Genomic DNA, 72,089 nt, shown 5'->3' with positions numbered 1-72,089 from the left:
TCCGCACTTGTGGGGGAAAACCCTTCTGTCCACTGTTGTTCGGCGGCCGGGGCTCTTCGTCGTCATCGCTATGCAGCCCCTTGTCAGTATTTTCGGCATTTAACTTGCCTGCCTACTTGAACACCCAACAATCCCTGTTGGTGTGATTGGCCGGCTTTTCGGGGGTGCCGTGTATCTGGCACAAGCGGTCGAGTATGCGGTCCAAACTGGACGGGCCCCTAGGATTTCTTTTGAATGGCTTTTTCCGCTGACTGGATTTATAGCCTCCGAATCCGGCGTTAACTGCCGTATCCTGAGGGTTGTCGCCGTTAATGCGGCGCTTCTGCTTGTTGCGCCGCGACCTGCCACTACTGTACCTAGTATCCGAATTACCAGGGTTCTTGGTCATGTTGTTGCTACGAGCAAGCCAGCTGTCTTCTCCCGCGGAAAAGCGGGTCATGAGTGTCGTGAGTGCTGCCATAGATTTCGGCTTTTCGTGTCCAAGGTGCCGGGCAAGCCACTCGTCACAGATATTGTGTTTGAAGGCTGCTATGGCCTCTGCGTCCGGACAGTTGACTATTTGATTTTTCTTTGTTAGGAACCATGTCCAGAATTGCCTGGCCGATTCCTCTGCTGCTAAATTACGTGGCTTAGGTCATCGGCGTCTGGTGGTCGCACATAAGTTCCCTGGAAATTGTCGAGGAATGCGGCTTCCAGGTCCTCCCAACAACCGATTGATCCTGCTGGCAAGCTGTTAAGCCAATGCCGAGCTGGTCCTTTAAGCTTGAGTGGGAGGTATTTGATGGCGTCGAGATCATCGCCGCGGGCCATGTGGATGTGGAGATAATCCTCGATCCATACCGCAGGATCTGTTGTGCCATCATATGATTCGATGTTTACGGGTTTGAAACCCTTGGGGATTTGATGATCCATTACTTCGTCTGTGAAGCATAGTGGGTGTGCGGCGCCTCTGTACTGGGCTATATCACGACGTAGCTCCAATGAGCTTTGTCTACTGTGTTCGGCCCTGCCGAATTTGTGTCCGGCGTGACAGTTACCGTCTCGAGTCGTGGGGTGCCCACGCGATCCGTAGATCGATCTTGTTTGCCTTGCCTTGTCCTCCAGCATATCTCGCAGGTCAGGCGCATTTTCCCATGCCTTGGTACGGGGTGCGGCTTGAGTGGAGGGCCGAGAGGCCTCTCTGTCGCGGCCACGAGGTGGCCGGTCGGCCGTATCAAGTGCTGGTGATGTAGGTTTAAGTGCTTCCTCCTCTAATCGGGGTAGCAACCTGCGCTTTGGGTAGCTCTTGGAGGGGCGTTCGAGTTTATGCTCTTCGGCCACAAGGACTTCAGTCCATCTGTCGACTAGCAAATCTTGATCAGCTTTAAGCTGTTTCTGTTTTTTCTTGAGGCTTCTTGCCGTGGCCATAAGCCTGCGTTGAAAACACTCTTGCTCGACGGGATCCTCTGGCACGACGAATTCATCATCGTCGAGGCTTGCCTCATCTTCGGAGGGAGGCGTATAATTATCGTCCTCGACCTCTCTGTCTGCCGCTCTCTCATGAAGGCTGGCTTCTCTATCCTCCTATGAATCTTGCTGGAGGGGGTTTTCTTCGGCACTCTCCGGAGTATTATTATCTCCCGTGCCGGAATCGCCATGTTTGCTTTGGCGGGATTTTGAGCGGCGCCACTGACGTCGGCGCTTAGGCTGTTTCTTCGAGGGGTCATCCTCCGTTGTTCCATCGCCATCTCCTTCTTTAGGGGTGTCCACCATGTATATGTCGTATGACGAGGTGGCTTTCCAGGGCCCAATAGGCGCTGGTTCTTCGTTGTCTCCTGCATCGGCGTCCATACCGTCGATGTCTTCCAAGTCGAAGTCGAGCATGTCGGTTAAATCGTCGACAGTGGCTACAAAGTGGGTGGTGGGTGGGCTTTGAATTTCTTCATCGTCCGTATCCCAACCTTGCTGACCGTAGTCCGGCCAGGGCTCTCCTGATAAAGAGAGAGACTTTAGTGTCTTCAGAATATCGCCGAAAGGCGAGTGCTGAAAGATGTCCGCGACAGTAAACTCCATGATCGGCGCCCAATCAGATTCGACCGGCAGGGGCGCGGAGGGTTCGGAGTCCGGAGAGGAGTCCGGCTCCTTGGAGTCACGATTCTCGCGGAGTGCAGGGCTGGTATTCGGCTCGATCGCCGTTGGGATCGCAGCCCCCGAGGCGGCATCCAACCACCCATGCTCGATCGGCGTAGTTGGCTCCGAATTAAGGGTCGAAGCCGATGCGGGTGCGGCCTCCAGGGCACTGTTCGGCGGCAGAGCTAGATCATGCTCGTCGTGACAGTGCGGCACGCTCGGCAGTGGCTCGAATCCGTCGAGGATCAGGTCCCCGCGGATGTCAGTCATGTAGTTTAAACTTCCAAATCTGACCTGACGGCTAGGGGCATAGCTTTCGATCTACTCCAGATGGCCAAGTGAATTGGCCCGCAATGCGAAGCCGCCGAAAACGAAGATCTGTCCGGGGAGGAAGGTCTCACCCTGGACTGCATCACTATTGATGATCATAGGATCCATCAAGCCTAACGACGACGACATAGAGGAACTCTCAATGAAAGCACCAATGTCGGTGTCAAAACCGGCGGATCTCGGGTAGGGGGTCCCGAACTGTGCGTCTAGGCCGGATGGTAACAGGAGGCAAGGGACACGAAGTTTTACCCAGGTTCGGGCCCTCCTGATGGAGGTAAAACCCTACGTCCTGCTTGATTAATATTGATGATATGGTAGTACAAGACTAGATCTACCACGAGATTGGAGAGGCTAAACCCTAGAAGCTAGCCTATGGTATGACTGTTGTTCTGTATGTTGTCCTACGGACTAAAACCCTCCGACTTATATAGACACCGGAAAGGGTTAGGGTTACACAAAGTCGGTTACAATGGTAGGAGATCTGCATATCCGTATCGCCAAGCATGCCTTCCACGCCAAGGAAAGTCCCTTCCGGACACGGGACGAAGTCTTCAATCTTGTATCTTCATAGTCTAGGAGTCCGGTTGAAGGTATAGTCCGGCCATCCGGACACCCCCTAATCCAGGACTCCCTCACACTCCTTTATGCTTTCTAGAAAATTCTACATCATTTCCGATCAACAATATGTCATTCACATATACTTATCGGAAAAGCTGTAGTGCTCCCACTCACTTTCTTGTAAATACAGGCTTCTCCAAAAGTCTATATAAAACTATATGCTTTGATCAACTCATCAAAGCGTATATTCCAACTCCGAGATGCTTGCGCCAGTCCATAAATGGATCCCTGGAGCTTGCACTCTTTGTTAGCACCTTTTGGATTGACAAAACCTTCTGGATGCATCATATACAACTCTTCTTTAATAAATCCATTAAGGATTCAATTTTGACATCCATTTGCCAGATTTCATAAAATGCAGCAATTTCTAACATGATTCAGATAGACTTAAGGATCGCTACAAGTGAGATAATCTCATCGTAGTCAACACCTTGAACTTGTTGAAAACAATTTGCGACAAGTCGAGCTTTGTAGATAGTAACACTACCATCAGTGTCTGTCTTCCTCTTGAAGATCCATTTATTCTCAATGGCTTGCTGATCATTGAGCAAGTCCACCAAGGTCCACACTTTGTTCTCATACATGGATTCCATCTCAGATTTCATGGCCTCAAGCCATCTGTCGGAATCTGGGCTCATCATCGCTTCCTCATAGTTCGTAGGTTCGTCATGGTCTAGTAACATGACTTCCAGAACAGGATTACCGTACCACTCTGGTGCGGATCGTACTCTAGTTGACCTATGAGGTTTGGTAGTCACTTGATCTGAAGTTTCATGATCATCATCATTAACTTCCTCACTTACTGGTGTAGGAATCACTGGGACTGATTTCAGTGATGAACTATGAGGGAGTCCTGGATTAGGGGGTGTCCGGATGGCCGGACTATACCTTCGGCCGGACTCCTGGACTATGAAGATACAAGATTGAAGACTCCGTCCCTTGTCCGGAAGGGACTTTCCTTGGCGTGGAAGGCAAGCTTGGCGATACGGATATGTAGATCTCCTACCATTGTAACCGACTCTGTGTAACCCTAGCCCTCTCTGGTGTCTATATAAACCGGAGAGTTTTAGTCCGTAGGACGAACAACAATCATACCATAGGCTAGCTTCTAGGGTTTAGCCTCTCTGATCTCGTGGTAGATCTACTCTTGTACTACCCATATCATCAATATTAATCAAGTAGGACGTAGGGTTTTACCTCCATCAAGAGGGCCCGAACCTGGGTAAAACATCGTGTCCCCTGCCTCCTGTTACCATCCGGCCTAGACGCACAGTTCAGGACCCCCTACCCGAGATCCACCGGTTTTGACACCGACATTGGTGCTTTCATTGAGAGTTCCTCTGTGTCATCACTTTTAGGCCCGATGGCTTCTCCGATCATCAACAGCCATGCGATCCAGGGTGAGACCTTTCTCCCCGGACAGATCTTCGCATTCAGCGGCTTTGCACTGCGGGCCAATTCTCTTGGTCATCTGGAGCAGATCGAAAGCTACGCCCCTGGCCATCAGGTCAGATTTGGAAGTTTGAACTACACGGCCGACATCCGCGGAGACTTGGTCTTCGACGGATTCGAGCCACAGCCGAGCGCGCTGCACTGTCACGATGGGCATGATTTGGCTCTGCCGCCGAACAGTGCCCTGGAGGCCGCACCTGTGTCCGCTCCGACCCCTAGCTCGGAGCCGATCACACCAATCAAGGATGGGTGGTTAGACACCACCTCGAGGGCTGCAATCTCTACGGCGATCGAGTCGAACACCAGCCCTATTCTCTGCGAAGCCCGTGACTCCAAGGAGCCGGACTCCTCTCCAGACTCCGAGCCCTCCGTGCCCCGACTGATCGATTGGGCGCCGATCATGGAGTTCACCGCCGCGGACATCTTTCATCACTCTCCCTTCGGCGATATTCTGAATTCACTAAAGTCTCTCTCTTTATCAGGAGAGCCCTGGCCGGACTATGGTCAACAAGGTTGGGATGCGGATGATGAAGAAATTCAAAGCCCACCCACCACCCACTTCGTAGCCACTATCGATAATTTAAACGACGTGCTCAACTTCGACTCTGAAGACATCGAAGGTATGAACGACGATGTAGGAGATGAACACGAACCAACGCCTATAAGGCACTGGATAGCCACCTCATCTCATGATGTATACATGGTGAACACACCCAAAGGAAGCGATGATGAGGAACACAGGGATGCAACGAGGGATCGTTCACTCGAAAAGCAATCAAAGCAGCGACGTAAGCGCCGCTCCAAGCCCGGCCTCGACAGATAGTAGCCATACAGACCCAGCCATAGAGCAGGACGAGCCGGCGGACGACGAACATGCCTTCGAGCAAGCGTCCGAATAGGGAAACTTGGATAAACAAACCGAACACCCCGTCCCCGGCGAAAACAACAGTCCGGACGACCTTACGCCGGATAAACTCATGGAGCAGAAGAACCTCCACAAAAGGCTCGTTGCCACTGCGCATAGCCTAAAAAAGCAGAAGCAGAAGCTCAAAACTGCGGAAGATGCACTCAGAATCAGATGGACCAAAGTACGCAACACCGTAGACAAATATGCCGGCAGTCGCCGCACAAAAAGCTATCCAAAGCGAAAGCTACTGCCTGAATTTGACAAGGAGGCTTTAGAGCCCCCGCAATCAAAAAATAGGAAAGCCATCCGGTCGGATGGACGAACACATGGCCAGCATGGAGCGGCAAGCGGCGCCGCACACAAGCCGGCACGCGATCCACCAAGGGATCTACATCAAAAAGATGGCCCAGCCAGATCTATATACGGGCCAAGAAAGCAAGCTCTAGTAAGCAATGCAACACAACAAATATCCGAACATCACGACACACCCAAATACAGGGGTGCCGCACACCCCCTATGTTTCACTGATGAGGTGCTGGACCATGAATTTCCAGCGGGATTCAAGCCCGTAAACATAGAGGCGTACGACGGAACAATAGACCCTGGGGTCTGGATCAAGGACTATATCCTCCACATACACATGGCCAGAGGAGATGACCTCCACGTCATAAAATACTTACCCCTCAAGCTTAAAGGGCCAGCCCGGCATTGGCTCAAAAGCCTTCCTGAAAACACCATTGGAAGTTGGGAAGAGCTTGAGGATACTTTCCGGGCAAATTTTCAAGGGACCTATGTCCGCCCTCCAGATGCAGACGATCTCAGTCACATAACTCAACAGCCCGGAGAGTCAGCCCGGAAATTCTGGAACAGATTTCTTACTAAAAAGAATCTGATAGTCGACTGTCCGGATGCGGAAGCCCTAGCATCTTTTAAGCACAACGTTCGAGATGAATGGCTCGCCAGACACCTCGGCCAAGAAAAGCCAAGAACAATGGCCGCATTAACAAGCCTCATGACCCGCTTTTGCGCAGGAGAGGACAGCTGGTTGGCAAGATGTAGCACCAGCGACCCAAGTACATCCGAAGTTAGGGATGGAAACGGAAAACCCCGACACAGCAAGGACCAGCGCCGGAATAAGGGAAACAGCCCAAAGAGCACGGCGGTCAACGCCGGATTCAAAAGCTCGCGGCAGAATCAGAGAAAGCCGCCCCTCAAGGATAACAAGGACGAGCTATCCAACTTAAACAAAATCTTGGACAAGATATGTCAAATACACAGTACTCCCGGGAAGCCTGTGAACCATACCCACAGAGATTGTTGGGTTTTCAAGCAAGCCGGCAAACTCAACGCCGAACACAAGGGGCTCGACACACCAAGTGAGGACGACGACGAACCCCACAAGAAGAGCACCAGAAAACAAAAGGATTTCCCACAAGAAGTCAAAACAGTACACTTACTTCACGTGACAAACAGAACGGCGCCACCAGAGATACGCGCCATACGGCCTATCCCAAAGGAGTCTCGCCAATGGTTGTTAAAACCGATCACCTTCGACCATCAGGATTACTCTAGAAGTATCAGGAACGCAGGCTGGACTGCCTTGGTATTAGATCCAATAATCGGAGGACTCCATTTTACAAATGTCCTGATGGACGGCGGCAGTGGTCTAAACCTGTTATACCAGGACACAATCCGCAACATGGGGATAGACCCAAAAAAAATTCACCATAGCAAAACCTCCTTTCAAGGGGTAACGCCAGGCCCGGATGCCCGTTGCATGGGTTCTCTCCAGCTAGAAGTTATGTTCGGCTCCCCCGATAACTTCCGTTGCGAATAGCTAACTTTCCACATCGCCCCATTCTCAAGTAGCTATCAAGCACTGCTGGGACGTGAAGCTTTCGCCCGCTTTAACGCAATACCACATTATGCATCTCTTACGCTTAAGATGCCCGGTCCCACGAGGCATCATCTCATTAAAGGGAAAACATTGAGTGTTCCTCCCGCGCGAAAAACAGTGCGGCTGCCTTGACAGCCCCACAATAAAGCGGCTTCACCAGCCAAAGCATCTAAACAGGTCGGCAAGACCACGGACACGGCTAGACGAGTCCGGCATAAACATACAATTGATAAAGGCTTAATAACCGTATACCATGTACTAGGGGCTCCGCCCATATAAAACAAGAGACAATAAAGCTCAATTTTACCCATTTCGATTTATACTTTGTTTATTTAGTATAACTCATGTTCGGCATGATCTTTCTTTAACTAAGTTCCTCTCTTTTACAGATGAACACCATGCTACACCCGTCCAGGATACGGCACAACGGAGACACAGGCGCAGACGTGCAGCAGGGACCCGTTCCAAGGATTCTTTTCAGATGAAGACCCTGTGTAAACCTTTTTCACTGTCTCTTGTTGATACACATCCCCTGGTTTCTTGGTATAACCAAGGAGGAGGCTGGCGTTTTTGCATGTGGCCACGTTGGAGTTTTGCGCGTACCTGGACACTAGGGGCTTATTACTAAGGGAGTTATCCCGCCCGCCCTCATAAAGACCGAATACCTTAGGGAGTGTTCGGCGTCGCGAGTTTGGCCTTATATGCATCAGCTCCGAATCATTTGGTCAAATGTTGGGTTTCCCGGCTCCTGTGTTTTGCTGCCTTACGTTCCGCTCTATCAACTAAGGCGGCACCAGGGGAACTACTATGATTGTGCCCCGGTTTGGCCAGGCGAGCACCTCAGTAGACAAAGCCGAAAAATGACTGTCATGATATAGCGTGAGACTGGTCAACCACTCGATGACTTGCCAGAATCTTTAGGATTCCTCCGCATTAACGAAAGGTCGTTTCCCGGCCAGGCACATACGCGCCCTGAGTTCGGGCGAGCATAGGCGCCACCAGGGGCTACATAAGTAGCCTCAATGTCAAACTCCTATGGCTAAGTGAAAGTGATAAAGCATCATAGTCCAATTGCCTAGTTCGCTGCGCTATCACCTCCTTTGTAGGACCAAGACGTTGGATCAAGTGTGAAAATGCGCCTTCTGCGAACACCCCCGCATTATGTGCGTGGGGGCTGAAGCCAACGACTGCCATCTTTCAGATTATATACACGTATATGTTAAACGGCCGCATAGGAGGTATTCCAATACTTGCAGGCACAAGTATAAAAATCTTCTACAATTTATAAAAATATTGTTTTACAATAATACATGCTATTCGAATATAGTATCCTTCGGGCACTGCGTCTCTATTAAACGAGCGCCTTGCAGAACTTCCTGAAAATAGCGCTCGGCAGGTACTCGGCTTCCATCCGAGTCTGGGGATGCAACAGCGGTGGCTTCCATTTCCGCCCAGTATGTCTTGACACGGGCAAGAGCCATCCACGCACCCTCTATGCACGCTGACCTCTTCATCGCATTGATATGCGGTGCCGCACCAAGGAACTGCTGCACCAAGTTGAAATAACTTTTCGGCTCTGGCCTAGCCACAGATGATTCATGACATACTTCATGGCGAGTCCGGACAACCTATTTAGCTCGGCCCATTTGGCCAAATGATCGGCTAATGACAGTGAACGCTCTGGATTGTGGAACTGTGACCAGAAGAGCTTTTCCACTTCGCGATCTTCTTGATCTCGGAAGTGTTCGGCCGCATCTGCGGCACTCGCTGCTAAATCCAGATAGGTGTCCGCCGTACTCCACATCTGGTCTAATGGAGCATGTTTAGGATCACAGAACTTCCTCCGCAGCATAAAGGGCTTTCCAGTCGCGATCTCTCTGGCCTGACGCAGCTCCTCCTTCATAGCTCTCATCGCAGAGCGAGCATCCTTGGCATCGGCAACGGCCTTCTTCAGGTCCGTCTGTTCCGCCCGATCTTCTTTTTCAAGAAGCTTGCAACGGTCAGCAGCGTTCTTCAGCCTCACGGCCATCTCGGCCATTTCCTTCTTGCTTCGGCAGTGAGCAGCTTGTTCGGCTTTCAGCTCTTCAATTGCCTTTCCGGCAGCCACATCACTTTTCTTGGCTTGCTCCTTGGCCCGGGCAAGTTCCGCCCGAAGATTCTCCATGGCAGCAGCACCATCTGCATCAAGCGCACACATTGTAAGATACTGGCATAAAGCTCCTCTTACCAGGTGCCGCCGAAGGAATTACATACCTTGTGCCTCGTCAAGCCGCTTGTGGACAAGCGCGATGTCGGCATCTGCCACGTCAAGTTGCCGCTTTAGCTCGGCAAATCCATCAATCCGGCTGGCCACCGGACACTTCGCCACCTAAGTATAAAGGTGGCATATTAGACCTGGGATTATGATCCTCTGTGCGCCGTCACTTTTGACAACACACAGAGTCTCAGGGGCTACTATCTACACAGGGCGCATCTTATTTATCCGCAACTGTCCAAAAAGGGTACATTATTTCGTGTACCTCAAAACCTGTCAGTAAACTCCTGACGGCCTCGTGCAATCCGCTCTCTGCGGATGAAATCCTCTCAATCACCATACCCATCAATGCACGGTGCTCCTCTGAGATAGATGCTCTCCCTAGCAGATCCTTCAGCTCCTCCGACCGCGCACCAGACGGCGCCGGACTCGTCCGATGGACCTTTTCGAAGGCCGGACGCGGAGGGCTTTGGGGGGCCATATGACTACCTTCTGGCCCCGCCGGATTCGGAGAAACCCTCTGCGACGATACCTCAGGGTCGCCCGCCTCGCAAGGCGGTACGACAGGGGGAGGCGTTCCGCTCTCCATCATCTCCGGAAGAAGATCCCCCGAAGACGAGCTCTGCTGAGAAGGGCTAACGTCCGAGCTACAAGGTAAATTTTCGATTACTTTTCTCAGATATAAAGCAAGGATTTCTCTCGTTTCTTAAAAAGAAAACTCCTCTCTACTTACAGCTCGGTGGAGGGCTGATCCCCTTGAGGGCATAATTCGGCCGAAGTATCCCCCAGCACAGGACCCTCTGGCGAAGATTTCTTCCCCCGCTTTAAGGCCATTGTCTCCGGGTATTCGGAGGCGGTCCTCTTCTTCCCCTGAGGAGAGGAATTTTCGATTCCTCCCTTCCGGACAACCTCCTTTGAGGAGGTTGTAGCTTCCTTGTCCCCTCCCTCGCTTCCCTTTGAAGGCACAACCTCCAACATCCTAACTAGCACGGGACCCGGCGTGGTCTCGGGGAGGGGGGCCGGACACCTGATTAGCTTTGCTTTCGCTACCCACTCATGTTTAAAGGACAACTCTTTTGGGGGCAATTTTATGATAAATATACGGATAGCGAGTCCGGGCACAAGGCTACTTACTTGAGTATCCGGACGATTGCAGCTCAGACCTGCGTCCTCCGTAGAATCCGGGCACACTACTTGTGGTCCGAAGAACAATTTGTACATCTCCACGGGCGTCATGCCAAGAAAATGTTGGAGAACTCGTGGTCCCTCCGGGTTGAACTCCCAAAGGAGGAGGGGGTGACGTTTGCAGGGCAGAACTTGGCAAATTAACATAACCTATGTCACCACGACCAGACTGATGTCTCTTTCTAGGAGATCTCGGATGTGGCCCTGCAACAGGGGCACGTCCTTTGCCGGCCCCCAGTCCAGCCCCGTATTGACCCATGACGCCAGTCGTGCGCGGGGGACCCGAGCGAAAGGCAGGTGGCGCCACCCACTTAGGGGCCCTGGGAGCGGTAATATAAAACCACTCTCGTTGCCATAAGCTGGACTCCTCTTGAAAAGAGCCCTTGGGCCATGGAGTACCAGCATTCTTGCTTATAAAAGCACCTCCGCACTCCGCGTGCCGTCCCTCGATCATCTTCGGCTCTACTTTGAAGGTCTTGAGCCATAGTCCGAAGTGAGGAGTGATACGGAGGAAGGCTTCACACACAACGATGAATGAGGAAATATGGAGGATGGACTCCGGGGCTAAGTCGTGAAATTCCAGCCCATAATAATACATGAGCCCCCTCGCGAAGGGATCCGTCGGGAAGCCTAGCCCCCGAAGGAAGTGAGACATGAACACCACACTCTCACCGGGCTTGGGAGTGGGAATGACCTGCCCTTGAGTAGGCAGCCTATGCGAGATTTCGCCGATCAAGAACCTGGCCTCTCTCAACTTCAGCACGTCCTCCTCCGTGACGGAGGAGGGCATCCATCAGCCTCGAAGGTCGGAACCGGACATTGTCGAAGGTCTGAAGCGCCTGAAATCTGGAGCCTTGGGTGTTGGAACTCGAGGCGAAGGGCGAACTCGTTTGAGATTAAAAGAAAGGAGTAAGGCCTTGGTCTCTTTATAACAGGTTGAATACCAAGGGCCTTCCCCGTGACCGTTTGGGACTCGCCTTTGATCGAGAAAATATACCAACGGGTACGGTTGGGTTAACCACGCCCGTATTGATGAGAATCCCGGAATAAGGGGACACGATCTCTGCTTTAACAAGACGTGCCAAGGAAACCGCCTCGCTAAATGCACTGAGATGGGACAATAAAACGATTCGAATAAAGACTTGGCCGTGGTGTGATGTCACGCTACAGAATACATCAGTAGATTAGATTTGTGTAAATATTATTCTCTCTATGGCAATATGTGGAAACTTATTTTGCAGAGCCGGACACTACCTTTGTGTTCAAAATCTTCTATGAAGTACTTGGAGGAGGAACCCGCCTTGCAATGCCGAAGACAATCTACGCGCTGGACTCGTCTTCATTGAATCCTGGTTCAGGGGCTACTGAGGGAGTCCTGGATTAGGGGGTATCCGGATGGCTGGACTATACCTTCGGCCGGACTCCTGGACTATGAGGATACAAGATTGAAGACTTCGTCCCGTGTCCGGAAGGGACTTTCCTTGGCGTGGAAGGCAAGCTTGGTGATACGAATATGTAGATCTCCTACCATTGTAACCGACTCTGTGTAACCCTAGCCCTCTCCGGTGTCTATATAAACCGGAGAGTTTTAGTCTGTAGGACGAACAATAATTATACCATAGGCTAGCTTCTAGGGTTTAGCCTCTCTGATCTCGTGGTAGATCTACTCTTGTACTACCCATATCATCAATATTAATCAAGCAGGGCGTAGGGTTTTACCTCCATCAAGAGGGCCCGAACCTGGGTAAAACATCGTGTCCCCTGTCTCCTATTACCATCCGGCCTAGACGCATAGTTCGGGACCCCCTACCCGAGATCCGCCGGTTTTGACACCGACAAACTACTTTCCAATAAGGGAGGAGGTATAATTACATCATCAAGTTCTACTTTCCTCCCACTCACTTCTTCCGAGAGAAACTCCATCTCTAGAAAAGATCCATTCTTAGCAACGAATATCTTGCATTCGGATCTGTGATAGAAGGTGTACCCAACATTTTCTTTTGGGTATCCTATGAAGACGCATTTCTCCGATTTAGGTTCGAGCTTATCAGGTTGAAGCTTTTTCACATAAGCATCGTAGCCCCAAACTTTAAGAAACGACAGCTTAGGTTTCTTGCCAAACCACACACTACTACAGAAAACCCTAGTAGTAGCGCTTGAAATATGCATAGCAGTAGCGCTGGGTCCAGCGCTACTGCTAGCGCGCTATAGCTAAGTTGTAGTAGTAGCGCTGGTATAGGCAGCGCTACTACTAAGTATTGTTAGCAGTAGAGCTTCCTGGACCAGCACTACTGATAGTTATCAGTAGCGCTTTTTGATGTGAAGCATTGCTGCTAAGCCAGCGGTACTGCTAGGTGCTCTCCAGCGCTACTGCTAATGTTCCTGCTTTCATCGACCCTCACCCCCTACGTCTTTGTGGTGTATTTATACTGGCTCTATACAATAGTTTCATCAGATCATACTAAACATACACTATTCTCATCATATCATAGACATACAGTAGTCTCATCATACCATCATCATCATTCAACACAAATATCATCAAATCTCAAAAATACCGATACACAAGTGCGATCAAGTCATGTATCGAATAAGTGAAACTGCATGGTCATGGCACACACACAAGTTTCATCATCTCTATCTAAACCATGATGTAGAAGAGCAGAGCGATTAGCATGAGCAAGAGCGTGACTATGTAGTACAGGTGGTCCTGCCCCTGCTCATGCTGGAGTGTCCACCTCAAGTAACTACTTTCTGTGGCTAGCACCCGGGTACCTATGCACCTGGGCCTGAGCGGCTGGCCAGTGCTCGTAGACTCCTGGAAACCTCCTAACATACACGGCATAGTAGCCCTTCGCCATATCTGATCTATGTACCTGCATCATGAGTTGATGAATTGAACGAGAATATGCAACATAATGTACCTAAAAAACAAGGAGGCATAATTAGCAAAATACAATCAAACAATAGTAAACATAAATGACGTAGTTCCTCATACCCAAACTAATTAACTAGAGCGACCTATGCTAGTTCAGGACCACGGTTTAGTTACATCACATAGTTTCACCGTGCATAAATTCAAAGTTTTGCCATAGAAAGATAGTAGTGACACATTGCCATCAACAATCAGTCCTCCATGTCGGTGGTCCAATCTTCATAGGGAGGAAGCACCCGAGCTTCTTGAAAGGCTTCAGTCCAGACGCTGAGCGAGTAGCAGTGCTCGGACATCTTCCCGCGTGATTGGCCCATGGTAGAACATCCCTGTTGGTTCGAGTACCTGCTTCATGAGCACTTGGGCAAGTTCACACTATACGTGATAAAACTCAGCTCTGATTTGATGATCCGGTGTCCTTCCTATGCTTGTGGCCTAGCTAACAATCTCGGCATCATTGGTAGTAGGTGACATGCGAAGGCGTTGATTATCCCTTCTGTACTCGAGCAGGTGATGCATGAGGTAGAATCCATCAGCCATACTGGTGTGCGGTTGCTGGATGTAGCAGAAGTCGGTCTTATGACCGAAAGCCATCCCGCGATTCCTGTACTTTTTCACGTTGATATATCCACCAGACAGGCTGAAGGTTAACATGGCACTATCTAGAACACTCTTTATGTGCTTGTAATCCTTTTTCCTGAGGTTCTTTGATGAGTCCAAGTACATCGCATGGGAGTATTCCGGGGACAGAATCATGAGGACGCCCCCCCCCCCCGCTGCGGAAATTAAGTACACCTCAAATTAGCCTCCATGCTTGCAAAGGAATGATTAACACTTACAAAAGGATATGTGCGGATGACTTACGTGGGATGATAAGGCAAGAGAATCACTTCCTTGTCCTTATTAGCGATCATGAATTCACCGAGGTACTTGCTCGCATAGTCACGGTGCTCTTTGCAAACTGCCAAGAAGCTCTCGTGCATATAGAACGGGTCCGCGATGCAGATATATTTGATGTTCTCGATCCTGATGAAGTGGTTTAGATACAACGCATACATGCGGATGAACTGGAAATCCAGCTTGGTCATGTGGAACATGTCGTAGATGTAGTGAAATCACAGGATGAACTTATTTGCGGGCCATCTCTCGACGTACAACCTCCCACCCGGCACCTGAGTCGCGTAAAGCGGGTATCCTGGTTTTTCCGCGAGCAGAAGGCTTTTCTGGCCAGCACATCTTCATGGAGTCTCCTTAGATCATTGTTCACTATGTGCTCTGGTGCTTTCGCAGGTAGGATCGGCTGGCCGGCGACATGGAAGCGATGCGCACCTTCGACAAGTATTCTGTCTACCACCCGGGGCTCCAGAGGCGGCTGGCTGCTTGAAGCAGCTCTGGCTCGTTTAGGGCTTTTCTTGTCCGGTCTCCTCCTTTGCTTCTTGGTGGGTGGAGGTAGTGAGCCCACCATACCTTCCCTAACCACCACCCCAGTGTCGTTGGGCTAATCTGTGGACGGGCGTTGGGAGGTTGCTGGGTACAGGCGGCATCTGGAGGCGTCTTCTGTGAGGATCGCTTGAAGAGAGACTTTTTGCATTCCGCCTTAGGACGTTCCAGCTCCGGCAAATCAGGCAGCATCAAGTCATCATCTCCATGCTCATAGCCTGAGTCTTCGCCGTCCTGAGCCATCAATCCTCCATCATCATAGGTGATATTGAAATACTTGTTTGGGTCATCATCATCATCCTCCTCCATGTCATCATCAACATTTGCTTCTTTAACAATGGGGGCTACATCATCTGGCACTAATGGAGGCTCTCCCTTGCGTCGTCCGCTATCACTCGCCACGACAGGTGCAGGTAATGTGGTAGGTGGGGTGGTGTTCATACCTTCTTGAGAAGGTGGCGTTGTCATGATACTGGGAGCCTCGAGACGAAGAAGAGGCTTGGGCCAAGGCAAGAAGAAGCTATTGCGTGCGCCGATCATCTTAGGGGTCTCGTCGTCATCGATTGGTACCAGAGGAGGCAAATCCTCGAAGCCCTCTAAGACACTGGCCACGTTAACCTTCAAGACGCCATCGGGCATCTCTCGGTTGTGGAACATGCGGTCCTTTGACTTCACGGTCGTTGCCTTTCCCACGACCACCTTCTGGCCCTTGATGTTGTAGAGTAGGGTGCACGGGGTGTCATCGGCCTATGAAGGAGACATGTCTGCGATGTCAAACATCCGAAAGGCAACTGAAACAAAAGACTATAGACATGTTGCTGAAAAGGGTATGACGCGTAATTACCATGAGGGCGTCGAGCTCAGCCAGCGATGAAGGCCCACCGACCATGCAAGAGAGTGAGGTCGGGCTGCTATGAACAGGAGCAGGACCTTTTGCGGTTGCTTGAGCAGGTGCTGGTGCTCTGGTGTTCACCGAATTGCTCCCGACAAAGATGGGAAGGGGAAAGTCCTCCGGTCGTGCATTTGGATTGTTCTTCGTGAAATCCCATAGTGCCAGAAGCAAGCTGACCACCACGTCAGTGACCGCTGCATTGACGGCCCCGAGCAACTCTTCTTTGGTCTCAACTTTGGTCTTATCGACCGCAATCTTGACCTTCTCGTTGATGCTCTGCTAAGTGACGACCGGGCGTCTCTTCCTTCTTTCCTCTAGATCCTCGGGGTAGCACGTCTTCCACGAGGCGCCATCGCTGACGCCGTGCACACGTCCATAGGATGGCGGCTGGTCCACCGGGACCTTCTTCAGCATGTTCAGGGCCCGGTTGAATGGGGTGTCCCACTTGGGCCTCGCCGATGACTGTGAAGACTCGTCTCTTTCGGCTGCCTTTTGGTGCTGCTCTTTCTACAAAAGTGGATGGTTTACTAATGTGACAAAACTTGCAGTCGAATTGATTGGAAGCTATAATATGATGATGTGGTAATATAACAATTACCAGAAGTCTCATGAAGTCCCTCGTGATCGGGTCCGTGTAAAAGAGCTTTTTTTCTTTGTCCCACTTGTACCGGGCCCTGATCCAGTCATGCTCCAACGGGTCGGTGAACTCCGCCAAGGGGTCTGGGATTCTGTGACTTTCACGTTTGGTGTCCTCCTTGGCCCATACGGCCCTCTTCCCCTCATAACCGCGGCTTCTGAGGTGGTGGGGAGGCGTGTTCCTGGCCTGGAACGCCTTCATTTTCTCCGAATTTGCCTTGACTTCTTCTTTAGCGCAATTCTCCTTGAATTTTGCAAAGTCCTGTTCCATTATTGACGGATTGTCAGCATGAATCTTGGACCATGGTTCATTCTTCGCAATCGCTTTTTCACCCGAACTTTCTAGGAGGACAAGTCGTTGGTGAACGTCACCATCGCCCTGTCATTTATCTTTTTCATGGTAATGTCATTCCATGGATCTTCATATTCTCTTTCATTGCGGTCGGGGAAAAAGAACCTATTGTGCAACTTCTTTAGGAGCATGTTCTCCATATGTGGTATATGCCACAACCTCTCGTTGTTGATGTTGGCGGTTTCCCTGAGGATGCATCCAAGTTGATTGCCCCAGCACGAGTGCGCTTCCTCCAGCGCCGTTGGCTCAAACTTCTTGGTGTGCATCTCCATGACCACAATTTGTCCGATGCCAAGCTCGTTTCGTCTTCGTGTCCTCTTCTTCTTTTCGGTCCTTTACCGGCTACGATAGCATCGTTGCCGGTCTCGGGGGTGGTGTCGGTGCCGGTGCCGGTGTCGGTGTCGGGGTTCGTGCCACTGCCACCACCATGCAACCCCATCTGGTGTTCGTCCAGGTAATCGGAATAGTGATTTGCTGCCTCGTTGGGGTCTTTGAGGCGAGCAGAACCACCCCCGACTTCAGCATCGGTAGACATGTTTCCTATTCACGAATTGTAAATAAAAGATATAATGAAAAGAAAAAAGTGGCCTATATTTGGTCGGAATGTTGATTCATTCCCCTTCCGGCAAATTCCGGGTACTCCATATGTCCTAGTTTCTAGCACAAGTCATGCAGAAAATCACGGAAATTTTTGGCATGACCATTGCTAAAAAGTGGACATATGGAGCGCCTGAAATTTGCCGGAATGGAAATGAATCAACATTCCGGCAAAACATAGGCCATTCAGATATTTTTCAACAATTGGCACAAGTTCATATAACATCATATGAAAAATTTCCAGGACTTAGCAAATTAACCAAGTGTTAAAAACAACAACATTGTATAGGCTATATGCTCCTAAAACATCATCTAGGGTTTTATTTGCTACTGGTTTTTATTTGCTACTAGTTTTTATTTTCCCTAAACAAATTTTCCCTAGTTAAATTTACTCATTTGCTAAAAAAAATTGTCCCTAGCTATATTGGCTACTGCCCTAATTAGCTACTGTTTTTTATAAATTTTTGCTACTGTTTTTATAGCTAATTTATATACCTACAAAAACTAATTAGCTACTGTTTTTTATAAATTTTAGCTACTGTTTTTATACCTACAAAAACCAATTTGCTACTATTTTAGCTACGGTTTTTTTTATAAATTCATAGGTATTTTATATACCCTAAACTAAATTTCCCTAGACAAAATTGTCCTAAACTAAATTGCACTAAGCTAAATTTCCTAAATTTTCTAAAGTAAATTTCCCTAAACAAAATTGCACTAAACTAGGGTTCATACATCTCCTCTCTCTCTCTGCTACATCTCCTAGCTAGGGTTCATACATCCAAATTAGAGAGAGAGAGAGAGAGCAAAGAGCAGAGAGAGAGAGAGGAGGGCAGGGGAGAGGAGAGGGAGAGGCTTATGGGGCGGTGGAGAGGGCGGCGGCGTCGAGGGCGGGCGCGGGGCGAGGGCCAACAAGGTCGAGGCTGGGCGCACGGGCGGCGAGGTCGAGGGCGGGCGTAGGGGCAAGGGAGAGGCGGGGCGGCATTCTGGTCGATGGTGCAGGCTCGGGAGACGGCTGGCGACGAGGTCGACGACGGCCAAGGGGCGACGGCCGGCGGGCGAGGTCGAGCAAGGCGCCGGACGGCACGAGGGCGACGATGGCGGCGACATAGTGGGGGGAAGAGGGTGTGGGGAGAGTGGCCGAGGGGAGAATTGGGACTTGGCGGTTGGCCAAATTTGAGGTTAACTCAAAATAGCAGTAGCACTGCTTTACAACCCAGCACTATAGCTAACTTAGTTATAGCGCTGGGTTGTAAAGCAGCGCTACTGCTAATGGCACATAGTAGTAGCGCTTTTCTAGAACAAAGCGCTATAGCTATAGTAGCTATAGCACTGGTTCTCAAGCAAGCGCTACTGCTAATTATTCCAATTTTTATTATTTTCCTTTTACAGTTTTTAATTTTCTTTTCTTTTATTATTTTCCTTTTCTTTTTTGTTTACTTTCCTTTTTCTTTTGTACTGCTTTCTCCCTTTTGTTTTTATTTTTTTATTTTTCTCCCGACGACGGTGTCTCCCTCTCCCCCTGCACGCATATCACCGGAACCATGCATGTGGTGGTAACATATCAGTTGACCGATAACGGTTACTTAAGTGCATACACAAAATAGATACATATATATAGATGTAGGTTTCTGATCAGCTGCGTCGACGACGTTTCACATTGAGCTTCTTCCCTTTCTTGTTCTTTCCCGAGTAATTGAGCCCCTCCTTGTGACTTTTCTGGGGCCATGGATTACGATCTTTCTTAGGTAATGTAGTATTGATTCTTCTTTTCACGTATGCTTCATCGTCATAGTCATCTTCCCTCATCGGGTTGCCGTATTGGTCGTAGTCTTCCTCGTTGGCTACTCCATCCATTCAGACGATGCTCCTTTTGGATCTCCTCACGACAACACAACTGGGATGCGCTTAGTGTGTACTCATGGCTCATTTTTGGCGATGACATTAAAGTTCACAGGAGTGCTTCTCGCGTCGGGTATAGACATGGTGGTGAAATACTTGTTTTCTCTTACGACGTCCTTGGCTCATCTGACACGGAACATCGTCACATCGTGCATTCCAGCATAGTAAGCTCCTAGATCTCTTCGACCCTTCCGTAGAATCTCTCACTTGTGTCGTTGGTGTCAGTCACACATTGAATTGTCACCCCAGAGTTCTGGTAATCACTATCCATGTATTTGGCCTCCGTGTATAACGTGTACCCATTGATATCGTAGGACTAATAGGTCGTGAGCTTGGGTGTGGGGCCAAGTGCTTAGGCGTGTACGAGCAATCCGTCCGAACTGCCCTCTTCCGGGGGATTTTCAAGAACTTGTTGTTTAAACCAGTGCAAGAAAGTGGCGTTGTGCTCTACAGTAACTCCATCGTCCATCTTGAGCATCCCCTTATCATGGTACTTCTTTGTGATAGTTTCTTTGTGATGTGCCACATAATCATCTACCACATCTAGGTGTTGTAGCACTACTAATTTAGCCCTGTCAAAGTCATTCCGTCTATCCGAGTAGTCCACGTGCAATTCCCTCCAGCTGTTGTTGTGACCATCTCCTTCAAGCTTCCCATCGTGCTTCTTGACGGGCAAACCAACAACAGGGTCTCCGATGCTTATATAATTCTCACAAAAGGAGACGCACGCATGCGTCAGATACCCCTGGACGATGCTCCCTTCCGGACGGTACATGTTACAAATGTATCCTTTGATGACCCCATTCATCCTCTCGAACGACATTATGCTATGAAAGAATGTCGGCCCGAGGTCGATGATGTCATCCACAATGTGGACACACAGATGCACCATGACATCAAAGAACGCGGGCGGGAAGTACATCTCAAGCTCACATAGTATGACAATGATCTCTTCCTGTAGGCTTCGGAGCTACTTCACACTTATGGAATTTCGAGATATAACGTCGAAGAAGTTGCAGAGACCAGTAAGCATGACACGGATGTGCTTATCCATTATACCTCTAATGGCAACTGGGAGTATCTGCATCATCATCACGTGACAGTCATGAGACTTCATCCCGCTGAACCTTTTCTTATTGGGGTCTAGAGATCTGCTTATCTTCCCACAGTAACAAGAACTGACTTTGATTCCCATAAGGAACTTGATGAATTGATCGATCTCCTTCGCACTTAAGGTGAAGCAAGAAGGGGGGCAATAATTATCCTCCTTGTTGACTTTTCTGCCCCTTCCCCCCTCCTCCGTCTCCATCTTCGTCTCCTCCATCAACTTTTTACGGTGGAGATCTTTCTCGATCTTCAAATCTTCCAAGTCTTTCCTTGCCTTCGGCCCATCCTTGGTGTTCTCAGGCATGTTCATCAGTGTGCCAAGCAAGCTCTTGAGGACATTCTTCGTGATATGCATTGGATCAAGGCAATGAGGTGTGTCATTATTGGGCCAGTACTCCAAGTCCCAGAAAATAGACCTCGTTTTCCATACTTTCAGCAGCAGCTCCGGTGCCTTTTTGATCTTTCCCGGCGCAGGGCATTGTTCCCAGTTTCTCAATAGCTCGTCGATTTCGGCGCCGCTCCTCTTACACGGAGGTCCTCGAAGCTCAGCCAACCCATTGAATAGATCTCCATGCTTTCTCCACGGGTCATCCTTCTCGAGCCATCTACGATGCCCCATGTACACGATTTTCCCGCACCCACCATCTTTCGTTGACGTAAGCTGCTGAGACGTTGTATCATCCATGCACCTCGTCCATCCACAGTATCCATGGCACACCTGTCCTGAGGTTTACCCGTAACCGAGATAGTTGTGCACCGTCGTCATCAGCGCGGCTCTCATATGGAAATATTCTCCTTTGCTAGCGTCCCATGTCCATGCCGGTGTTCTCCATAACCTGTCTAGCTCCTCTTGTAGAAGCCCCATATACAGGTTAATACTAGTTCCCGGTTGTTTCGGCCCTTGAATCAGCATGCTCATGTGTATGTACTTTGTCTTCATGCACTTCCATGGGGGGAGGTTGTACATCCATACAAACACGGGCCATGTGCTGTGGTTGGTGTTCTGGTTTCCAAATGGATTCATGCCATCGGTACTCGCACCAAGCACGATGTTCCTTGGATCTTCTGCAGCAAATCCATATATGGCGTTGAATTCTCTCCACTAGCTACCATCTACGAGGTGTTTCATCCTCGGATCATCTCCATCGTCGGGCTTCTTCCTCTCTGCGTGCTAGCGCATGAGCTTTGCTTCCTTAGGATCTACGAAATACCGCTGCAGACGGGGAGTGATCGGAAAGTACCATACAACTTTCCGAGAAGCTTTCTTTCCTGCCTTCTTGTATCGAGAAGCATTGCACACTGCACAACTGGTTTTTCCTATGTGCTCCCCCTGATAAATGATGCAATCGTTGATGCATGCGTGGTACTAATGTGTTGTGGGTTTGTCACGGCAGATGTCCTCGTGAAAGGACTTAGTCGTGGAGCCATCGCTATGGGTTAGCTTAAAGGGGTTAAACCGGACAAGGGGCACGAGGGATTTTATACTAGTTCGCCCCTTCAATGAAGGTAAAAGCCTACGTCTAGTTGTGATTGGTATTGCTAGGGTTTCGATGACCAGGGAGCGAATCCGCTTTTCCTGGCTCTCGGGTTATTGTCTGTTGTCCTCAAACCGCGGCCGGGTCGTCCCTTTGTATACACAGACTGACGCCCGCCGGTTTATAGAGTCCCGAGACCAGATTATAGATGTGTCTGGCTCGGTCTCTATTCCTCTAACTTACAATACAAGTTACATGACAGAGTCGGTTTACATCTATAGGCTTTAACCCGCCTTTGGGCCTTGGGCCTTCATAAAGTGCCACCGTCTTCATGTCTTCATGGGCTTCTATCTTTATGGAGCTAACCCGGCCATACTGATCCGTTTTATCTCCAGTACTCATATCCCCAACATTAGGCCCCAGATTGATTTGAACTTGTTCATGTCAATCCTCAATACTTTAGAAAAATTCTTGCCCTGTCACCTTTATATAAACCCAGTAAACCGCCGTGATGTCATCCTTTAATTCTGTAGTAAACTGCCTTGACGTCATCTATTCATTGAAGTCGAAGATTCCCTTCATTAATGTATATCCAACCATCGAGGCGACACTTTTATTAACTATCCATTTTTGAGCTCCTCGATTCCCACACTTGTCGCTTTATCGTTTCGCCTTATAAATAGGACCACGGGTCCTTCTCCTTTTTCCCCTTCGTCTCCTTTGCTTCTTCTTCCTCCTCGTGACATCTCTGCACCTGAGCGACGCCGCCGTCGTCGAGCTTCGCCTCCGCCTCTTCATTGGCCGCTGCATCAACCTGATTGCACCAGAACACTGCGGCGTGCCTCCGTTTCTTGGATAGTCGTTGTAAGTTCTTTCCCTCCCCCTTTATAGACCTGTCTAGGGTTTCTTTGTTCTTCGCAGTTCACCGAAGTTCATCAAGGCTCTGGTGCGGCTCTTCCCTGTAACTCCTTAGTCCATGAATAAAGAACCTCTTAGCTTGATATATTCTGCGTAATGGTTTATCTTCCGCTACCACAACAAACCCTTGCGTGCATAAGAACTGATCTGAACCTTTACAAACTGCTTCGGGACCAACCCTTTAAGGTCAAAATATTTTTGCTTTCCTGTCTTTCGGTAGATCCAAAATATCCATGTCCCCTTGTGGAACCTGTTTTACCTTACTTAGTCATTCTTGCCTTAGATCTGTACCCTCTTTATCACTTCGGGGATTTACCTTTGTAAAAGCAAACTATCACATAACATTAGCCCTCTGGTAAACCGGACAAGCCTTTTACCTCCATTGTTATACTCCGGTTTAACAGCATGTGCATACCCTTGTTCCGATATTGCCTTGTCATTCATTATTGCATCAGCCTCCGGTTTACGCAACTTACATACCTGTATGTCTTTGTTCCGCCGCATCTTACGTATCACCATGAATGATTTGTAAACCGGCATTTTTCTTTCAGCTTTTCATTTGCAATGGCCAAACAATTGTCTGCTTGCAACTGGGTTCCTTCCCGGGTTACCGAAGAACAGCTGAACGGAATGGTCAACATTGGCACCTTACCAAAAAAGAATGAGATCCGGTGGCGAGCTCCTAGATCGGAGAATCCTCCTACCCCTAAGGAGGGTGAGGTAATGATATTTGTTGAGCATATAGGTTGTGGTTTCAAACTGCCCGGGTCAATGTTTTTCCGGGATGTACTTGCCAGTTTCCAGCTCCACCCTCAAGATATCGGACCTAACTCAGTTTCCAATATATGCAACTTCCAAGTCTTCTGTGAGGTGTATCTACAGGAAGAACCAACTGCTGAGTTGTTCCGGGATTTTTTCCATCTGAATCGGCGCACCGAATTTGTAGATGGACCCAACACTGAACTTGGGGGTGTCTCAATCCAAAAAATAAAAGAGGTCGAATTTCCTCATGCTAAGCTGCACAGCCATCCCAAAGAATGGAACCAAACTTGGTTCTACTGTAAATATACCTCTCCTGAAGACGAGAACCCTCTCCGAGGCTACTGTGCCCATCGGCTCTCCAACACTCATCCTCTGCCGCAACGCTTGAGTGCTGCAGAGCGGGCCTTATATGCCCCTCAACTCGCCAACCTCCGAGCCTTTATGGCCAATGGTTTAACAGGCGTTGACTTTGTGTGTTGCTGGATATCCTGGAGCATCTTGCCATTAAGCCGCCACTCCGGTTTAATGTGTGAGTACACTGGTGAAGTAGAAGACTCCCAGCGCCACATCAACATTCAATTAACTGATGAAGAAGTTACTGAGGGTGTTAAGAAGATTTTGAATGAATCGGAATCTGTCTGCAGCCAAACCGGCTTAAATCCCTTCTACACAAAAAAACAAACCGCCCGCTGTAAGTGTTGTTTCCATTTAACATTTGATATCCTTATTCTGTGCAAACTATGAATATCCCTTACCCCTCTCTGAAACAGGGAGATTGTCGGCGTTCTAGGAACGGGGGTCCCCAGACTTGCCGGCCTGTGGTGTGGCTCAAAGGGGGGCCCAGCACGGCCCATCTTCACCAACACAAACTCAAGACCCTCGCGAGGGGCGAAGCCTCACGGGGCGGACGACACAGAGCTTCCTCAGGCACGGCCTCATCAGGCTGGCTCACGAGGAGGCGGAGAGATCAAGGTGGGGTACCTCGCGAGGTTCCCGTGACGCAAGCCATGTGACTCAGGGCGCCAGGCGGGTGCCAGCCTGCGCAGCGTCCTCCTTTCCTCTTTGGTGCAAAGGGGGCAAGCGCAGCCGCAGAGTATCGAGGCATCAGGCAAAGGTTGCCATTTCGGTGCAACGAGACCAAGACCAGGAGGACTACGAGACGGAGGTCACCGTGGAGCCAAAGACGGCGTCATCACCAGAGCTTTGCGCAGGCGAAGACTACTTTTGTCAGGATAGTTGATACTTGTCGTCCCCCTTCAAATTAGCCCGCCATTGTTGGCTCCCTTCCCGCTCAATATTTGGGGAGAGGACCAGGGCCACTATAAATAGGACCGGCCACCCACGTAGCAAAGGGTTCGGCTCAGTCTCCTCTGGGGGTTCGGCTCAGTCTCCTCTAGGGGTTCGGCTAAGTCTCCTCCAGGGGTTCGGCTCAGTCTCCTCCAAGGGCTCGAATAGTAGAAAGGTGGTAAGCAGAGAGAGAGGGTGAGATAGAGAAAGGTGGCTGAACTCCTCCCAGCAGTTCATCGCCCCAGCCAGGAACAGACCCTCGCGAGGACGTTCTTCCTTGTACTATTCATCATCATCCGCCCGAAAGGCAATCCACCACACCACACACTGGAGTAGGGTATTACACCACAACGATGGCCCAAACCAGTATAAACCTTGCGTCCCTTGTGTTGTTCTTTTCATAGCTTTGATCCTAGCGTGGCGGAGGGGTGCAGGAAGGTAGGAGGTGAAATCTCCGCGCGCACCCCAGTGTTCGAACCTCAAGGGTCTGCCGGAACCCGAATCCGACATTTGGCGCGCCAGGTAGGGGTGCGTCGGAATTCGTCTTCCACCGCTCCATTCTCCTCCGACCATCACGCCCATGTCTGACGCACGTCGGGCCCGCGCGGAGCGCCGGGCCGCCCTCGCTTCCCGCGTCACCTAGACAGCCCCTGTCGGCGGGCATCCTCGCCGTTCCCCGTCGCCCGCTGTCAACGCCTCCACCGGCCCGGCGGGGGACGAGCAGCAAGCATCGTCTCAGCATCTATCCGTGCGCCAAGATGGCCCCACCGCGACTCCCTCACTCGCCCTGGCTGGATCTTCGTCCCGCGCGCTTCGCGCGCCCATGGAGGCTCGGGCTGCACTCATCGCGGCAAACGAGGTCCTGCGCTACCGTCCCGTCGACGACGTCTACGAAGAATGGCTCGACCGCGTCGCCGAACTCGTCTGCGCCGCAGGGGCTCCTCCGCGCCGTCTGCTCCGCTGCACCGCACCCCGCCCCGCGCGGGAGACGAGGCTCCGGCGGCGCCCCGGCCGCCTCCCCCTCAAGAAGACGCCATGGCTCCAAGACGCGTGGCCCCTGGGCGGAACCCGCTCCGTCAGGTGCCAGCGAGGCAAGAGCAGAGCTGCCAAGAAGTCCCTCGCCCGCCAGAAGCTGCTCGGGCACTCCCTGCTCCAGTACGTCGCGACCATCCTCCTGCTCTGGCGCGTGGGGACATGCAGGACCAGGCTCTCCATCACCCAAGGCCTCCCGTGGCCACAGCAGGCTGCCGCGCCTACACCACCGAACTGCGCAGCGTCGCGTGGCCGGGCAAGTTCAAGCCGGACCTGCCTCCTCGCTATGACGGCATGGCCGACCCTGCGGAGTTCCTCCAGCTCTACGAGCTGGGCATCGAAGCTGCCAACGGAGACGAGGTCATGGCGAACTGGTTTCCCATGGCTCTCAAGGATGGGGCCCGCACCTGGCTCCTGAACCTGGCTCCAGGCACAATCTCCTCCTGGGAAGAGATGCGCACCCGCTTCATCGCCAACTTCCAAGGTACTCGCGACCGGCCACCCGCCGTGAGCGACATGCGCCGCATCAAGCAACAACCCCGGGAGACCCTGCAGAAGTACATCCAGCGCTTCAACAACGCATGCCTCAAGATTCCCAAGGTGACTGAAGAGGCCATCATCTCAGCCTTCTCCGACGGCGTGCGCGACGTCAAGATGAAGGAGGAGCTGGCGATGCATGAAGACCTGTGCACTTCTTTGGAGCTGTTCAACTTGGAGAACAAGTGCGCCAGGGCTGAGGAAGGGCGTCTATCCCTCCTTGAGTTGCCTGCCGCAGACCCAGAAGAGAAGAAGCTCAAGGCCAAGGAAGCGAAGCGCAAGGGGGCTGCCGTGCTCGCGGCAGAACCAGACACCAAGCGGGGCAGAGATCAGCCCGAACCTCCCAAGGGCAGCCGGTACTGCGTGTACCACGACCTCCACACCCACAACACCAGCGAATGCCAAGAACTCCAAGCCGTGCGTGAAGGAAGGATCGGCCGTCGCCCTGACCGTGGTGACCGGGGATACGGCCGAGGAGGAGGAAGGAACACAGGGCGCTGGGAAGACCGTGGGCCGCGCCAGGGGTGGCGCGACCAACCTCGTGAAGATCGCTGGCAAGACCCACCTCGCGAGGGAGGCTGGAGGGATCAGCCTCGTGAGGATCGCCCGCAAGGCAACGCAGGCCTCCCACCACTGCCGCCGCAGCCAAGGAGAAACAAGGACCGCCACCAGGACGAGGAGGCTGGGGGCTTCTAGGAGCCGCGCGCGATCGCCTGCATCCTGGGCGGAGCTCAGGCCCCGGCCTCTCAGCGCATCTTCAAGCAGTTCGCCCGCGAAGTGAATGCAGCCCTCCCCAGGCTCGAAGCCATGCGCCCTCTCAGGTGGTTGGCGTGTGCCATCACCTTCAGCTCAGCAGATCAACTCAAGTGTGCGGCTACTGCCGGAGTCCTCCCGATGCTTTGTTCCCCAATCATCAGCAACGTGGTGGTCACCAAGACCCTCATCGATGGCGGGGCAGGGCTCAACATCCTGTCCGTAAAGACGTTCAACAACCTCCAAGTGCCCTACAGCCAGCTTCAGCCAACCAAGCCCTTGTCCGGTATCACCGACGGCTCCACGGTCCCGATCGGGCAGGTCCGCCTCCCCGTCACCTTCGGGGCACGCGACAACTACCGCACCGAGCTCATCGACTTCGACATCGCTCACATCCGCCTGCCATACAACGCCATCCTCGGGTACCCGGCACTGGCCAAGTTCATGGCCGTGACTCACCACTGCTACAACATCCTCAAGATGCCAGGAAGCGGCGGAGTCATCACGGTGCCCTGTGAAGAGAAGGACGCAGTGTGTTCCCTGGAGCGAGCCTTTCAGGCCGCATCACTGGAGGACCCAGATCGCGGAAGCAGGAGGCTTCCCAAGGCCACCCCCAAGAAGAAGAATACATCGTCCGGCCTGGCCCCTTAGGAGGTAGGCCCCTCTGGGCCCGTGCCTGCCCAGGGGGAACCTCCTTCCATCGCATAGGAAAGCGCGCCCGGCGCCCTCCTCAGGCAGGGCTCGGGGGCTCTCCCCTGGAGGGCCACCGACCTAGCAAGGGTCACGAGGGAAGCGCTGGGGCACCACATGGAGGTGTGTTTCAGAGCACGTTTCCCTCAAGAAGGAGCAAGGCAAGGAGATCCAGACCCACAGGAGTTCGTCAGCAAGGCCGTTCAGGAGCTACAGGAGTCCAGAGTCATGAGAGGCGCCCGCCGCCTACTAGCAGTGGCTCCCCATCCAGGCGAGGATGGTGGGCTGCGCGTCTGCGTCGACGTACCAGGGCTTAACCAAGTCGCCTCCCTGGAGCGCCTCTGGCCCTCGTGAGTGGGGCGCTGCGGAGGTCCACCCCACAGCTACGTTCGCATGCCTTACGGCTTGCCGAGCGCGGCTGACGCGTACCAGCGCCTCATGAGGGGTATCGCAGAGGCGCAAGAGGCCAGGTGCTCCGCAGCCCTGGCGGAGACGAAGATGGCCCGCGAGGAACTGCCAACGCCACCGGAGCCTCCCGAGGCCCCTGGGCCTGGGGGCTCATGAGGATTGGCTCCCGCAGCCCACCGAGCCAGCTACACCAACACCCCTTCGTCTTCAGCGTCATTAGGTGACATCTTTCAAGTTTCACTTCCAGCTGGGAGCGCCCCCATGGCTGCATTATTCCCAGGCCGCGTGGGTCCGTCCCTGCGGCGTGTATCCCATTTATTTCGCGACGTTAGCTTACCTTGTTGGGGGCGCCCCTCGGGCTGCATGATCCCCAAGCCGCTCGGCCCAGGCTCAGCGGCATGTACCCCTTTTGCGTTCATTTCCGGTTATGCGTTAGAACTGCCATGCTTGATTATTTGATGCCGGTCCGCGGCGCCTCCTCTTCTCCATGTTGACCACTTGCACGTTAAAGGGGGGGTACCTGAGCATCGCGACTCAGGGCTCTTACTGGCTCTCCAGCCCTCACCCTCTGGCCTTAACCACGGCATCACGACCTGGCATACCAGCGACGGCTGAGACCAGCTCGAGGGCCGGGACCCGAGGACGTAGAGTGCAGGCATCTAACCGAACTTGCAGGGACACAACACAAGATAAGGCCCAGTGCCAGGCGCAACCCGCCTAGAGGTAGGGCCCCGTGAGTCCCGCGCTGGCTCACGGATGCCCAGATACACCTCACCGGGCCCTACCGTGCCAGCCACGTGTCAGGGCGGGGCTGTACACGCCCCAGGGGCTCCTCCCGGAGGGGGTCCCCCTCCCACGCACCAGTGGAAGCACCACGCTCCGCACTGGCTGACGACACTTCCGAGGAGCGGCTATGCCCGTACTCATACGGAAGCGCTATGCTCCGCGCTGGTGATAAACAACTGAGGGTGGCCTCCGGGCCGCATCAACCTCAGGGAGCCCAGTGCTTAGTGTCTAGCCTCATCGCAACACCTCCCTACGGGAGTGCCGCGCGAGGGGACTGGGCACGGGGGTTGCGCCAGGGTCACGCCCAGACGCACGCCGCCCAGCCAGGTCCCCACGGGCCTGGTTCGTCGCGCGCCTCTCCCCGAGCGGAGCCAAGGTATGAAGGCCGTTCGGGCGTCAAGGGGGACTCCTGAGCATCGCTATTCAGGAGCCTAACTGGTCACGTAGCCCCTCACTCCTTTGGTACCGTCCTGGTTTCCGGTCGGGGCTATTGCTGGGTGAGGTACGCGCGTGGCCGGGCTCTGCAGACGTAGAACGGTGGATCCACCCACATCACACTTCCCTGCTTGCTGTTCGTGCGCCAAGGGGGACTCCTGAGCATCGCGACTCAGGAGCCTAACTTGTCACGTAGCCCCTCACTCCTTGGTCCCGTCCTGGTTTCCGGTCGGGGCTATTGTTGGGTGAGGTATGCACGGGGTCGGGCTCTGCCGGCGTAGAACATAAGCAAGTAGGAAGGAAAAGCACAAATTTCAAAGGAATTCGAAAGCAAATATTACAGTCCACACTGTTATCCCAGTATCAGGCGCAAGTTTAAACGCCTCCCCGAGGCATGATACATGTGCAGGAATCAAAAGCAGGACAGGAGCCGCGATGGAGTCACTTGGCGGCGGGGGAGCAGCGCGGCGTGGGTTCGCCTCACGGAGCAGCAGGGTCGACGACGCCTTGCTCCGGCTTGGTGCTGAAGGCCCGGAACTTCCCCAGCAGAGCCTCTGCGCAACCCTTCACGGCCTCGGCAGCAGCCGCCGCACGCTTGCCGCTCACGGGCTCCAGCAGGCTGTCAAGGTCGAACCCGGGATCGTGAAGGTGGATGTGGGTGAGAACCCGCGTCAGTGCTGCAGAAGACAGAACATGTGCCTCGGCCTCGGCCATGGGGCCGAGGCCAAGGGCGACATCTTCAAGAGCGTGGACCAAGAAGGGAAGCAGCTTGGCGGGGCCGTCCTCGGCGCCGGCCAGCAGGCTCTCCAGGCCGCTGTCGTAAAGCACCCTCAGCAAGGAGCGAGCCTTCGCCTCCAGCTCCGTGAAGGCTGCGCGGTCTTCGGCGAGGACCAAGGCCTCGCCGTCCAGCTTGGCCTTCCTCGCCCCCAATTCCTGCTCCAGCGCGCCTAGGCGGTCGCGGTGTTTCTTGAGCTTGGCCTCCCGGCCCTCGACGGCCGCCTCGCGAGCCTTCACGCCTTCTTCCTGCTCTTGGCGAAGGCGAACCTCTTTCGCGAGCTAATCCCGCAGGCCCTGCAGCTCGTCCTCCAGCACCTTGCAGCGACCACGGACGTCGACCACCTCTCCCAAGGCTGCATCGCGAGCAGCCTTCGCCTCAAGGACGGCCTGCTTCTCCTCGTCGCATGCCGTCGAGGCCTGGACCAGCGCCGCCCGAATCAAAGCGTCGGAGCGAACCCATCCAGAAACCAGCTCCAAGCGCCCAGCCACCAGGCGAGGGTCGGCGCCGAGAAGATCCTGCCGAAGCGGAGCCAGCTGGTGCTCCAGGAACTCCCTCAACAACGACGCGCCGGTAAGCTTCGCCGCCGCCATGTCGGCCGGCCACAGATCCGCGTCCATCTTCTCCAACACCATCTTCGCGTGGGGATCCATGAGCTCCGCTCGACCCCAGTTGCTGGAGCTCGTGGGCTGCTCGGTGGGCAAGATCAGCTGAGGGCGGATGCACTCAGCGTCCTCCAAGAGCCACTTGCTCCTGAAGCCCTCAATCCTCTTCCCAGAGTTCGAGATGGCAATGGCGCCACCGTACGCGACGAAGCTCACACACGCGGAAGCAGGACCGCGAGAGGTCCGGAGGGAGAAGTAGTGGCGCAGCAAGGCCACTGAGGGCTGCACCCCAACGTGGGCCTCGCAATAATAAGTAAAGATCGCGAGGAGAAGGACTGAGTTGGGATGGAGATGCAGAGCCTGCAGCTTGTAATGGCGGAGGACAGAGAAGAAGAACTCGGAGAAGGGAGGCACCAGGCCAGCGATAATGGCACTTACGAAGAGTGGATAGAAGGTGCTCCTCTGACCCTCAGGGGTGGCGGAGCCGGCCTTGAACACCTTCGCCCCGTCGATGCCTCGTGCCGTCGCTATCCGGCGCAACCGGGCAAGGCCCGCCTCCGACACGTTCGGTGGGTCCAGGGCAGACGAGTACCAAGCTGCGGCCGGGGGCTGGCGAGGCACCATGGCTTCATGGGTCGCACGGTCAGAGCAGATTTGGAGATTTCGGAGGAAGGGAGGACAAGTGCAGGAAAGGGGATCTGAACAGCAACCGGGGGAAGCAAGAAGAAGGGCCTAGGCGGACGCCACTCCCTTATCAACTCGCGTGGCTGCTAAGGCGCCCACGTCTAATCAACCGCCACGCGGCGCCCAAGGCCGCAGGCTGTTAGGGCCCGCGGCGCTTCGCTCTTGCCCTTCCGCCTCCCAGCACGGCCAAGTCCGGGCGCGCCTTGGGCCCGGGGGCTACTGTCGGCGTTCTGGGAACGGGGGTCCCCAGACTTGCCTGCCTGCGGCCTGCAGCGTGGCTCAAAGGGGGGCCCAGCACGGCCCATCTTCACCAACACAAACTCAAGACCCTCGCGAGGGGCCAAGCCTTGCGGGGCGGACGACATGGAGCTTCCTCAGGCACGGCCTCGTCAGGCTGGCTCACGAGGAGGTGGAGAGATCAAGGCGGGGTACCTCGCGAGGTGCCCGTGACGCAAGCCATGACGACTCAGGGCGCCAGGCGGGTGCCAGCCCGCGCAACGTCCTCCTTTCCTCTTTGGTGCAAAGGGGGCAAGCGCAGCCGCAGAGTACGGAGGCATCAGGCAAAGGTTGCCATTTCGGTGCAACGAGACCAAGACCAGGAGGACTACGAGACGGAGGTCACCGTGGAGCCCAAGACGGCGTCATCACCAGAGCTTTGCGCAGGCGAAGACTACTTTTGTCAGGATAGTTGATACTTGTTGTCCCCCTTCAAATTAGCCCACCATTGTTGGCTCCCTTCCCGCTCAATATTTGGGGAGAGGACCAGGCCCACTATAAATAGGACCGGCCACCCACGTAGCAAAGGGTTCGGCTCAGTCTCCTCCGGGGGTTCGGCTCAGTCTCCTCCAGGGGTTTGGCTCAGTCTCCTCCAGGGGTTCGGCTCAGTCTCCTCCAAGGGCTTGACTAGTAGAAAGGTGGTAAGAAGAGAGAGAGGGTGAGATAGAGAAAGGTGGCTGAACTCCTCCCAGCAGTTCATCTCCCCAGCCAAGAACAGGCCCTCGCGAGGTTGTTCTTCCTTGTACTGTTCATCATCATCCGCCCGAGAGGGAATCCACCACACCACACACTGGAGTAGGGTATTACACCACAACGGTGGCCCGAACCAGTATAAACCTTGCGTCCCTTGTGTTGTTCTTTTCATAGCTTTGATCCTAGTGTGGCGGAGGGGTGCAGGAAGGTAGGAGGCGAAATCTCCGTGCGCACCCCAGTGTTCGAACCTCAAGGGTCTGCCGGAACCCGAAATCCGACAGAGATGATTCGTTCTGGAAAAGGAAACCCGCAAAGAAAGCTGCAAACCCCTCTCACCCTAAAACAAAAACTGTCAAGAAAACCTCAAAGCGGAAGGCAGTTGAACGTATCAGCATGGAACTGGATGACGACACAGATGAACCGGAAGTTGAGGTAGAACTTGATTCACTTGGTTCCCTATTTATGCATCTCATTAACAATGGTGTTTATTAGGAGGGCGTGGAAGGCAGCCAAGCCGACGATGTAGAGGTAATTGTGCTTTCCTCTGGTTCAGACTCTCTGCCAACCCGAAAAATCCGTCAAGCAACCCGGAAAGTAAGCTTTTCACATCATCTTGCTCACTTGGACCCAACATTTATTTTGAAGAAGTAGCAGCACGAAGCTCGTCGTATAACCTGGCACGAACCCCTGGTCACCTTTACCGGTTTACCTGAAACCCTGGTTCGAAAGCGCCAATCTGAGGTCTCACCTCCTTCTGACAATTCTTACCCCAAGGCAGGTTATTTCCGACAATCTCTTAATCCATCCGATTCAAATTATCAGGTGACACCTCCCTCATCATCTGGCGAATCAACAGCAACCCAACTTCCTCCTCTCAAAACCGCAGCTGGGTAAATACTTGAACTCCTTCTTCTGACGTCGTTCATACCTTGTAGTGTGCTTTAGTTTTCACATATGTTGTTAATTTAGGGACAAAGCGAGACCCAGCAAAAAGGCTCGGGTGACCAATCCGCCTGAAGACCAGGTGGTTCTTGAACAGGAGCAAACGGCTGAACCGGAACAGATGGCTGAACCAGAGGGTCCAAACCCACAAGCCTCGTTTGACGAACCCCCTTAAGATCTGAATATGGATAATCAACCAGAGGCTGGCACTGCTGTACCTGACAGTGAACCGGCAGATCCAATCCGGGCTGACGACAGGTCCTCCAGTCCAGCGAGAGCTACTGACACTCCACCATCACCCGTAAAAACTACCGGAGGCCAAGGAGACGATGTTATCATTACCGGTATGGGCCACAACTCTCCTGGCCATCCTGTAATCTTGGCCAAACATAGTGCCAAGGAAGAACGTGCTACCATGGAGAAGGGTAAATGGAGCACTGATTTGTCAAGCTACGCCCATCTCAGCGCTGACGAACTTCACTCCAGTTTTTTAAACCGTCTACACTCAAACCGTGACTACGAAGCCGGTTTGGTAAATTTGATGAAGGAACGCTATGAGGTATGTTCCACCCCCTTTCCTTTCTTGATTACAAAGTATAAACATCAACCCAAGTAGCCCCCAAGGGCCGGTTTATGATGTTAATCATAAACCGGGACTTCTGTAATATCTTAATACTTGCATGTTGATCCTTAATATGTCAAGTTCTCAGCAAAAACCTATACTTTATCATTGTATTTATATAGTTTTCATCGGTGTAGCCCCCAAGGGCCGGTTTAGCTCTACGAGGTAAACCGGGTCTTGAATCAATGCGTCAGTTTTGAACGGATGTACATTAGCCCCCAAGTGTTAAGGATAATGCTTGCATTGTACTTGAGACTTGTGAAAGATTTGTTGACAATAGAGAAAATAGGCATTAGCCCCCAAGTACAAAGTGCATAACTTGTTATATGCTTGGTACTTAGAAAATACATATCCCATTGTTTGACATATCTTCGCCTTTATAGGCCGAGCTGAGTAAGAGGGATGCTCAAACCGCTGTCCTTCAAGAGAACGTAAAGTCCCAACAAGCAGAAGCCTCCAAAGCCAAAGAGGAGCTAACCAATGCCCTGGCAGCTATGGAGAAGTTGAAAGAGCCTTTCAACAAGGAGCATGCTGACTCGGAAACAGAAAAGGCCGGTTTGACCAAGAAAGCTAAGGATGCAGAAGCAGCCCTGAAGCCAGTGGTAGATGAACTGACCGGCTTGAAGCGGTAGATTGATGCCATGACATCTGCTGTGTTTGGTAAGTACCTTCTCATGTCATTTATCCAATTCATAAGATGTTATCATTGACCGGTTTACTGATATTAAACCGTGACAGGCACCCGCATTGCTCATCTGGGTTCTGACATGCGGATGAAGCTTAAAGCGGTGTATACCTTAATAGAACAACTATATTCTGGATCCCAGCGTGCCATCTGTATTGTTTCATATAACAAGCCGGCGCCATCGTTGATAAAGGAAACCCTTGAGAAGCTGGCCATGCTACCTGCCCGGATTACAGAACTAAAGAAAGCCACTGCAAGAGCAGGAGCGCTGACCGCACTAATCTTGGCTAAGGCATGGATTCTAGACCTTGAAGCGGCAGATATCATTAAAGGATATCCAAGTGTGAAGGAGGATGGTTCAGACTTCAACAATGATGACCTCCGAAAACTGACAAAGGAAATGCGGCCAATAGCCAGCAAACTGGCGGAAGACACAAACCTATCTCATTTCCAACCAGTTTACGATGCTGAAGGAAAGAGACAGCCTGCCATGATCCATGAAGTTGAAGAACTTGTGCCTCCAATCCGTAAGCATACTTACACTCCTGACATTGACCTGTCTAGCCTTATCCATGAAGAGGCCGTATTTCAATCTTTAACCGGAATCGATTGGTCAACGGTTGATTTCCAGCGTCTGGGGAGGGATGAAGAGGATGTGACTGCACAGGATGACCCTCAATCGTCAAGCCATCCTGATGAAGCATCTTAAACCGGCGATCGGTTTACCAGCTACAGTCAGCCATTTGCTTGAAAACAATTATTCAATTTGAGCCGTTTTGAAGATCTTTGTAATAAGATAGCAAAACACCTTTATCTGTCATGCCATCGAGCATGCTTGTGTTGCATGATATTTTGAAAACTTGTTTCACCTTGGGATCTATTTATGCATATTCCATGATGATTTGTATTTCCTGCATACAAGAACTTGAAAGTGTCCTAGTGGTATACAACTGGACGGGTCATGATACCCAAAATATACATAACTTGGATGAATAACCAAGATCTGTATTAACTAGATAAAATAAATAATATCTGTCACATACCTCGTTGGTTGACCAACTTCTTGTATGATATAGGTGATAAACAACAATCCGGAGTACTGATAACTCTTTGCCCTCGTATCGGTTCATATAGAAACCATATTTGGCTAGAAAAAGCCGTTGATTTGTTCGTATAATGCTGGTGACATCTTGTCAAAACCAGACCGGAGCAGTATGCTACCGGTTTAACAACTGATCATGTACTAACAACTAAGCGCTGGAAGTCATGCCGGGTTGTAATGAACACCGGTATATCAGGAAAAATATGTATAAATCTCTTATCATAAAAAACAATCAAAAAACAAAAAGAAATATGCAAGGCTTTTCATGGGCTGCCAGGCCCTAAATCGAGGCTTTTCATGGGCTGCCAGGCCACTGAGTTAAACCATTTTACAAAGCCTTTTAAGATGGACCTCAATCTTTAACCAATCACCGGTTTAACTTTGACAAGTTCAGGGTCCATGGGATTGACTTGTCAAACGTTCGGTGGGTCATACCAGGTTTACCTGGACGGAGTGGCTTACTTAAAGAGGCAGGATAACCCGGGGTTTTAGGTGAATACACCTGGCTTCCAAGCCCGGCTTGATAGCCTATTACAAGGGTTCAAGCTCATTGTTCATTGTGGAGCAAGGAGCCCCCAGGTAATATGTGAGCTGTGCACAGTGGTTGCCTATGTTTGAGTTGTGCTTAATGCAACAGACTCTCTTTGGCTCCACATAATTTCCTTTTGTCCTAAAGCCTATCAAGAGGTGTAGCTATGGTGTGAAGACAACCAAGCCCCCTAGTGATATCCCCTTTTTGATTGTAAACCGATCAAGAGGTGTAGCTATGGTTCGGATATGACCAAGCCCCCTAGTGATTCTCTTTATATCCGTGCGGCCATATAGGCCGGTTTAACAAAATGCCGCTTTGTCAATAGAAGCTCTTGTAGGCTCACACATGATGTAAAAAGAACGGAGACCCCGCTTTATTCGAGGCTCTAGTTTATTATATAATATATACATTGTCATAAATATGTACATAAGAAGAGACTGTGGTTCAAGTATAGTAAGGCCGAAGAAGAGCTATATTCCACGGCCGCTTGGGCTCCTCCTCCGATTTACGTGAGTCTTTGTGCTCTCGAACATCAATGAGATAGTATGACCCATTGTGCAGATTCTTGCTGACCACAAAAGGTCCTTCCCAAGGTGGAGATCTTGTTGATAAATCGTCGAACGTGTTGTTGCAAGATCACGCTCTTCATCTAACAGGTCCACTGAGTCCTGGCGTGCCTGCTCATTATCAGCTTCAACATACGCTGCCACACGGGGTGAGTCGTGACGGATGTCACTAGGAAGAACCGCTTCTGCTCCATAAACCATGAAGAAAGGCATGTAACCTGTAGATCTGTTAGGTGTGGTGTTGATGCTCCATAACACATGAGGTAACTCCTCCACCCAACAACCCGGCGTCCGCTTTAAAGGAACCATAAGCTGGGGTATAATACCTCTCAAAAATTCTTGATTTTCCCTCTCAGCTTATCCATTAGACTGGGGGTGAGCCACTGATGCTACATCAAGCCGGATGTGCTCATGTTGGCAAAATTCCTCCATCTCATCCTTTGACAGATTAGTACCATTCTCAGTGATAGTACTATGTGGGAAACCAAACTGGAATATCACCTTTTTGATGAATTGAACTGCCGTGGCTGCATCACACTTACTGACTGGCTCTGCTTCCACCCACTTGGTGAACTTGTCAACTGCCACCAATAGGTGGGTCTTTTTGTCCTTGGATCTCTTAAAGGGTCCAACCATATCATGCCCCCAAGTCGCAAACGGCCAAGTTATTGGAATCATCCTCAACTCCCGAGCCGGAACATGAGCGCGACATGCAAATTTTTGACAACCGTCGCACCTCTTGACTAAAACGTCGGCATCAGCATGAGCTGTTAACCAATAGAAACCATGACGAAAAGCCTTGGACACCAAAGATTTTGAACTGGCGTGGTGACCAGAATCCCCTTCATGGATTTCTCGCAAAATCTCACAACCCTCTTGAGGAGAGACACAACGCTGAATTGCTCCTGTGACGTTGTAATGATGTAACTCCCCATTGATTATGGTTATTGACTTAGAACGCCGGATTATCTGCCGGGCCGAGGTTTCATCCTCCGTTAACTCGCTCCGGTTCATGTAAGCCAGGTATGGGATCGTCCAATCCGGTATGACATGTAAAGCTGCCACCAATTGGGTCTCTGGATCAGGAATAGCCAACTCCTCCTCTGTTGGTACCTTGACCGACGGATTATGCAGTACGCCGAGGAAGACATTTGCTGGGACCGGTTTACGCTGAGAGCCAAGGCGGCTTAAAGCGTCCGCCGCTTCATTCTTTCGGCGGTCTATATGGTCAACTTGATAACCTTGAAATGACCAGCCACTATCTCCACCTCTCGTCGATATGCAGCAATGAGTGGGTCTTTAGAATCCCAAGTGCCAGATACCTGTTGAGCCAAAAAATCCGAGTCACCGAAGCACTTAACCCGGCTTATGTTCATCTCCTTAGCCATCCGAAGACCGTGGAGCAAGGCCTCGTATTTAGCTGCATTGTTAGTACAAGGGAAGATTAAGCGGAGGACATAAGAAAATTTGTCACCTCGTGGAGAAGTTAAGATAACTCCAGCCCCCGAGCCCTCCAACTGTCTGGATCCATCAAAGTGAATAGTCCAATACGTGTTATCTGGCTGTTCCTCTGGTGCCTGCAACTCTGCCCAATCATTGATGAAGTCCACGAGTGCTCGGGATTTGATCGCCATGCGAGGTGTATATTTGAGCCCGTGAGGTCCAAGCTCAATAGCCCACTTGGCAACCCGGTCAGTTGCTTATCTATTTTGGATGATATCTCCCAGAGGGGCTGAACTAACCACCGTGATAGGATGACCCTGAAAATAGTATTTGAGCTTCCGGCTTGCCATAAACACCCCATACACCAGCTTCTGCCAATGCAGATATCTCTGCTTTGACTCGATAAGCACCTCACTGATATAATAAACCGGCCGTTGAACCGGATATTCCTTTCCAGCCTCCTTGCAGTCCACCATAATAGCCACACTAACAGCCCGGGCATTAGCAGCCACATACAACAATAAAGGCTCTTTATCGATTGGAGCCGCAAGGACAGGTGGTTCAGCTAACTGCCTCTTCAAATCCTCAAACGCTTTATCAGTCGCATCACTCCAGACAAAATCATCTGTCTTTTTTAACATCTGATATAAAGGGATAGCCTTCTCCCCAAGACGACTGATAAACCAGCTCAAGGCTGTAATCCGGCATGCCAAACGCTGAACATCATTGATACATGTCGGTTTAGCCAAAGAGGTGATAGATGTGATCTTTTCCGGATTAGCCTCAATGCCCGTGTTAGACACCAGAAAACCCAAGAGTTTGCCTGCCGGAACACCAAAGACACATTTGTCTGGATTAAGCATCATCTTATAAACCCGGAGATTATCAAATGTTTCTCTTAAGTCAGCTATCAATGTTTCCTCCTTCCTGGACTTTACCACAATATCATCAACATATGCGTGAACATCGTGCCCAATCTGTTTATGAAGACAATTCTGAACACAACTTTGATAAGTCGCCTGGGCACTCTTGAGCCCAAAGGGCATGGAGACATAACAGAAGACTCCAAAGGGAGTTATAAAAGTTGTTTTCTCCTGGTCCTTAACTGCCATTTTGATCTGATGATAACCGGAATAAGCATCCAGAAAACACAAAAAATCGCAACCTGCCGTAGCATCAATAATCTGATCAATACGAGGGAGGGCAAAGGGATATGCTGGGCAAGCTTTGTTCAAATCTGTGTAGTCGACACACATGCGCCAAGTGCCGTTCTTCTTAAGAACAAGCACCGAATTAGCCAACCACTCAGGGTGAAAAACCTCAACGATAAATCCTGCGGCCAATAGTCGAGCTACCTCCTCACCGATAGCCTTGCACCTTTCTTCATTGAAGCTGCGGAGAAACTGTCTGACCGGTGTAACTTAGGATCTATATTGAGTGTGTGCTCAGCGAGTTCCCTCGGGACACCTGGCATGTCAGAAGGCTTCCATGCAAAAATGTCCCAGTTCTCACGGATGAACTCGATGAGCGCGCTTTCCTATTTGGGATCCAAGTTAACGCTGATGCTGAACTGCTTAGATGAATCACCAGGAACAAAATCAACCATCTTAGTATCGGTGGCTGATTTAAACTTCAACGTCGGGTCGTGCTCCGTAGTTGGCTTTTTCAAGGAAGTCATGTCTACCGGATCAACCTTGTCCTTATAAAACTTCAACTCCACTGTGGCACAAACCGATTCAGCATAAGCCACATCACCTTCTTCACATTCCAGAGCAATCTTCCTGCTCCCATGTACTATGATTGTCCCCTTATGACCTGGCCTCTTAAGCTGCAGGTAAACATAACACGGCCGTGCCATGATCTTGGCATAAGCCGGTCGCCCAAACAGGGCGTGATATGGACTCTTGATTTTCACCACCTCAAAAGTCAATGTTTCTGACCTTGAATCATGATCATCTCCAAAGTCCACTTCTAGAGCTATCTTGCCCACTGGATATGCAGACTTACCGGGCACCACACCATGAAAAACTCTGTTTGACGGTTTAAGATTCTTATGGTCAAACCCATACGGCGGAAGGTATCATAGTAGAGAATATTGATATTGCTTCCCCCATCCATGAGCACCTTGGTGAACTTATACCCCCCAACCTTGGGTGCCACCACTAAGGACAGATGGCCTGGATTATCAACCCGGGGCGGGTGATCCTCTCTACTCCATAAAATGGGTTGCTCAGACCAGTGTAGACACTGAGGTACCACCGGTTCAACAGAGTTCACGACCCTCTTGTGAAGATTTTGATCATGCTTGCACAAGCTAGTGGTGAAGACATGATACTGCCCACTACTCAACTGCTTCGGGTTGCTCTAATAACCCGACTGTTGTTGTTGCTGATTCCCCTAATGATTATAACCTTCCTGGTTGCCCTGGTTCCCTTGATTGTTATGGCCGGTTTGGTTACCTTGAAATCCTGAACTGGAGCTACCGCCTCCGTAACCCGGCCCGTGAAAACCACCCCCTGAACCGCCGGGCGGGCCATTGTCGTATTGGAACATATTGGAGTTCTTGAAATCTTGCATGATATAACAATCCTTCCAAAGGTGTGAAGCCGGTTTCTCCTTTGATCCGTGCTTTGGGCAAGGCTGATTTAACAGGCGCTCCAGATTGGGGCCTGATCCTCCGCCCCTCTGGGGCAGTTTGCCTTTACGACGCTGACCGTTATCCTGAGCATTGGTGTTAGCCACAAAGTCCAAATTATTGTCGGCCTTGCGCTTACCATTATTCCCATGACCTACCGGGTTATGCTGCTATCCCTTGGTGTTGCCGTTCTTCTTCCCTTTCCCCGGTTTATCCTCATCTGAGTCAGGGTCTTTGGTATTATCTAAATCGGCATATTTAACCAAAGCGGCCATAAGCGTTGACATATCATTGCAGTGACATTTGAGCCTTCCTAACTTCTGTTTGAGCGGCAGAAACCGGTAATTTCCTTCCAACGTTAACACTATAGTATTTGTGTTGATGCGGTCCGACGAGTGAAGAATAGCTAAGACCCGCTTCACCCAATGGGTTGTAGACTCTCCATCCTCTTGAACAAAAGCGGCCAGGTCCACAATTGACATAGGCTGCTTACAAGTATCCTTGAAATTCTGGATAAACCGGTGTTTTAATTTGTCCCATGATCCGACGGAATTGGGCGGCAAGCTCTTTAACCAAGTACGAGTTGTCCCCTCCAACATCATGGTGAAGTATTTAGCACACACCGCTTCGTCCACATCTAACATCTCCATCACCATCTCATAACTCTCAACCCATGCCTTTGGTTGTAAATTGGCGGTGTAATTGGGCACCTTACGAGGTCCCTTGAAATCCTTGGGCAGTCGTATATTACGTAAAGCGGGGGTAAGACATGGTACCCCTAAAGAGCTGAAGACCATGCCGGGCTCCGCTGAAGCGGTAGGGCGAACCGGAGTATGCTGAAGAGTAACATGCAAAGCTGCTAACTCGGCTTCCCGACGTGCACGACCATGATGCACCACATCTTGCGCATTAGCACCGCCACCTGTCGGGTTGTGCCTTCGCGGCGAGTTACGGTGACGTGCACTGCTTGACACGACCGGTTCATCCTCCATGTGCCTGCTACAGCTTCGACTTGGACGGGGGGTGGAATGAATCCTCTCGCGGCTATGCGAATAAGCTTGTTGCTGGTTTAAAGCTGTTTGAAGGAGCTCTCTGGCCCGTCGTGTCTCAATCGCCACCGGTGACTCATCATCCGCCAGGAGGGCTGCCAACCGTGAAGCGGCGGCCACAATGTTATCCAACGGGTTGGAGTAGTGCCCTGGGGGCATTGAACATACTGTGGCACAATGTTGTTCTGACGGGGCGGGTCCATTGCTCGTGGCTGAACCGGCGCTCCTGTCCCCGGTGCCTCCATCCGGTTTACCACTGGCTGGTTACTGGTTCCAGCTCCTGGCGTGTTGAAGAGATTTCTTGGCTCATAACCCGTCGGGAGGTGCGACCGGTATCTCCTTCTCAAAACCTCATCTGAGGTGTTCTGATCCATCCTAAGCCGGTAGGACTGAGCTTCCAACTCGGCCCGTTCTGTAGCCATCCTGGTGTTCTCTGCCGCCAGGTCCACTTTAGCCTAAACTATCTGATCTTTTACCTTCGCAATCTCCGCATTGTGCTGATCTCGGGCTGCGGCGCCCACTTGTGCTGCCATCAATGTTGCCAAAGCGTCAAACAAGTCAGACAGTAATGGAGCCGGAGGCGGCGCTGAGCCCCCTGCTCCCGCCGACGTTGCTATTGCTGAACCGGAAAGCATTGCCGCGGCGGTGGACGAATGATGCGCTGATTGTGTACCAGCCATGAAGATAGCGACCCGGTTTGGCAGATCAAGGGGCTCCGGAATACTGTTGCCATCGGAACCTCCGCTAATCCGTCCATCCTGCAACTGATACAGCGACTCAGTTTCTCCGGTTGAAGATTCGTCATTAGAACAGACGGCGGTTTCTCCATCAGACACCGGTCCATCCTCATATTCCGCCCCATGGATACCACCTACGAAAACATGCCCCGCTGCGGGCTGAACCGGGGAAGGGCCTGCAAGCTGAGCCGTCTCGATGATGTCGGTGCAAGTGTCCGGCTCAGGCCCCAGTTCGCCAATCTTGCCGATGAAGACGTGGATCCCACCAAAGGGGACCCGGTATCCGTATTCGATTGAACCGGCCTCGCGACCCCATCCTGCATCGTCGATTTAGAGTTTTCTGCGACGACTCTTCGTCATCCGGCCCACGGCGTCACCCTTGAGTCCATCAAAGCTTCCCTTTAAGAACTTGAAACCTTACGAAAGTGAGATTTGATAGAGATGATAAATAATATTTTTAGTATTTTGGGTATAGAGATGCAAAGTAAAAAGTAAAGGCAAAGTAAAAGCAAAGCAATAATAAAATGATGGAGATTGATATGATGAGAAAGAGACCTGGGGGCCATAGGTTTCACTAGTGGCTTCTCTCAAGAGCATAAGTATTCTACGGTGGGTGAACAAATTACTATTGAGAAATTGACAGAATTGAGCATAGTTATGAAAATATCTAGGTATGATCATGTATATAGGCATCACGTCCGAAACAAGTAGACCAAAACGATTCTGCATCTACTACTATTACTCCACTCATCGACCGCTATCCAGCATGCATCTAGAGTATTAAGTTAAAAATAGAGTAACGCCTTAAGCAAGATGACATGATGTAGAGGGATAGTTTCATGCAATATGATTAAAAAAACCATCTTGTTATCCTCGATGGCAACGATACAATACGTGCCTTGCTGCCCCTTCTGTCACTGGGAAAGGACACCGCAAGATCGAACCCAAAGCTAAGCACTTCTCCCATGGCAAGAAAAACCAATCTAGTAGGCCAAACTAAACTGATAATTCGAAGAGACTTGCAAAGATAACCAATCATACATAAAAGAATTCAGAGAAGATTCAAATATTATTCATAGATAGACTTGATCATAAACCCACAATTCATCGGTCTCAACAAACACGCCACAAAAAGAATATTACATCGAATAGATCTCCACAAGAGAGGGGGAGAACATTGTATTGAGATCCAAAATAAGAGAAGAAGCCATCTAGCTACTAACTATGGACCCGTAGGTCTGAAGTAAACTACTCACACTTCATCGGAGGGGCTTGGATGATGATGTAGAAGCCCTCCGTGATCGATGCCCCCTCCGGTGGAGCTCCGGAACAGGCCCCAAGATGGGATCTCATGGATACAGAAAGTTGCAGCGGTGGAATTAGGTTTTTCGCTCCTGTTCTGACCGTTTGGGGGTACGTGGATATATATAGGAGGAAGAAGTACGTTGGTGGAGCTTCGAGGGGCCCACAAGGCAGGAGGAGCGCCCTAGGGGGGGCGCCCTCCACCCTTGTGACCGCCTCGTGGCTTTCTTGACGGAGGGTCCAAGTCTCCTGGGTCTTATCTGATGACAAAATCACGTTCCCGAAGGTTTCATTCCGTTTGGACTCCGTTTGATATTCTGTTTCTCTGAAACACAGAAATAGGCAAAAACAACAATTCTGGGTTGGGCCTCCGGTTAATAGGTTAGTCCCAAAAATAATATAAAAGTGGAAAATAAAGCCCAATATAGTCCAAAACAGTAGATAATATAGCATGGAGCAATCAAAAATTATAGATACGTTGGAGACGTATCAAGCATCCCCAAGCTTTATTCCTGCTCGTCCTTGAGTAGGTAAATGATAAAAACAGAATTTTTGGTGCGGAGTGCTACTTGGCATAATTTTAATGCAATTCTTCTTAATTGTGGTATGAATATTCAGATCTGAAATATTCAAGACAAAAGTTCATATTGACATAAAAATGATAATACTTCAAGCATACTAACTAAGCAATTATGTCTTCTCAAAATAACATGGCCAAAGAAAGTTCATCCCTACAAAATCATATAGTTGGTCATGTTTCATTTTCGTCACACAAGAATGCTCTCATCATGCACAACCCCGATGGAAAGCCAAGCAATTGTTTCATACTTTAGTAATCTCAAACCTATAAACTTTCATGCAATATATGAGCGCGAGCCATGGACATAGCACTAAGGGTGGAATAGAATATAATGAGGGGGTTATGTGGAGAAGACAAAAAAGGAAAAAGTCTCACATCAACAAGGCTAATCAATGGGCTATGGAGATGCCCACTGATTGATGTTAATGCAATTAGTAGGGATTTCCATGCAACGGATGCACTAGAGCTATAAATGTATGAAAGCTCAACAAAAGAAACTAGTGGGTGTGCATCCAACTTGCTTGCTCATGAAGACCTAGGGAACTTGAGGAGGCCCATTGTTGGAATATACAAGCCAAGTTCTATAATGAAAAATCCCACTAGTATATGAAAGTGATAACATGAGAGACTCTCTACTATGAAGATCATGGTGCTACTTTGAAGCACAAGTGTGGTAAAAGGATAGTAACATTGTCCCTTCTCTCTTTTTCTCTCATTTTTTGGGCCTTTTCTTTTTCATGGCCTTTTTCTTTTGTTTGGGCCTTCTCTTTTTTTATGGCCTTTCTTTTTTTTATTCCTCACTTGGGACAATGCTCTAATAATGATGATCATCACACTTCTATTTATTTACAACTCAATGATTACAACTCGATACTAGAACAAAGATGACTCTATATGAATGCCTCCGGTGGTGTACCGGGATATGCAATGAACCAAGAGTGACATGTATGAAAGAATTATGAACGGTGGCTTTGCCACAAATACTATGTCAACTATATGATCATGCTAAGCAATATGACAATGATGAATGTGTCATGATGAACGGAATGATGGAAAGTTGCATGGTAATATATCTCGGAATGGCTATGGGAATGCCATAATAGGTAGGTATGGTGGCTGTTTTAAGGAAGATATAAGGAGGTTTATGTGTGAAAGAGTGTATCATATCACGGGGTTTGGATGCACCGGCGAAGTTTGTGCCAACTCTCAACATGAGAAAGGGCAATGCACGGTACCGAAGAGGCTAGCAAGGATGGAAGGGTGAGAGTGAGTATAATCCATGGACTCAACATTAGTCATAAAGAACTCACATACTTATTGCAAAAATATACAAGTCATCAAAAACCTCGGCACTACGCGCATGCTCCTAGGGGGATAGATTGGTAGGAAAAGACCATCGCTCGTCCCCGACCGCCACTCATAAGGAAGACAATCAAATAACACCTCATGTTTCAAATTTGTTGCATAACGTTTACCATACGTGCATGCTATGGGACTTGCAAACTTCAACACAAGTATTTCTCAATTTCACAACAACTCAACTAGCATGACTTTGATATTATTACCTCCATATCTCAAAACAATCATCAAGCATCAAACTTTTCTTAGTATTCAACACACTCATAAGAAAGTTTATTATTAATCTTGCATACCAAGCATATTAGGATTTTAAGCAAATTACCATGCTAATAAGACTCTCAAAATAATCTAAGTGAATCATGAGAGATCAATAGTTTCTATAAAACAAATCCACCACCATGCTCTAAAAGATATAAGTGAAGCACTAGAGCAAAAACTATAAAGCTCAAAAGATATAAGTGAAACACATAGAGTATTCTAACAAATTCCAAATCATGTATGGCTCTCTCAAAAGGTTTGTACAGCAAGGATGATTGTGGTAGACTAACAAGAAAAGACTCAAATCATAAAAGATGCTCCAAGCAAAACACATATCATGTGGTGAATAAAAATATAGCTCCAAGTAAAGTTACCGATAGAAGTAGACGAAAAAGAGGGGATGCCTTCTGGGGCATCCCCAAGCTTTGGATTTTAGGTGTCCTTAGATTATCTTGGGGGTGCCATGGGCATCCCGAAGCTTAGGCTCTTGCCACTCCTTGTTCCATAATCCATCAAATCTTTACCCAAAACTTGAAAACTTCACAACACAAAACTTAAAGTAGAAAACTCGTGAGCTCCGTTAGCGAAAGAAAACAAAAGACCACTTCAAGGTACTGTAATGAACTCATTATTTATTTATATTGGTGTTAAACCTACTGTACTCCAATTTCTCTATAGATTATAAACTATTTTACTAGCCATAGATTCATCAAAATAAGCAAACAACACACGAAAAACAGAATCTGTCAAAAACAGAACAGTCTGTAGTATTCTGTAGCTAGCGCAAGATCTGGAACCCCAAAAATTCTAAACTAAATTTATGGACGTGAGGAATTTATCTATTAATCATCTGAAAAAACAATTAACTAAATATCACTCTCCAAATAAAAATGGAAGCAGTTCTCGCGAGCGCTAAAGTTTCTGTTTTTTACAGCAAGTTCAACAAGACTTTCCCCAAGTCTTCCCAACGGTTCTACTTGGCACAAACACTAATTAAACACAAAAAACACAACCAAAACAGAGGCTAAAAAATTTATTTATTACTAAACAGGAGCAAAAATCAAGTAATAAAAATAAAATTGGGTTGCCTCCCAACAAGCGCTATCGTTTAACGCCCCTAGCTAGGCATAACAAGCAAGAATAGATCTAGGTATTGCCATCTTTGGTAGGCAATCCATAAGTGGCTCTCATGATAGATTCATATGGTAATTTTATTTTATTTCTAGGGAAGTGTTCCATGCCCTTTTTAATGTAAATTTAAATCTAATATTCCCTTCCTTCATATCAATAATTGCACCAACTGTTCTAAGGAAAGGTCTACCGAGAATAATAGGGCAAGAAGGATTGCAATCTATATCAAGAACAATAAAATATATGGGCACATAATTCCTATTTGCAACAATAAGAACATCATTAATTCTTCCCATAGGTTTCTTAAGAGTGGAATCCGCAAGATGCAAGTTTAGAGAGCAATCATCAAAATCACGGAAATCTAGCAAATCACACAAAGTTTTGGGAATAGTAGAGACACTAGCACCCAAATCACACAAAGCATAAAACTCATAATTTTTAATTTTAATTTTAATAGTAGGTTCCCACTCATCATAAAGTTTTCTAGGGATAGAAATTTCCAATTCAAGTTTTTCTTCATAAGATTGCATCAAGGCATCAACGATATGTTTAGTAAACGCTTTATTTTGACTATAAGAGTGAGGAGATTTTAGCACAGATTGCAACAAGGAAATACAATAAATTAAAGAGAAATTTTCATAATTAAATCCTTGAAATCCAATATAGTGGGTTTATCAACATCTAGGGTTTTAATTTCTTCAATCCCACTTTTATCAAATTTATCATCAAGATCAACAAATTCTGAATTATTGGGACGCCTTCTAGGTAGAGGTGGATCATATTTAGTCCCATCATTATCAAGATTCATATTGCAAAACAAAGATTTAATAGGGGACACATCAATAACTTTTAGATCTTCATCATTATTTTCATAGGAACTAGAAGAACACGCTTTTATAAAGGCATCTTTCTTAGCACGCATCCTAGCGGTTCTTTCTTTGCACTCATCAATGGAAATTCTCATGGCTTTGAGAGACTCATTGATATCATGCTTAGGTGGAATAGATCTAAGTTTCAAAGAATCAACATCTAGAGCAATTCTATCAACGTTAGCCAAATCATCAATCTTAAGCAATTTTTCTTCAATCATACCATTAAAATTCTTTTGCGAAGAAATAAATTCTTTAATATTAGATTCAAAATCAGAGGGCATCTTATTATAATTTCCATAAGAATTGTTGTAGTAATTACCATAATTATTAGAGGGATTACTAGGATAAGGCCTAGGATTGAAATTTCCTCTATACGCGTTGTTACCAAAATTGTTCCTACCAACAAAATTCACATCCATATATTCATTATTATTCTCAATCAAAGTAGACAAGGGCACATCATTAGGATCAGAAGAAACACTCTTATTAGCAAATAATTTCATAAGTTCATCCATCTTCCCACTCAAAACAATAATTTCTTCTATCGCATGCACCTTTTTATTAGTAGATCTTTCAGTGTGCCATTGAGAATAATTTACCGTAATATTATCTAGGAGTTTCGTAGCTTCTCTTAAAGTGATTTCCATAAAAGTGCCTCCCGCGGCCGAATCGAAAAGATTTCTAGAAGCAAAATTCAATCCGGCATAAATTTTTTGTATAACCATCCACAAATTCAAACCATGAGTAGGGCAATTACGTATCATTAATTTTATTCTCTCCCAAGCTTGTGCAACATGTTCATGATCAAATTGTTTAAAATTCATAATATTGTTTCTAAGAGAGATGATCTTAGCGGGAGGAAAATACTTAGAGATAAAAGCATCTTTGCACTTGTTCCATGAATCAATACTATTTTCAGGCAAAGATGAAAACCAAGCTTTAGTACGATCTCTAAGAGAAAAAGGAAATAGCTTCAATTTAACAATATCATTATCGGCATCTTTCTTCTTTTGCATGTCACGCAAATCAACGAAGCTATTAAGATGGGTAGCGGCATATTCACTAGGAAGGCCGGAGAACGGATCTTTCATGACAAGATTCAACAAAGCAGTATTAATTTCACAAGATTCAGCATCGATAAGAGGAGCAATCGGAGTGCTAAGGAAATCATTATTGTTGGTATTGGTGAAGTCACACAATTTAGTATTATCTTGAGCCATCGCGACAAACAAGCAATCCAACACACGAGCAAACAAAAAGCAAACGGGCAAAATAGACAAATAGAGAGGGAGGATAGAGAGAGAGGGCGAATAAAACAGCAAGGGTGAAGTGGGGAGAGGAAAATGAGAGGCAAATGGAAAATAATGTAATGCGGGAGATAGGGATTGTGATGGGTACTTGGTATGTTGAGTTTTGCGCAGACTCCCCGGCAACGGCGCCAGAAATGGCTCATTGTCGGGAGTCAAATCTTGACTTGCGCGAACCTCCCCGGCAACGGCGCCAGAAATTCTTCTTGCTACCTCTTGAGCACTGCGTTGGATTTCCCCGAAGAGGAGAGGATGATGCAGCAAAGTAGCGTAAGTATTTCCCTCAGTTTTTGAGAACCAAGGTATCAATCCAGTAGGAGGCCACACACAAGTCCCTCGTACCTACACAAAACAATAGCTCAACGCAACCAACACCTTATGGGTTGTCAATCCCTTCACGGACACTTACGAAAGTGAGATCTGATAGAGATGATAAATAATATCTTTGGTATTTTTGGTATAGAGATGCAAAGTAAAAAGTAAAAGCAAAGCAATAATAAAATGATGGAGATTGATATGATGAGAAAGAGACCTGGGGGCCATAGGTTTCACTAGTGGCTTCTCTCAAGAGCATAAGTATTCTACGGTGGTTGAACAAATTACTATTGAGCAATTGACAGAATTGAGCATAGTTATGAGAATATCTAGGTATGATCATGTATATAGGCATCACGTCCGAAACAAGTAGACCGAAATGATTCTGCATCTACTACTATTACTCCACTCGTCGACCGCTATCCAGCATGCATCTAGAGTATTAAGTTAAAAACAGAGTAACGCCTTAAGCAAGATGACATGATGTAGAGGGATAGTTTCATGCAATATGATAAAAATCCCATCTTGTTATCCTCGATGGCAACGATACAATAGGTCGGCTCTGACCAGCCTGAGGGCAAGGGGAGCACCTTCTACCCGTTCTTCGTGAGCGCCATTGTCGCCGTTCTGGTGCCTCCTTTCTCTAAGTTCTTCTATGCCGTTCTCCGCCAATACAGCTTGCAGGCCCTGCATCTCCACCCCAACTATGTCCTTCTCCTGGCGATTTTCGCCTACTATTGCGAGGCTCATGTTGGTGTGAAGCCCTCGGTGGCCTTGCTACACCACTTTTTCTCCCTCTGGATTTCTGGTGCTCAGGTCTCTGCATGCGCGAGCTTCATTGCATATTCCAGCTCCAACGCCATCTCGAAGCCTGGGAAGAGGATCGAAGGCTACCAAAGCAAGTGGGTCATGATGGATGTCGGGAGCCTCCACCCTCGTCTGGTATTGCCCACGGGGCAACCTAAGTCCATTGACGCATGGTCCCGCGCGGAGCTCGTCAACCCTCGTGCGAAGGCGGTGTTGCGAAGGATGAACGCGGACCTGAGGCCAAGCAACTTGGGGGCGGTGAAGCTGACCGGGGCCACGCTCCTGAGGGAGTTCTTGGAGCACCGGGTGGCTCCAATCGAGGAGCACTCGCTCCCACCGTGGAGGCTTGGAGGAGCAGACGCCGCCCTGTGCCTGAGCTCCGAGGCCCTTACCGATGAGGATCTGACTGTGGCCCTCCATTCCTTGGTTGGGGGAGACGTGGCGAGCCCGGTGGGCGCCCCCGTCCCCCTGTTCCTTCGTGATGACTGGGAGCAAGTGGTGAACACCATGCCCACCTTCAACGGTGAGGGGCTGGTGCCCGCGGCAGCTCCCGAAGATCTGGTGGTCCTGGCGACGGTGAACTTGTCATCCGGCAGCTCCAGCGAGGTAAAGAGGGAAGAAGAGGCGGAGGAGGAAGCGTCCGACTTGGAGGAGACTGGCGAGGATTGGGGGGAGTCCTTCCCCCAGTGCAGGTCCCAGGCCCTCCGCTCCATGCCGGACGACGACGAGGCCAGCGCCAGGTGAGGAAGGGAGGGCTCTTCCTCGGTCATGAGGAAGGGCAGGTCGAGCCTGGTTCCCCCAGGGTCTGCTCTGGTCCCTGGGGGTTCCAAGGCCAGCTCCATCCCTCCTGACACGCCTTCTGCTTCCGGGCCCTCCAAGGCTCACCCCCGCTGCAGGCTCTCGGGCTTCAAGTTTGGTCGGAGGTTGCTTGAGTCCATGGACGATGTCCAGTAAGTGCTCGATTCGTGCTCTGCTTGGTTTCTGCTGCTGAAGCTTGACGTTTGCGCTCTTTTACCAGGCCGACACCTGCTGCCAAGAGGTTGAAGGAGGCTTCTGCGGCCCCGCTTGTGGCGAATACGTCTGCCGGGGCGACGCCTTCGGCTGTTGGGGGAGAGGACGGTGAGGCCCGCGCCTCTCTGACCCAACCGCCCTCGCGAGGCCAACTGGGGCACCCCGGTGAGGAGTCAGCCCCCATGGCCCCGCTGGACCTGGAGTCGACTGTGCCCGACGCTGCAGCCGTGGCGGCCAAGGCTCAGGAGGTCCCTTCCTGCCAAGCCGTGGTCACGCTTCCATCTTCTCCGCCTGCTCCACAGGTTCTTGTCTCTTCTGCTCCCTCCGCCGCTGTCCTGGACCAGGTTGCCAATGAGCTGAGCCAACTACAGGAGGATCTCCTGAGCGCAGACCCTTGTCTGGTGGCCGGGTGTCTGGAGTTGGCCTCTGGCTGGGCCCGTTCTGCTGCTTCCGTCCAAGCGGTGCTGAGCCAGGCTGTGTCGTCCTCCGACAAGGAGAAGCGGGCCGCTAACCAAGCCAAGGCCGCTCGCGGCGCTGCCCTCGGCGATGCTTCAACTTCCCAGGGCCGCTGCAAGACGCTTGAGGCCGAGCTGCAAGGCCTACGCGACGAGCTCGCCAAGGAGGTGCACAGCCGCCGGGAGATGGAAAAGGAGATGAAGGCTAGGGAGGCCACCGCCAAGGACCGGGACGCCAAGCTGGATGACCGCCACAGCCGACTGGAGACGCTGGAGCGGTCGCTAAAGGCGGAGAGGACCGAGCTGGACGCCAAGGAGAAGGTCCTGACGGAGGACCGGGTGGCCTTCGCGAAGCTGGAGAAGAAGGCTCATGGCATACTGAAGACGTTGTATGAGAGCGGCCTGGAGGAGCCGTTGGCTGGTGAGGAGGACGGCCCCGCCAAGCTGCTCCCCTTCCTGGTTGATACGCTTGAGGACATCACGGACGGCCTTGGCCCCACGGTCGAGGCCGAGGCGCGTGCCCTGTCTTCTGCGGTGCTGACGCGTGTCCTCAGCCATGTCTACCTGCGCGACCCCAACATCGACTTCGACAGCCTGCTGGAGCCCGTGAGCGGCGACCGTGCCGCTGCCGCCGCTGAGGCCGTGAGAGGCCGAGCCGAGGTTTTGCTGGGGAAGTTCCGCTCCCCCAGCGTCCTGCCCGGGCGCGGTGCCGCCGGCCTCACGACCTCGGGAGGCGAAGCCGTCCAGCGTGACTCCACCACCGGTGACGATGTTACTGGGGAGTGATCCCTTCGCGACTTCCATCCTGTTTTATTCCTACACATGCACCATGCCTCGCAGAGGCGTTTAAACTTGTGTTTGGCGTTCTGGAACAATCTTATGGCTTGTAATATTTGCTTTGAATTTCCTGGAATTTGTATTTTCCTCTCCTACTTGCTTACGCTCTATGTCGGCAGGGCCCGGCCCCGCGCGTACCTCACCCAGCGTTAGCCCCGACCAGAAACCATGGACGGGACTAAGGAGTGAGGGGCTACGTGGCAAGTTAGGCTCCTGAGTCGCGATGCTCAGGAGTCCCCCTTGACGCTCAAACGGGTTTCGTACCTTGGCTCCGCTCAGGGAGTGGCGCGCGACGACCAGGTCCAAGGGACCTGGCTGGGTGGCGTGCGCTCGGGTGAGGCCCGGGCATAGCCCCAGTGTCCAGGCCCCTCGTGCGGCACTCCTGAGGGGAGGTGTTGCGATGGTGCCGGACACTGAGCTCTGGGCTCCCTGAGGTTGGTACGGCCGTGGGCCGCCCTCGATTGTTTATCACCAGCGCGGAGCATAGCGCTTCCATATGTGTACGGGCATAGCCGCTCCTCGGAAGTGTCGCCAGCCAGCGCAGAGCATGGTGCTTCCACTGGTGCGTGGGAGGGGGCTCCCCTCTGGGAGGAGCCCCCAAGGCATATACAGCCCCGCCCTGACACGTGGTCGGCATGGTAGGGCTAGGAGAGGTGTATCTAGGCACCCGTGAGCCAGTGCGGGACTCACGAGGCCCTACCTCGAGGCGGGTTGCGCCTGGCTCTAGGCCTTTATCAATTGGTGTGTTCCTGCAGGGTTGTTAGAATGCAAATGCTCTACGTCCTCAGGTCCCGGCCCTCGAGCGAGCTCAGCCGCCGCTGGTATGACAGGTCGCGATGTCGTGGCTCAAGGCCAGGGGGTGAGGGCTGGAGAGCCAGTAGGAGCCCATGAGTCGGGATGCTCAGGTACCCCCCCCCCCTTTAACGTGCAAGCGCTTTGCATGACGACAAGCAGTAGGTGATAATCATGGGAATCAGATTAAGCGTTGTCGGCGTTCTGGGAACGGGGGTCCCCAGACTTGCCTGCCTGCGGCCTGCGGCGTGGCTCAAAAGGGGGCCCAGCGCGGCCCATCTTCATCAACACAGACCCAAGACCCTCGCGAGGGGCCAAGCCTCGCGGGGCGTACGACACGGAGCTTCCTCAGGCACGGCCTCATCAGGCTGGCTCGCGAGGAGGCGGAGAGATCAAGGCGGAGTACCTCACGAGGTGCCCGTGACGCAAGCCATGACGACCAAAGGCGCCAGGCGGGCGCCAGCCGCGCAGTGTCCTCCTTTCCTCTTTGGTGCAAAGGGAGCAAGCGCAGGCGAGAGCATCAAGCAAAGGCACCCGTTTCGGTGCAACGAGACCAAGACCAGTCCAACGGCAGGGAGGAAGTCGTTGTGGAGCCCAAGCCAGCGTCACCACCAGAGCCTTTGGCAGGCGAGGACCAACTTTAGTCAGGATAAGTGTACCAGATGTTCCCCTTCAAAATGGCCAATTGTTGGCGCCCTTCCCGCTCAATATTTGGGAAGAGGCCCAGGGCCTTTGCCTATAAATAGGACTAGCCACCCACAGGGTGAGAGAAATCGAAATCGAAATCGAAATCAGAGAGAGAATCGAGAAGAGAGAGATAGAAAGGTGACTGAACTCCTCCTAGCAGTTCATCCCCTCAGCCAAGAACAGACCCTCGTGAGGCTGTTCTTCCTTGTATTGCTCATCATCATCAGCCCAAGAGGCAATCCACCACACCACACACTGGAGTAGGGTATTACACCACAACGGTGGCCCGAACCAGTATAAACCCTGTGTCTCTTGTGTTGTTCTTTCCATAGCTTAGATCTTAGCGAGGCAGAGGGGTGCAGGTAGGTAGAAGGTGAAATCTCCGCGCGCACCCCAGTGTTCGAACCTTAAGGGTCTGGAGGAACCCGAAATCCGACATTTGGCGCGCCAGGTAGGGGTGCGCCAGAATTCGTCTTCCACCACCCCGTTCTCCTCCGACCATCGCGTCCATGTCTGACCCTCGTCGAGCCCGCGCCAAGCGCCGGGCCGCTCTCGCTTCCCGCATCGCCCAGATGGCTCCTGTCGGCGGGCGTTCTTGCCGTTCCCCGTCACCTGCCGTCAACACCGCCACCGGCCCGGTGGGGGACGAGCAGCAAGCGTCGTCTCAGCATCCCTCTGTGCGGCAAGACGGCCGCACCGCTACTCCCTCGCTCACCCCAGCTGGTTCTTCGTCCCGCGCGCTCCGCGCACCCATGGAGGCTCGAGCTGCGCTCATCGCAGCAAACGACCTCCTGCGCTACCGTCCCATCAACGACGTCTATGAAGAATGGCTCGACCGCGTCACCAAGCTCATCCGCGCCGCAGGGGGCTCTCTTGCACCATCCGTTCCGCTGCGCTGCACCCCGCCCCGCGCGGGCGACGAAGCTCCTGGGGCGCCCCAGCCGCCTCCTCCTCAAGAAGGTGCCATGGCTCCAAGGCGTGTGGCCCCTGGGCGGAACCCGCTCCGTCAGGTGCCAGCGCGGCAAGAGCAGAGCTGCCAAGAAGTCCCTCGCCCGCAAGAAGCTGCCCGGACGCTCCCTGCTCCAGCGCGTCGCGACCATGTTCCTGCTCCCGCATGTCAAGACCCCGCGCTGCTCCCAGCTGCAGCGCGTGGGGACATGCAAGACCAAGCTCTCCGTCACCCAAGGCCTCCCGTGGCCACAGCAGGCTGCCGTGCCTTCACCACCGAGCTACGCAGTGTCGCGTGGCCCGGCAAGTTCAAGCCAGACCTGCCTCCTCGTTACGACGGCACGACCGACCCTGCGGAGTTCCTCCAGCTCTATGAGCTGAGCATCGAAGCTGCCAACGGAGACGAGAAGGTCATGGCGAACTAGTTTCCCATGGCGCTCAAGGACGGGGCCCGCACCTGGCTCCTGAACCTGGCTCCAGGCACGATCCCCTCCTGGGACGAGATGCGCACCCGCTTCATCGCCAACTTCCAAGGTACTCGCGACCGGCCACCGGCCGTGAGCGACATGCGCCGCATCAAGCAACAACCCGGAGAGACCCTGCAGAAGTACATCCAGCGCTTCAACAACGCACGCCTCAAGATTCCCAAGGTGACCGAGGAGGCCATCATCTCAGCCTTCTCCGACGGCATGCGCGATGTCAAGATGAAGGAGGAGCTGGCGATGCATGAAGACCTGTGCACTTCCTTGGAGTTGTTCAACTTGGCAACCAAGTGCGCCAGGGCTGAAGAAGGGCGTCTCTCCCTCCTCGAGCTGCCTGCAGCGGACCCAGAAGAGAAGAAGCCCAAGGCCAAGGATGTGAAGCGCAAGGGGGCTGCCGTGCTCGCGGCAGAACCAGACACCAAGCGGGGCAGAGATCAGCCCGAATCTTCCAAGGGCAGTCGGTATTGTGTGTACCACGACCTCCACACCCACAACACCAACGAATGTCAAGAGCTCCGAGCCGTGCGAGAAGGAAGGATCGGTCGTCGCCCCGACCGCGGTGACCAAGGCTACGGTCGAGGAGGAGGAAGGAACACAAGACGCTGGGACGACCGCTGCCCGCGCCAAGGGTGGCGCGATCGACCTCGCGAGGATCGCTGGCAAGACCCGCCTCGCGAGGAAGACTGGAGGGATCAGCCTCGCGAGGATCGCCCGCAGGCAACGCAGGCCTCCCTCCGCTGCCGCCGCAGCCAAGGAGAAACGAGGACCGCCATCAGGACGAGGGGGCCGGGGGCTTCCAGGTGCCGCGCGCGATCGCCTGCATCCTGGGCGGGGCTCAAGCCCGAGCCTCTCAACGCATCTTCAAGCAGTTCGCCCGCGAAGTGAATGCAGTCCTCCCCAAGCTCGAAGCCACGCGCCCTCTCAGGTGGTCGGCGTGCGCCATCACGTTCAGCTCAGCAGATCAGCTCAAGTGTGCGGCCACAGCCGGAGTCCTCCCGATGCTTTGTTCCCCAATCATCAGCAACGTGGTGGTCACCAGGACCCTCATCGGTGGCGGGGCAGGGCTCAACGTCCTGTCCGTGGAAACATTCAACAATCTCCAAGTGCCCTACAACCAGCTTCAGCCAACCAAGCCTTTCTCCGGAGTCACCGACGGCTCCACGGTCCCGATTGGGCAGGTCCGCCTCCATGTCACCTTCGGGGCACACGACAACAAACGCACCAAGCTCATTGACTTCGACGTCGCTCACATTCGCCTGCCGTCCAACGCCATCCTTGGGTACCCAGCGCTGGCCAAGTTCATGGCCGTAAATCACCACGGCTCCAACATCCTCAAGATGCCAGGAAGTGGCGGAGTCATCACGGTGCCCTGTGAAGAGAAGGACGCGGTGTGTTCCCTGGAACGAGCCTTTCAGGCCGCATCGCTGGAAGACCCGGATCGCAGAAGCAGGAGGCTTCCCGAGACCGCCCCCAAGAAGAAGAGGACATCGTCTGGCCCGGCCCCTCAGGGCCCGTGCCTGCCCAGGGGGAACCTCCTTCCATCGCATAGGAAAGCGCGCCCGGCGCCCTCCTCAGGCAGGGCTCGGGGGCTCTCCCCTGGAGGGCCACCGACCTGGCTAAGGTCACGAGGGAGGCGCTTAGGCACCACATGGAGGCGTGTTTCGAAGCACGTTTCCCTCAAGAAGGAGTAAGGCAAGGAGGGCCAGACCCTTAGGAGTTCGTCAGCAAGGCCATTCAGGAGCTACAGGAGTCAGGAGTCATGAGAGGCGGCCGCCGCCTACCAGCTGTGGCTCCCCATCCAGGCGAGGATGGTGGGCTGCGCGTCTGCATCGACATACCAGGGCTCAATCGAGTCGCCTCTCTGGAGCGCCTCTGGCCCTCGCGAGTGGGGCGCTGCGAAGGTCCACCCCACAGCTACGTTCGCATGCCTTACGGCTTGCCGAACGCGGCTGCCACGTACCAATGCCTCATGAGGGGCATCATGGAGGCTCAAGAGGCCAGGCATTCTGCAGCCCTGGCGGAGATGGAGATGGTCCGCGAGGAGCCACCAGCGCCTCCAGAGCCTCCCGAGGCCCCTGGGCCTGGGGGCTCGTGAGGATCGGCTTCCGCAGCCCACTGAGTCTGCTACACCAACACTCCTTCGTCCTCAACATCATCAAGTTACATCTTTCAAGTTTCATTTCCAGCTGGGAGCGCCCCCCAGGGCTGCATTATTCCCAGGCCGCGTGGGTCCTTCCCTGCGGCATGTATCCCTTTTATTTCATGTTGTTAGCTTACTTTGTTGGGGGCGCCCCACGGGCTGCATCATCCCCAAGTCGCTCGGGCCTGACCCAGTGATGTCCGCCTTCCCAGCATCTATTTGAATGAATCCACTCCTTCGCGGCTAATGTGTTTGACCTAGTTGCCCGCTCAACTGACGCCAACTGACAGAGCTGCTCCCAAACGGCACGACGCTTGCACATGGGTCCATCCCTGCAACGCCGACAAACCTGAATGGCTGAGCTCTGGCCGCAGCAGCCCCGCATGGCGCCACCTCGTCAAGCCTTCAGTGCCTCATCGCCCCTAGGAAGCAACCAACGGCTGACTGTCAATTGTCATGGCAACCCCTCGTTCTTTCTATGATGGGTCTACAGGATCTCCTAAAGGAGCTGCATCAGGCGAGGCCCTTGCGGTGTCTCCTTCACTCTCATCCGCGCGAACCGCTTGCACGTTAAAGGGGGGTGCCTGAGCATCGCGACTCAGGGCTCCTACTGGCTCTCTAGCCCTCACCCTCTGGCCTTGTCCACGGCATCGCGACCTGGCATACCAGCGACGGCTGAGACTCGCTCGAGGGCCGGGACCCGAGGACGTAGAGCAGAAAGGGGAGCAAAGGCGAGAGGGGAGGGACACGCGAGGACCTCGCCGAGCAACCTCACGCCTGCCGATGCACGGACCCGGCGACACACCAGAGAGCGGTCCCTGATTCTCGAGATAAGTCACCACCCGGAAGCACCAGCTACCGTGGCACCATCCCCGCACCTAATGCAATCCCGTGTTAGCGACGCCGCTCTCCTTTCTCACCGAACGACGGCTGCTTGAGCGCCAAAGGGGACCTCCTGAGCATCGCGACTCAGGGGCTCTTACCGGACCCCGGGTCGCTCACCTCCTGGCCTTGACCACAGCATCGCGACCTGGCATACCAGTGACGGCTGAAGCCGCCTTGGGACTGGGACCTGTCGGCGCAGAGCACCAAGCCCTCGTGAGGTTCGAAAGGGAGAACTGAGCTAAGATGGAATGAGCAATTCGCACAATTCTACGACAAGGGTTATATTAACAAAGCAGGATCACATGCACCTTACAAGCCGCCACGGGACGCGTCTTTGATTCCTCGCAGGGAACAGATCCTAAAAGGACGCTAACTACACGTGCCCCTGCAAAAGATGCCATCATCAACAGTGGGCCGTCAAGCACCGGCGCCAACCCCATCCAGATCAGAGTCGGCGAGGCCTGATGAGCCCGCCCTGCTCCAGGAGCGGCGCTGGCTCGGGGGCTCGTAGCTGTCGTCGCTCGTCTCCGGAGTCGCGAGGAGCTCGCCGGAGTCGCTGGAACCTCCGACGCCTCCGCCGCCTGAGCAGCCGCCAAGGGAGCGGTCGGCGGGCCCAGTCCTCGCCGTAGCAGGGTCTCGACCACCTCTCCCGGGGCAGCACTCCAGCCGGCGCCCGTTAGCATCGAAGACCTTGAAGAACATCACCAAAGCACCGTCATACTCCAAGTGGATCGCGAGGGCGCCTCTTGTCCTGCAAACCCAGGCGATTTCGCTCCAGCCTCGAGTCATGAAGACCTCGCCTGGGGCAACGACCGCGACCTCTGCCTCGGTCGCGAGGGTGCTGCAGCCGGCGTGCTGCAGCCAAAGCTTCAGGAGTTCTCCCTGCGGGATGATGGAGGCGAAGAAGGGAGGAAGGCGAATCCAAGACTAAGGAGGCATGGCGGCATGGAGCACGAACTCTCGGGAGGAGCCCTCGGTGTGGACCCCAGGGGGGACGACGCACACCTTCGTGACCCGTCGGCGCCGCCCGTGGCGATCGACATCGACTCCTTTAGAGCCCTCGATGTGGGCGTACAAGGGAAGCGGGAACCCCGGCAGTGGCCGCTCGCACCAGGGCCTCGACACCACCTGATGGGCCCCCTCGTCCCGGCCGCGGATGGCGAGCCGTTTCTTCGGCGGGAGCGGGTCTGGTTCCTCTCGGGGAGCCTTTCCCTTCTCTGCCGCCGAGAACCGGCGGATTGCAGCCATCACAGCAAGACGGAGCAAGGACCGGGAGGAAGGAGAGGCGCAAGAAAGGGGATCTAAGCAGCAACCGGAGAAAGCAAAAAGCAAAGCCTAGGAGATGCCGCTCCCTTATCAACTCACGCGGTTGTTGAGGCGCCCACGTCCAGTCAACCGCCACGCGATGCCCAAGGCCGCAGGCTATTAGGGCCCGCGGCGCTTCGCTCTTGCCCTTTCGCCTCCGTGCACGGCCAAGTCCGGACACACATTGGGCCCGGGGGCTACTGTCGGTGTTCTGGGAACGGGGGTCCCCAGACTTGCCTGCCTGCGGCCCGCGGTGTGGCTCAAAAGGGGGCCCAGCGCGGCCCATCTTTATCAACACAGACCCAAGACCCTTGCGAGGGGCCAAGCCTCGCAGGGCGGACGACACGGAGCTTCCTCAGGCACGGCCTCATCAGGCTGGCTCGCGAGGAGGCGGAGAGATCAAGGCGGGGTACCTCACGAGGTGCCCGTGACGCAAGCCATGACGACCAAAGGCGCCAGGCGGGCGCCAGCCGCGCAGTGTCCTCCTTTCCTCTTTGGTGCAAAGGGAGCAAGCGCAGGCGAGAGCATCAAGCAAAGGCACCCGTTTTGGTGCAACGATACCAAGACCAGTACAACGGCAGGGAGGAAGTCATTGTGGAGCCCAAGCCAGCATCACCACCAGAGCCTTTGGCAGACGAGGACCAACTTTAGTCAGGATAAGTGTACCAGATGTTCCCCTTCAAAATGGCCAATTGTTGGCGCCCTTCCCGCTCAATATTTGGGAAGAGGCCCAGGGCCTTTGCCTATAAGTAGGACTAGCCACCCGCAGGGTGAGAGAAATCGGAATCAAAATCGAAATCAGAGAGAGAATCGAGAAGAGAGAGAGAGAAGGGTGACTGAACTCCTCCTAGCAGTTCATCCCCTCAGCCAAGAACAAACCCTCGTGAGGCTGTTCTTCCTTGTATTTCTCATCATCATCAGCCCAAGAGGCAATCCACCACACCACACACTGGAGTAGGGTATTACACCACAACGGTGGCCCAAACTAGTATAAACCCTGTGTCTCTTGTGCTGTTCTTTCCATAGCTTAGATCTTAGCGAGGCGGAGGGGTGCAGGTAGGTAGAAGGCGAAATCTCCGCGCGCACCCCAGTGTTCGAACCTTAAGGGTCTGCCGGAACCCGAAATCCGACAAGCGTGAAAGAACAACTTCACCCTAAGGTAAATGCGGGAAAAGCAACTGCCGCTGGGTCGGGCCCGAGCGGCATGGGGATGATGCAGCCCGAGGGGTGCCCCCAACAAGGTAGGTAAAGAGCATAACCAAAATGGATACATGCCGCGGGGACGGACCCACGCGGCCTGGGAATGGTGCAGCCCTATGGGCGCTCCCAGCTGAAAGTAGAACTCTGAAAGATGTCACCTGGTGCTATCAAAGATGAAGTGATGCTGAGGAAGTGAGCGATGCGCGGTGAAGACGTCGGCCCTCATGAGCCCCCAGGCCCAGGGGCCTCGGGAGGCTCCGGTGGCACGTGCAGGTCTTCGGGGACCATCACCACCTCCGCCAGGACCGCGCGATGCCTGACCTCCTGAGCCTCCAGAATGCTCCTCAACAGGTGCTGATGTGCGGCGACCGCGCTCGGCAGGCCGAAGGGCATGCGAACGTAGCTGTGAGGTGGTCCCTCGCAGCGCCCTACGGCCGAAGGCCATAGGCGCTCCTGGGACGCTGCTCGGTTGAGCCCTGGTACGTCAACACAGATGTGCAGTCCTCCATCCTCGCCTGGATGTGGGGCCACGGCAGGTAAGCGGCGGCTACCGCGCATGACTCTGCACTCTTGTAGCTCATGGGTGTTCCTTGCGATGAACTCCTGAGGGTTTGGTCTCCTTTGACTTGTACCTTCCTGAGGGAAGCGTGCTTGAAAGCACCCCTCCAAGTGGTGCCCGAGCGCCTCCCCTGCGACCTTGGCAAGGTCGACGGCTCTCCAAGAGAGAGCCCTCGAGCCCTGCCTGAGGAGGGCACCGGGCGCGCCTTCCTATGCGTGAGAGGGTGGTGCTCCCTGGTCGGGCGCGAATCCTGACGCGATACCTCCGGAGGTGCCTGCCTCCTTGTGGCTCGGGCCAGGTGAGGTCTTCTTCTTCTTGAGGGTCGCCTCGGGAGGCCTCCCGCTCCCGTGATCTGGGCCTTCGATTGCTGCGGCTTGGAACGCACTCTCAAGCGAGCACACTGTGTCCCTTTCTTCACAAGGTACGGTGATGACTCCACCGCTTCCTGGCATCTTGAGGACATTGTAACCATGGTGAGTCACTGCCATAAACTTGGCTAGGGCTGGGTACCCAAGGATGGCGTTGTACGGCAGGCGGATGTGAGCGACGTCGAAGTCGATGAGCTCGGTGTGGTAGTTGTTGCGTTGCCCGAAGGTGACCGGAAGGCGAACCTGCCCAATTGGAACAGTGGAACCATCGGTGACTCCTGAGAAAGGCTTGGTCGGCTGAAGCTGGTCGTACGGCACTTGGAGATTGTCGAACGTCTCGACGGACAGGACATTGAGTCCTGCTCCGCCATCAATGAGGGTCCTGGTGACCTGCACGTTGCTGATGACTGGGGAGCAAAGCATAGGGAGGACTCCGGCCGTTGCGCACACTTGAGCTGGTCTGCGGAACTGAATGTGATCGTGCACGAAGACCACCTGAGAGGGCGCGTGGCCTCAAGCTTGGGAAGGACTGCATTCACCTCACGAGCAAACTGCTTGAAGATGTGCTGTGAGGCTGGGGCCTGGGCGCCACCCAAGATGCAAGCAATTGCACGCGGCTCTTGGAAGCCCCCAGCCCCATCGTCTTGGTGTTGGTCTTCGTTCCTCCTTGGTGGAGGCGGCAGAGGAGGGAGGCATGTGTTGCCGTGCGGGTGGCCCTCACGAGGATGGTCCCTCCAGCGTCCCTCCCGAGGCTGGTCCTGCCAACGGTCCTCGCGAGGGCGGTCATGCCATCCCTGGCGAAGGCCACGGTCTTCCCATCGTCCTCCGCCTCTTCCTCCTCCTCGGCCATATCCCCTGTCGTTCCGCTCTGGGCATCGGCCGATCCGCCCATATCGCACGGCTCTAAGCTCTTGACATTCGTTGGTGTTGTGGGTGTGGAGGTTGTGGTACACTCAGTACCGTCCGCCCTTGGATGACTCAGGATGGTCCCTGCCTCGCTTGGTGTCCGGTTCTGCTGCTAGCATGGCATCCCCCTTGCGCTTCACGTCTTTGGCCTTGAGCTTCTTTTCTTCCGGGTCGGCTGCCGGGAGCTCGAGGAGGGAGAGACGCCCTTCCTCAGCCCTGGCACACTTGGTCACCAAGTTGAACAGCTCCAGGGATGTACACAGGTCTTCATGGATTGCTAGCTCTTCCTTCATCTTGACGTCGCGCACGCCGTCGGAGAAGGCTGAGATGATAGCTTCTTCAGTCACCTTGGGGATCTTGAGGCGGGCGTAGTTGAAGCACTGGATGTACGTTTGCAGGGTTTCTACCGGCTGTTGCTTGATGCGGCGCAGGTCGCTCACGGCCGGGGGCCGGTCGCGAGTGCCCTGGAAGTTGGTGATGAAGCGGGTGCGCATCTTGCTCCAGGAGGAGATCATGCCGGGAGCCAGGTTTAGGAGCCAGGTGCGGACGCCGTCCTTGAGCGCCATGGGGAACCAATTCGTCATGACCTTTTTGTCTCCGTTGGCGGCTACGATGCCCAGCTCGTAGAGCTGCAGGAACTCCACGGGGTCCGCTGTGCCATCGTAGCGGGGAGGGAGGTCAGGCTTGAACTTGCCTGGCCATGTGACGCCACGCAGCTCGGGGGTGAAGGCGAGGCAGCCCACCATGGCCATCGGCGCCCTTTGCTGGTGCTGGACTTGTTCTTGCGGGTCACCACGCGCCGCCACTGGGAGCAGCGCGGGGTCTCCTCGTGGGGGCATTGGGGCGCGATCTTGGCGTGCCGGCGCTGGGAGCGCGCGAGCACCTTCCCGGGGTCGTGGGATCTCTTGGCAGCTCCCTTCTTGCTACGCAGGCGCCGGACATGGAGGGTCCCGCACTGGGGATGCGCGCCTTGGAGCCAAGGCACCTTCTTGGGGAGGAGGCGGCAGAGGCGCCTCCTGATCCTCGCCCCCTGCACGGGATGGAGGGTGAAGCAGCGAGAGGGACCGCAAGGGGGAGCCCCCTGCGGCACTGACAAGCTCGGTGATGCGGGCGAGCCAGTCCTCGTAGAGGTCGTCGACGGGGCGATAGTGCAGGAGCTCCCGCGCCAAGAGCAATGAGGCATGCGCATCCATGGGTGCGCGACGGGCGTGGGACGACGAGCCAGCTGGAGTCAGCGATGGGGTGGCGGTGCGGCCATCCCGCCACACCGAAGGATGCTGGGACGAGGCCTGCTGCTCGTTCCCCGCCGGGCCGGTGGCGGCATTGGCGGCGGGCAACGGGGAACGACGTTGGGGGCCACCAACGGGCGCCATCTGGGCGACGCGAGTGGCGCGAGTAGCCCGGCGCTCGGCGCGAGCCCGGCTAGCGTCAGCCATGGACACGACGGAAGATCACACGCGAACAGCGGAAGAAAGATTCCGGCGCACCCCTACCTGGCGCGCCAAATGTCGAATTTCGGGTTCTGGTAGACCCTTGAGGTTTGAACACTGGGGTGCGCGCGGAGATCTCTCCCCTACCGTTCTACATCCGATCCTCTCGTGCGAACTAAGAAGAAATGATGAACAACACAAGATACACGAGGTTTATACTGGTTCGGGCCACTGTTGTGGTGTAATACCCTACTCCAGTGTGTGGTGTGGTGGATTGCCTTTGGGGCTGATGATGGACAGTACAAGGGAAGAACAGCCTCGCGAGGGGTGTTCTTGAGCTGGTGCGGTGAACTGCTAGGGTGAGTTCCGTCGCCTCTCTCTCTCTCTCTCTGCTAGGGTTCTACCAGATCTCCCTCTCTCTCTCTCTTTTTCCTTTTCCTTTGTGGAGGCTAGCTCTATTTATAGAGGCCCTGGGCCTCTCCCCGAATAATTGAGCGGGAAGGGCGCCAACAATTGGCCATTTTGAAGGGGGAACATCTAGTACAAGTTATCCTGACCAAAGGTGGTCTTCGGCTGCCAAAAGCACTGGTGATGACGCCGTCTTGGGCTCCACGGTGACCTCCGTCTGGCCGTCCGGCTGGTCTTGGTCTCGTTGCACCGGAATGGTAACCTTTGCCTGATATCTTGGTCTGTGCTTGCCCCCTTTGCACCAAAGGGGAAACAAGGACCCTGTGTAGGCCGGCGCCCGCCTGGCGCCCGCCTGGTCTCGATCGTCATGGCTTGCGTCACGGGTTCCTCGCGAGGTACCCTTGCATTGATCTCTCCGCCTCCTCGCGAGCCTGCCTGATGAGGCCGCTCTCTTGAGGAAGCTTCCTGCCGTCCGCCCCGCGAGGCTTGGCCCCTCACGAGGGTCTCGAGCTTGGGCTAATGAAGACGGGCCGCGCTGGGACCCCACTTGAGCCACGCCGGAGGCCGCAGGCAGGCAAGTCTGGGGACCCCCGTTCCCAGAACACCGACATACAAGTCAAAGCACATGTGAAAGCTTAACATGTCTGAGTACAGACTTCTACAAATGAAAAAGGTTGAGAAGCCTGACTATCTACCAGATCCTGCCGAGGGCACAAGATCGTAGCTGAGGTATCAAGCAAAACGTCGAAGTCCATGTGGAACTACTAGCGAGACTAAAGTCTCTCTACAAAACATAAATTAAGCAAATGTGAGTACAAATGTACCCAGCAAGACTTACATCAGAACTAACTACATATGCATTGGTAGCAACAAAGGGGGTGGTGGAGTTTAACTGCAGCAAGCCAGCAAAAGTGGCAATCTGAGGACCCTTCTCAGTACGACCGCAACTATAGTTTTCATCAATGGGCATAGACCAACTTAGGCCAAAAGCCTAAGCTTGGGGGAGTACGTATCTCTCACCGATATTATATTCATGTTCACACACTCATGGCAGTTGTCGGTGCTCATACTTTTTCATTGTATCATCCATGCTAGTTTATTTTATTTTTAAGCTTTCTTCTTGTGTGTTTGAAAAACCTTAAGAAAAAACAAAAAAAATAAGTTGTAGCTTTTAGTTAGTTTACTTTCCATGCTTGTAATAGTAGTAATTAAAAAGAAAACCCAAAAAGATTTCTCGTTCTTCTTTTGCTTGTTGGGAGCTTTCCCGTGTAAATAGTTTTGTTTTATTTCTTTCCTTTGGGGGTCAAGAGGAGAAGACCATAATGAGAATGTTGAGTGGCTATTATATGCATTATTGTTGATCTAACAAAGAGCCCATATTACCTTTTCTTCTCTCTTGAATTGAATTCTTGCAGATTCCAGCTTAGTCCAATGCATGTGCACTATTATTATTATCCACACTATTCGGTTGTGCAAGTGAAAGGCAATAATGAGGATATATGATGAACTAATTGAGATGAGAAAAGCTGGTATGAACTCAACCTCTCTTGTTTTTGTAAATATGATTAGTCCATCATTCCTGATTCAGCCTATTATGAATGAAACATGTTTGCAATGACAACTAGAGATTATAGTTGCTTATGCCATGCTTAATTAGCTATGAGTTTATAATGGTTTACCTTGCATGCCAACATGCTATTAAAATGGTTGTGATGTGGTATGATGGGGTGGTATCCTCCTTTGAACGATTCGAGTGGCTTGACTTGGCACATGTTCACGCATGTAGTTGAAACAAAATCAACATAGCCTCCACGATATTTATGTTCATGGTGATTTATTTCCTACTCATGCTTGCATTCGGTGTTGATTAATTTTAATGCATGTTCATGACTGTTGTCGCTCTCTAGCTGGTTGCTTCCCAGTATTTTTCTAGCATTCACTTGTGCTAAGCGGGAATACTTCTTGTGCATCCAATTCCATAAACCCCAAAGTTATCCCATATGAGTCCACCATACCTTCCTATATGCGGTATCTACCTGCCATTCCAAGTAAATTTGTATATGCAAAACTCTAAACCTTCAAATAAACATTTTGTTTTGTATGCTCGAATAGCTCATATATCAACTAGGGCTGTCTGTATCCTCCATGCTAGGTGGGTTATTCTCAAGAGGAGTGGACTCCGCTCCTCATTCACGAGAAAATGGTTAGTCACCGGGATGCCCAGTCCCATGCTCAAATCAAATCAAAATAATTGCAAACAAAACTCCCCCAGGATTGTTGTTAGTTGGAGGCACCCGCTGTTTCGGGCAAGCCATGGATTGATGCTTGTTGGTGGTGGGGGAGTATAAACTTTACTATTCTGCTTGGGAACCGCCTATAATGTGTGTAGCATGGAAGATATCAAGATCTCTCAGTTGTTATGTTTACAATGAAAGTATACCGCTCAAAATCGAGCTCTGGCACCTCTACGAATCCATGCTTCCCGCTGCGAATGGCCTATCTATTTACTTTTATGTTGAGTCATCATCCTCTTGCTAAAAAGCACCAGTTGGAGAGCACCACTGTCATTTGCATGTATTACTGTTAGTTTACATTGAGTATGACTTGACTGGATCTCTTTTACCATGAATTACAATGTCTAGTCAGTCCTTGATCTTTAAAGGTGTTCTGCATTTATGCTTTGCAGTCTCAGAAAGGGCTAGAGAGATACCATCTTGTTATATCATATTATGATTGTTTTGAGAAAGTGTTGTCATCTGAGATTTATTATTATTGCTCGCTAGTTGATTTATAATTATTGGCACGATTATGCCTCCCCCCTGGGCGCACCCCCCTGCCTCATGGGCCCCCTGACGCTCCACCTACCTCAACTCCAACTCCATATATTCGTGTTCGAGGAGAAAAAATCAGAGAGAAGGATTCATCGTGTTTTACGATACGGAGCCGCCACAAGGCCCTAAACTCTCTCGAAAGGGCTGATCTGGAGTCCGTTCGGGGCTCCGAAGAGGGGAATCCGTCGCCATCGTCATCATCAACCTTCCTCCATCACCAATTTCATGATGCTCACCGCCGTGCGTGAGTAATTCCATCGTAGGCTTGCTGGACGGTGATGGGTTGGATGAGATTTATCATGTAATTGAGTTAGTTTTGTTAGGGTTTGATCCCTACTATCCACTATGTTCTGAAATTGATGTGGCTATGACTTTGCTATGCTTAATGCTTGTCACTAGGGCCCGAGTGCCATGATTTCAGATCCGAACCTATTATGTTTTCATGAATATATGTGAGTTCTTGATCCTATCTTGCAAGTCTATAGTCACCTATTGTGTGTTATGATCCGTTAACCCCGAAGTGACAATAATCGGGACCATTACCGGTGATGACCGTAGTTTGAGGAGTTCATGTATTCACTATGTGTTAATGCTTTGGTCTGGTACTCTATTAAAAGGAGGCCTTAATATCCCTTACTTTCCATTAGGACCCCGCTGCCACGGGAGGGTAGGACAAAAGATGTCATGCAAGTTCTTTTCCATAAGCATGTATGACTATATTCGGAATACATGCCTACATTACATTGATGAACTGGAGCTAGTTCTGTGTCACCCTACATTATAACTGTTGCATGATCGATCACATCCGACATAATTCTCCATCACCAATCCAATGCCTACGAGCTTTTCCTATATTGTTGTTCACTTATTTACTTTTTCATTGCTACTATTATAATCACTATAAAACGTAAAAATATTACTTTTGCTATCATTACCACCACTATCATATTACTTTGCTACTAAATACTTTGCTGCAGATATTAAGTTATCCAGGTGTGGCTGAATTGACAACTTAGCTACTAATACTTGAGAATATTATTTGGCTCCCCTTGTGTCGAATCAATAAATTTGGGTTGAATACTCTACCCTTGAAAACTGTAGCGATCCCCTATACTTTTGGGTTATCAGTGCCTCATCTGATGTTTCAGAATGGTCGCCTTGATGTTTTGAACATACTGCTAGGTCATCCTATGAACCACACCTGTCCATATCGGATTTCTAAAACCAATGAAGACATGACAATCAAAGATTGGAAAAAATGTATGGACAATCGTAAGGAGGTACTTGGAAGCAACATTGTGCGAAAGGCAAGAATTGGAGACAGGATAATCTCCATTCTCTATAATGGAGAGTCAGGGCCTATCTTGTTTTCTCCTATTTTACCTAATATAAGGTAGTAGGTCCTAGATAATACTCCTAATCATGTAATAAGAACAACTAAGTAGGACTAGTTAGATGACTATTATGATGATGTGGTATCGAGTAGAAGTTGTAGATGATGATGAGTATGACTTGTTATTATGATACCAATGTGGAGTTATTTGTTATTATGATCGATGATGCATGATGCTAAGTTGTTATATGAGCATGATGTGTTATTATTATTATTATATATATATATATATATCAGTAGGTGAAATGAACATGGATTAGATTCAAGTGGAGGCAACATGTGGTGCACATCGAAAGTACTACTAATCCAAACTAGATTAAGTTTGGATTAGAGTAGTACTTTCGACATGCACCACATATTGCCTCCACTTGAATCTACTCCACATTCATTTCACCCACTATTATATATAATAACTAATCATGGTCATAAATTCATATGATGAAAGTATTGTATATAAAACCACAATGAAAATAAGCTGTATTTTTTAAAATTCAGGAAAAGTTAGCAGCAGCGCTTTTCAAAAGAAACGCTACTGCTACTTACTACTATCAGTAGTGCTTTCCCAACGAAAGTGCTATTGCTAACTTGGTATAACAGTAACGCTCCCTTTCCAGTGCTACTGCTACTAGTTAGCTATAGCGCCTTAGTGGTAATGCTCGTACAAGCGCTACTGCTAGCTATAAAACAAGCGCTACTACTAGGGTTTTCCCTAGTAGTGCTCTCAGGGGCCCCAAACGGACTCCAGATCTGGCCTCCCGATGAAGCACGGGAGGTGGCGGTGGCTCCATTTCATAGAACGCGATGAAACTTCCTTTCCTATTTTTTTCCTCAGGAAATAGGGATTTGTAGTGTTGAGATTAGGGTCAGCAAAGCCATGTGGGCCCCACGAGGCCCCAGGGCGAGCCCAAGGGGTGTCCATGCCTTGGTGGCTCGTGGTCCACTGGTCGATCCCCTCTTCTAGGTCTTGGCTCCAGTATTTATTGTACTTTATATAAAAAATCTCCAAAAAGTTTCGTCGAATTCTGAGAACTTTTATTTCTGCACAAAAACAACACCATGGTAGTTCTACTGAAAACAACGTCAGTCTGGGTTAGTTTCATTCCAATCATGCAAATTAGAGTCCAAAATAAGAGCAAAAGTGTTTGGAAATGTAGATCCGATGGAGGCTATCAACTCCCCCAAGCTTAACTCATTGCTTGGCCTCAAGCAATCCAATTGACAAACTGAAAGTGACAAAGAAAAACTTTTATGAACTCTTTTGTTCTTGTATCTATATATATGCTTAAATAATACCCAGGTTTTTATCAAAGATTATAACTAACCATGTAAATGATAACTCTTATAAATCATATTCACTCGTATCAATGGCATAATCAACTAGTGAGCAATAATTAAATATCTCAGATGCCAACACTTTTTCAAAACAATCATGATGTAATATGACAACATGGTATTTCGCTAGCCCTTTATGAGATGGCAAAATATAAATGCAGAGTACCTCCATAGTTCAAGCAACGACTAAACATTGTAATTCATGGTAGAAGAGATCCAGTCATGATGCACACAGCATTAACTATACACAATGTGTGAGGATGACAATAGTGCTCCCAAGACTGGTGCTAGTTTGAGAAGGTGGTGACTCAACAATAAAAGTAAAATAACATAAAGTAAATGGATAGGCCCTTCGCAGAGGGAAGTAGGGATTTGCAAGGTGACAGAGCTCGAAGCTTAAATCAATGATAAATATAATTTTGGGAGGTATGCCTTTCCTATCAATGTCACGACCGAGAGTTTTCAATATCTTCCATGCAAAATAAATTACCGGTGGTTCCCAAGAGGTAAAGTAAAGTTTACTCCCCCTCCACCAACAAACACAAGCCATGGGTAGCTGAATCCTCGGGTGCCATCCACACCAACAACTTTCTGGGGGAGTTTGTTTTATTATTTGCAATTCTAATCATGGGACTGGGCATCCCGATTACCAGCCCCTCTTGTGCAAGGACAAGTGAATATACACTCATCATGAGAATAACCCGCTTAGCATGGAGATACTGACCACCCCCTGTCGCTCCATGAGCGGTACGGGCACACAAAACATATGTTCATTTGAATATTTAGAGGTGGCACATGCAAATTTACTTAGAATGGTAGGGTAATACTGCATATAGGTAGATATAGTGGACTCATATGGAACAACTTTAGTTTAAGGGTTTGGATGCACAAGATATATTCCCACTTAGTACAGGCGAAGGCTAGCAAATAGATTGGGAAGCGACCACCTAGAGAGTGAAAACAGTCATAATCATGCATTGTGAATAATTAACATTGGATACTAGCATGAGTAGGATATAAGCACCATGAACATAAATATCATGGAGGCTATGTTGGTTTTGAATCAACTACATGCATGAACATGTGCTAAGTCAAGCCACTTCAAACATTCAGAGGAGGATACCATATCATCATACTACTCCTAGCTACT

The sequence above is a fragment of the Triticum aestivum genome, chromosome 1A (genome assembly GCF_018294505.1).
Source record: "Triticum aestivum cultivar Chinese Spring chromosome 1A, IWGSC CS RefSeq v2.1, whole genome shotgun sequence".
In the NCBI taxonomy this organism is placed as follows: domain Eukaryota; kingdom Viridiplantae; phylum Streptophyta; class Magnoliopsida; order Poales; family Poaceae; genus Triticum; species Triticum aestivum.
This window is presented reverse-complemented; position numbering follows the sequence as displayed.